The sequence below is a fragment of the Spodoptera frugiperda genome, chromosome 15, assembly GCF_023101765.2.
Source record: "Spodoptera frugiperda isolate SF20-4 chromosome 15, AGI-APGP_CSIRO_Sfru_2.0, whole genome shotgun sequence".
NCBI classification, from domain to species: Eukaryota; Metazoa; Arthropoda; class Insecta; order Lepidoptera; family Noctuidae; genus Spodoptera; species Spodoptera frugiperda.
Window position 1 is genome coordinate 3,580,170 of NC_064226.1, and position 72,089 is coordinate 3,652,258.

Consider the following 72,089-nt stretch of genomic DNA (forward strand, 5'->3'; position numbering starts at 1 on the left):
TGTAATTTAGATCCTGCTGATTCATGATAAGCTACTACTTTATCTATGAAACAGGTTTAATTTATGTAATACAAGTTTAATGAATTATTGTTTATCTATACTAGCTAGTACCAGCGGCTTCACTGGCGTTCCCGTGGGATAAAATGTATCTTATCACCCAAGTCAGCTCATACTCTGTCTGTATATCAAATTTCATTAAAATTCGTTCAGTTGTTTGCAGCGTTATTGACGGAAAAACATCCAACATTTTCACATCTATAATATTAAGTGTGATAGTGTGATTTCTTTAATTACCTCGGTAAGTATTCGTCATTAATGACACGAAATAGTACACTACGTGCAAATTTTTTAAGTCAATTTACAGTCTCATAGAGTATTCCATATCAACTGAATCATTGGTATAACTTTGAAAGATAAATGTTAGTTTCTAAATTGAATTTCAATTATTTTTCTATAGTAGACACATTTTGCTTAATGCAAGTTATAGCCAACTTCTTCAAAAGCAGTTGAATAATGTCTTGTAGTTTGTAAATGTCACAACACTTCAGGAATATTTTGTTGTACCCAATCTCTAAAATTTGATTGGAAATTGATAAACATTAGTGACATTCAACATCATTACCCCACATCATAGTTCATATAATACACTAACAAATATGGATCGAAAATCACATTACTACCATTAAACCTTACCTGAAACAGTAACTGAGCCACAACAACTCATACACTAATGAGATTACTCCAATATTTGCGTCCTCTATCAAAAGGGTGCTTACATTTGAGAAATTTAAGCGGATTTGTCAAGTTTTGAGGTGTTGGGCGAAATGTTGAAATGTTGAAATTATGTGCACCCTTGTTAGCCGGGCTGCGAGTGACACCATGTGATGGACGCTTTGAAAAATTGTTCCCGGACAGAAACATGGACGAGGGCAAAAAATTAAGGGTTTGCGAGCTAGGTGGCGGTCTAGAAGGGACTTGTATGGACGTCATGTGGGATAAAATGCTGTCGGAGTTTGGGAAAAATATTTACATAGAATCGTTTATTTTGTGTTTTTGTGTCGAGGATTATATGGATGTCTACGGCGTAATTTGGTGTGGTAAAATAAAGTTAATTATAGCACATCAGCACGGCTATTATTCTCTGGAGTTTGGTAAATACGCAGTATGGTTTTATAAGTAAATTGCAATAAAAGCAATTTTCTAAATAGAATAGACTATAGAACGTTTACGCGCTCTCTTGAAAATATTGAAACGTAAAACTACTCGTATCTTTTACATATTTTGCGTCTGAGAATAGTTGGGAGGCAGGCAAGTAACGTAGTCGTATTTTTCCTTTACTTCGAGGACGAAACCGTAGCTAACAGGCAGTAGCTAAATTATTTATAGCCATGCTTCGCATGGCTCTCCCACACTTAATTCTTAAGAATTGAAACTGAAATTAAGAATTAAGTGAAGAGAAGAATTGAGACTGAAATTAAGAATAAGTGTGGGAGAGCCATGCTTCGACACGAATGGGCCTGCTCGACCTGAGTTATATCTAAGCCTCACAGAAAACCGATTATAAATAGTTGAGTTATATTTCGTTGTGTGAATGAGGTTACCGAAGACCTGGTTACCCCCCTTCCCAGTCTTACCAATCCTTGATTCCCCAACGTCCCTTAAATTCCCAACCCAAGTGTTTCGGGTGTCCATGGGCAGTGGCGATTGCTTACCATCAGATAATCCGTCTGCTCGTTTACCGGCTTATAATAACATAAAAACATACAAAAATCACTTCCCTTCATACTTTATTACATCACACATTTATACGTGCAATCAAACCAATAAATCTCGAAGAAAATTACTCCGGTAAAAGTTATTTCATTTCACTGAATACGTCTCCAAGTTTTCAATAAGCATTAATGTTACTGTAAAACAAGATTGTCCATGATAAATGAAATTCATTCGTATATTGATTACATAAGATACAAAATATCGTTTTTTAAAAGAAATCGAGTGATGTTATTGCGTTTCTTAGGTATTTTTTGGTTTAAGTTATGAGCGGAGGACGGCTATAAAATCTAAATTAAAATATTAGACTATAATATCTCTAACAGCATTATAAGCAAAGCGGCAGTGAACATAATATAATTTAGACTGTACTTTAGACGCGTTGGCAAACTGTCTGCTGTGCCGATGCAGCAGCTTCGATTACCCCACTGAACAACACTTCAATCCACAAATTGTTATTTAGTGTCTGGGTGTCATGTGCACGTGAAATTGTATGATTGTAAACACACCTACGAGGAGAAAATTCCGTAAAATATAATTTAGAGAACGTTCCTATATTCACTACGAGATTTACGAAATACGAAATTAATTTCAATAGTCCACGGTAAATTAGTAGGTAAAATATTGTTATTAAATAAATAGATATTTAATAGGCTGAAGTTTGATGCACAATAAAACTATTATGCTGAGAGAAATACCCATAGTAACGACAAAATCTTATAACTTAAACCACTCAAAAAATCTCAGTCGGCCTTTTCCCTCGGAATCGGAATCAACCTCGAATCGAGATCGTAACTCGATCATATTGTAACACGATTACTCGGGTTCCAAGTACTCTCGATAGAAGCTTTTATCTATAATGGTGTGTTATATTGTGTACAGGAAGGTATGTGTGTGTTTTACCTTATGTATTGTATTAAATAGACAGGTAAGAGAAAAAAAAACATATTTTTAAAATAGTGTAATAGGTACTACCGTAAGATTTATTATATAGATTTTTGGCTCTTTAATATAAGTAAGCTGTTGTTAAGTTGTACTTAGGTAACTATAAGTAACTTATCCACATAAACCTCTCCTATGCAGGCTATCGGTCATGTGTCCTACATGACTTTGTGGAGTAGGTACATTTAGAAATATGTAAATATAGACATTGGTATGTAGGATGATCCTACATCGCATAAATCGTAGCATTCAAATTGATGACTTTAGTCGAGCTCCTCGTCAAATAATTACATGAGTAAACCGAAAATCATAATAATTGATTTAGCATTCTAATAAATGTACCAAAAGCTAAATTGCACAAAAAAAAAATTAATTTGACTTTTGATTTCATAACTGATATTGATAATAAGCAGTTTTAGTTTTACACACACGTTACAACGTGTGTTGCACCAACGTTCAGGTATACCTGATACATTACAGAAGCATATAAGATAACAACAATACATAGTTACGAACAATTCGATAGAATATCCCCAAGTAGGTGCTCGGATAGGTTTTTGTTGGAAGTTCAATAGTATCTTTCAATCGACAGACATATTCATTTCCTTTCAGCGTCTCACTCCTACGGTGCGGATAGAAATATACTGTACAGATGTTTGACAGTAATTCAAGTAATTTCGACATTGTGACTAATGATCTATGTTAGACGATTCCTTCAATACATTTTTTTGAATCGTCAAAAACGATATTTTTTTATAATTTTTGTATGGAATAGTGCGTTGAAACGTCAGCAAATTTTACATCAAATAGCAGACTTGTTTCTAAAAAATAATCAAAATGAAATAGATCATCAGATCTATGAATGAAAATGTGAAATATTTTCGAACTCACTACCCTTTGCACGGTAGTCGGTTGCCCAGCCATCCTGTCAATCATGCAGTAAATAATGTATAATTACAAATTAAATTACAGTAAACAACTGAACCTTCTGTATTCAGTTATCAATAGACCGGAAGCAGTGAATATTCGGCGCGACGGTGGCAGCGCCCCTGCAGCAGACTGCTACATCCGGTTTCAACTTCCTGCTCTTTCCAAATCACGGTTTTTAGTTCAAAAACGTTCCATTGGTTTTATTTATACGTCTGTTAGGAGCACCTAAAGCGTTGTTTGTCTAAAGATGTTAATCTTGTCGGAAGATATTCTATTTATTACTTATTTAGATTACTATCTTTCTCCTGACCTTTTTTGAATGGTTGAATGTCGTTATTTTCCCGAAGTCACCGCCAGTTACTTTCTACTATCCTCGGTGGGTTCACCTTATTCCCAACACCAACCAACCTTATTCTAAAATACTCATTTGAATGTTTCGGTCTCTGATTAGTATTTCCAGTCATAATCATATGACAACTGGCTTAGTAGACTCTAATAAGCAGTTTAAATTGAAGAAATTATTAACCCTACTCCAAACATCATACATAGTTTGAAAGACCAGTATCTTCCACTGCGCTAAACGTGTAATTCCAAATTTCCTTTACAGGTGCAGAGGTTGGGTCACCGGGGTGGATTTCGTAAAAATCCTACAGTCCCTAGTCTTTTATCCCCAAAAACCTAGGCGCCTTTTGAGGTTTCTCCCGTTCTCAAAAAAAAAGAGGTTTCATAAATTCACAAAATATTTAATTTTCCATAAGAACACGATCTTTCGTATATTTTCCAACGCTCTCAGTAAGTTTCGCTCCACATCCAATAGACAAGGCAGGAGCTCCTTGACACCTGACCCGCGCCAGGTAATATCTTTTGCACCTGGACAAACAACACTTGACATCCAGCTTATTGAAAACTGGAAAGGAAATCGAATCGTGTCTTGCGTGGAAAGTTTTAAAAATATGCAACTAATAGAGTGAAGAGGTATTTTCTAAGTCTCTGTGCTCCATCTTCGGATACATCTTTGCTTTGCCGTCCCGGCAGTAAGGTTTAGAGGCCAAACGCTGACTTATCAACTCATGGGAAACAGAAATGAGGTAATGTATGTATGTAGAACGCCAATAAACATAAAATGTCAAAACAAACATAATTATAATGTGTACCCAATAATGTGGTTCAAAACTTTAGGATATCACGGAAAAGGGGAAATCTCTAATCGTTTGTTTCAGGTATAATTCAATACATAAAGTTATTCTTAACACACCAATGTTACCAAAGATCGTATCGTCAAGCCTTGTTATCTCTGCATGGGTAGGCAGAGGTACACATTACGGCACGTAATGCCATTGTACAACGTACCGGCAGTCGCACTTGCGACCACATGACCAACGAGGCAGTAATTTCACCAAAAATACCTACCTAAGTTTCTTTCAATACTTTATTTTATCTAAATACAAAACAAATACTGCCCCAGGTGTCTAAGCACTCGACCGTTATATTAAATCTGCAGGTCCATTTTATTTTCCGACGCGATGTCACGTGGCATCTTGACACCGAAGCTGGCCGGAGCGACGCAATATCACGTCCAGAAAATGATACTCTCTTAGACTCCACGTCTTTTTAATCTGAAATTTTAGTATACCTATATTTATCTATAGGAGCAACGTGATGTTTGTGCAGGTTATTGCTATTACGTTTTATCTGAATAGGGTAGATAACTAATTTTTATTTTAATGTCCGTCTTGTAGATTATTTTAACACATTCGACATGTATTTTTTACTTTCTAATGGAAACAAATAATTTCGTAGATTCACTTCTAGGTACGTTTTATACGTAGAAATAACGTATATTCTCCCACTTCTAAACTTTGATTCGTTTTATCTAACTATTGATTATCTTATATGAAAAAACAAAAAAATGCATGTATAATATTATTTTATTACCTAACTGACGGACTAAATAGATTTTTAATTTTCATACCCCGTCATAATTCCTATTAGCAAATCTATACAATGTGATGCTTAATACAGATTGTGCTCTTATTATTTTACAAGGAGCATTGATATTTTAGGGTACGATGAGGCTGGCATGATCATGTTTGATTAAAACTCGAAATTTAAACAATAAAGATAAAAAAGGAGCATTGATATTAAAAACTAGTTCAGTATCTAGCGGATAAAACTAAAGCAAGGCTACTGATACCTTATGACATTTATTGGTGTTTTTCTTTATTCACACCTGTACTAACGCACCAAATGTAGCAAGTCATTAAGATAATTTTTTTCCTTATTTGCACAATTGTACAAAATAGATATAAATAATATTATAAACGTGAAAGTTCGTTTGTTTGGATGTTTGTCCGTCAAACACGCTGAAACTTTCTTTTCTTTCTTTCTTTTTTAAAACGTTGCCCCACATTAGGATTTTCTCCTGTGTCGTGGGTGCGTTTACAAACATACAATTTTACATGCACGTCACACCCAGACCCGAAACAACAATTTGTGGATCACACTAAGAATTGCTCCATGCGGGAATCGAACCCGCTACACGTTGCACGGCAGCCACCGCACCAACCGTGCAGTCATACTGAAACTATTGAACGGATTTTGATAAAATTTGGTGTGCTGACAGGGTATGAATTGACTTGGGTGATAGGATATTTTTTATTCCAAAGAAACGCAGGTAAAAAGGCAAGTATAAAATCATAAACAAAAACCAGATACACCTGAACAAACACACTTACAACGTAACACAACCTAACTTACCTCCATCACAACTACTCGAACATAATCTTAAACAATTGAAGTCTTCACAACTTCTATCAACTGTCAAACTCATGAATCGATTACGAAAGCACAAACAGCGGTAGCTACTATAATTACCAGCTTAAGCTGAGGTCAACTAAATAATCGTACCAACAACACCCTCGTCAATTCTTGCTGCTCCTGACAGCTCCTGACTGTAAACTTTGGGGGGGTACACAAGTGATCCTATACAAGTTATTTAGTGCTTGTCGATTGGTCCTTAAGCGGATTTATCCACTTCAACTTTGTTTAGACCTAAATTGGAATTTTGACAAGGAAGGTGAACCGGGTCTGTGACAAGCGAGGGGTGTGCTGTAATTAGGATGGTTGTTAATGGGTTGTACTAATCATGTATCCTGGAAATTAATTAGCTTACTCTCTATTATATTAACTGAGGAAAAGTGAAATTCTAATAAGTGTGCCTCTGCTTATTACTTTATGGAATTACAACGTGTGTTTATTAAATTGAAATGTTATATTTCTTTTTTAAAAACAAACGACGTGTCCATGAATAAATAAAACGCGAAAAACATTTCACACGTCGTGGTAAACAAACGAAATGAAATGAAATACATATTGAAGGGAAAACACGAAACACGCAATTCCATCCGCAATCACGTCGAACCGCAAAAAATATTTCGGACCCAAAGACCAGATAAGGACCAAAACCGAAACGGTCATTGCGCTTCCAAAGAAACTGTTGACGACCCCTAATCCATTGGACAATACGATATATATGCTTACTGCATCCTTAACCAATACAGAAAAACCCTTTGGAAGGAAAAAAAGGCGAGAAAAATAAAGAAATATAAGAAATTGTGATACCGCGCTCCCAGTAACGCTGTCATTCAATACCCACTGATATCTCATTTTGCCGCGCGAATAGACCTGAACAGAATGGATAGCGATTCGGAGACCCTTAAGAACTGGTTTAAGTTACAGAAGCATGATTATGAATGGTAACGTGATATGGAGGAAAAAATGTGATTTTTCTTTACCGTGTTTGGTATTGTCAATATTGTGTACAGACCTGTGGTACGGAAGAATATGTTTGGTTATAAAAATGTTAGTAAAATGTCCTGGGATATAAAGATGTTCTGCATTAAACGTTATTGTCATCATGTAGTTCGTTTCGTTTAGTAGTATTTTGTAAAATTATTTTATTTGTGAATTTGTTATCCTTGTGTAGATGTACATCTACATTAATTATAGATAGATGAATAGACAAAGTCAGACCAATAACTTTTCAATTCTGGAATACATTACAACCACAAAACTCCCCTAAATCTCCGACACACCTGTACATTTCCTATGACCTTGCACCAAACACGTGTGATCTCGCCGGAGGCACGGCCTCTTGCCGGTGAACATTGAATTTCGTGTAGCGACACATTTTGCGAAAAATATTACTTCGTCGACAAGCATCGAGCTGGTATTATGTTAGCCGGTAATGCGTTTGACGGGATACAATTATGGGATTTTAGGAAGCAGTCTCATAATGGTAATTGTTCATTATTGTTGCTTGAGACAATGAGGTTGTGTTAATATTGTTTATAAATTGTATTGGAATGATTTTTTTTTTTAATTTAAGATCGAATGTCATTGTTGTGTTTCTGTATGTTTTGATTGAGATGAGATAATATTTTAGTTCCTGTATTGCAATGCATTTGAATATTTTGTCCACTCTGCAAAAAATTGCTGGGTCTCTCTGATGTTTTTTTTTTTAAACTTAGGAACATAAATCTGAAGCCTAAGCCTGAAGTCTGCCTGCCTAAGCTAGCTAAATCTTGAGGTGAGACCTAACTTCAGAATGTGAAAGTTTTCGTTGTTAGTACTCAGATCCTAAACCCATGATAAAGTATAATGTTGTTAGTGCTCGGAATCAAAACCTGTGATAAAGTATACTGGTCTTTAGGTACGTCATTTTAAATACATTTTCAGGTATTTATTCCGTACACAAAGACCAATTCCACACCCCAATTCAATAGGCACAATTCTCGCGATAATCCCTTATCCTCGTCGCATAAATCAGTGGAAACCGTCAGAAGTGAGGTTGCATCGTATAAAAATCCCGTTCTACACTGTCACCTACAATCCGTTTTCAATTAACGTGTCCAGAGGAGCGTTAACGCCAGCCCTACACGCCCGCGTTAGGGTTAGTCTACACGATGGGAGAGGATTTGAATGACGAGTTGTGTAAATCGGGGACTAGGATCAGTGTACACTGGGCTTTGTATTCTAAGCTGTTTTGGAATAGTAGTTTTTGGTTTGGTTGTAAATCGAGACTCTGTGGCATTTAGAAGGAGTGAGGTAGGTTGTGTTTTTCTTTGATTTAAAGCGTTATAGGTAGATTCCAATCTATTAACGGCTCATCGCAGTCTACTGCTGAATGCAACGTCACGCCTTTTATCTCTGAAGGGGTAGGCAGAGGTGCACATTACAACGTACACCCAGCTTTTACCACTTGTGTTATGAGTCCCATGTAATAGGGGGTGAGCTACTGCTGAACTACATATACGTTGATTCTACATAAGATACGTAAGAAAGATTTGCCATAATCGTTTGGTAAGCTAGTTACAGCTCGTAATTCAAAAGTTTAATATTTTTCATCAAATAATACTACTCTCTTATCCCACAATTGAACGAATCAAAATTAACGCGAAATAAATCCAATATGTACGCATTTACCCATATAAGACACCAAAAAATGGTAAACTATGCATCGCTAATACATGTGTAAATTGAAGACAATAATTGCATATTAAAATGCAGAGTAGATTACCATGTAACCGCACCCTAAGCTATGCACCCCGCCCCTTATTCAAATATCTCCCAGACGTGGTAGGATGCTAATTACATAGCCTAGGGTGTCTACCACCATTCAATGATGCTCCCGGTATAATACGGACGAGATTTGACTTAAATCTGATTGTCCTAGTCCTCTCTTTAAAATTGAATGTGAAGTGGCTTAATTAGGGCGCTTGTTTGCACTTTTGTACAAAAAAACTCGTAGAAGATAGATTATGAGCCCCGATGTAGCTTGATACTAGTCAAGCAATTTAGTAAAATTATGTAAATGGTATAATTAGAGAATGTAATAATTTATGTTTGTTATTAAAATTATAAAACTACATGGACTTTGTAATGCAAGTACTTGAGTTAAAACTTTCGATTTACGTTATAACGTGAATGTTGGATTTGATCACTTAGAAAGGAAATGTTTACATGTGCAACATTTCCCTTAAAATATAATTATTTCCGAAGGTTGACGAGAAATATAATAAAGTTTTACTCAACCTAATTTATTTTATTACTAGCTTTTGCCTGCGACTTCGTTCGCGTGGAATAGTGACTTCCGGCAAATTTTTGGTTTTAACCACATAGTTCCCGATCTCGCGGGATCTCTTCAAAAATGAGATGTGGAAGATATTCCAGGGAACTCTTCAAAAATCAACATAATGAGCTCTGCGTTTGAATTTAATAGATGTATACTCACTTAGGGCATTGAAAAAATAGTTTAAAAACGGACTTAAACTAACTTAAAACTAAAGAAAGCTACGAATTACGAATTTATAACAATTAAAAAAGAAACTATATTACAACCGATAGGTTGCAGAGCATAGAGGATACTCTATGCTATAATAACCAAGCCTATAATTTAAAAGAAACAACTTAAATCAAATCTAATTAATTTATAAATTAGACTTACAATTTTATTAAAAAAACTAACTACAGTAACTACTAATAATCGATATCAAACTAAACCTATATTAAATAGTTTAACCAGAAAACCAGGAAAACCCAACAAATAAACTTATTAATTGACAAATACAACGAAACCAATTTAGAATATACGAAACAGCAGGACCACTACAGACAAATAATCATATGACTGATAATACACTTTTTCTACGATAGTACCGAAGCGCTCGGCTGATACCCAACCAAATGAATATAACGAAACCATAGCGCGATCTATTTCGATCCCAACGCCATCTATCGAGGATTAAGACAACTTGGATTATTTATTTATACTCCGTTCGGGCATTTTCTTTGTACTAAAAGTTTAATTATATTGATATTATTTTTTTCATACCTTTTTACTATTTATTTACTTTTTTCGATGAATTAAAACAATAACATGAACCGAAGTCGTGTAACGATCGACATAGAATTATCTATACTCCGTTAGAGCATTTTCTTTGTACTAAATGTTTTATTATATTGATATTATTTTTTTCATACCTTTTTACTATTTATTTACTTTTTTTCGATTAATTAAAACAATAACATGAACCGAAGTCGTGTAACGATCGACATAGAATTATTTATAAATAATTTATTTCTTATTTTTATTTTTTGATTTTTGAAATAAAAATATATCTATGTCCTTTCTAAGGTTCTAAACTATATCTGTACCAAATTTCAACCAAATCCGTCAAATAGTTGCGGAGATTAATGGTATAAGCATAGAATGTTCGACGTGATTCTTTAATTTGACATAACTTTTTTATTTATGAACCGATTGACATGAAACAAACACTAAATGTAAATTTAAGCATCCCACAATATATTCGTGAAAACCGCATCCAACTCGGATCAGCCGTTTCTGAGATTAGCGCGCACAGACGAACAGACAAACAGACAAACAGACAAACAGACAAACAGACAAACAGACAAACAGACAAACAGACAAAAAAAAAGTTAATTACATTTTTGGGTTCGACATCGACATAACAATAACCCCTGCTATTTTTTTTATTTTTATTTTCAATGTACAGACAGCACTTTTCTACGATTTTATTATATGTATAGATATGTCGTACTTCAAGAAGGGAGTTAATAGGTTTCTAAAGCGCATGGAATGCCCCAAGCGTTCATAAGCTACGGTTTCCACCTACCATAAAGTATGCCATGTGCTTTCTTGTCAACGGCGTAATAAATCGTATGTTTCACCCTGTTACAGCACAACCTTTTAAATAGCTACGAAATAATGATAACCAAGTCTAAAATTATCACACTCAAGGCCACGGCTCCCAAAAAAAGACACAACATACCTTCAACTTTGATAAAAATGCTACATTATCTATGTCTACGTACCTATCTACCTTGTTTATGTGTAATAAACAAATAAAACACAGATCAAAAGGAGAGAACGTTTGGTAGCGAGGTTCTATTAAGCGAGGCAGGGATGCGTTAACTCGCGTGAACAACAAACACCGCTGTATTGAAATGTTTGGAAGCTACACACAATTGTACGTTGGCGTTGTACTCGTTTTCTGTGCTTTTAGTTATCAGAAGACTGAAGGTAAGGGTGGAATGTATCATATGTTGCATTAAACTGATTCTTTCAGTATAGGAGATAGAGAGATTTATTGTATTTTACCTAATTGTGTTTATAAGTTTATAAATCTACAAGCTACGTCCGCGAGGTTTCAACCACTCTGCTCAGTTCTTTTTGATCGTAGCGTGACATGTTATGGCCTATAACTTGCCTCGATAAATGGACTATCCAAAACAAAAATATTTTTTTCAAATTAGGCCAATAGTGGCAACATAAACTATGGTATCTAATCATTACGAAGTGATTCTTGATAAAGCATTAGAAAAACATCTTCTAATAAAATAAAATGAAATTTTAAAAATCTCTTCAAAGATTCAATACTATCCAATTAACAAACACTTGAATTAAAATTTAACCCTCTCACAATCCTTTTCAACGAATACTTAGCAACTCAATATTTGATATCAGAAAAATAAGCATCATTTGAAAGTAAACACCAGACCTTTTAAAATTTTTGTTTAAATATTGAAAAGCGTCTGGGTAGGTAAATCTATTTGGCGTTTCGCAACGTTTTAATACAATTATGCCGGGGTTCGGGCTGCCTAAAAGCTCGTATATAATATCATTACTTTCATTTTCATAGTAGAGGGCGACACTAAACCAATTACGGGGAGTTTGAACGTAGTTTTTGATGCAGCTGGCCTATCGCATTTCAAAGGGTTGTGCTTTAAAACATGCTTTGGAAGTATTTATGTAGATATTTCCTTACTGTTTCTCGTTGCCTTTTTGTCAAAATTAAATTGCGGATAAAGGGAAATTTGCTTATAGCAAATTTTCAGTCCATAATTCTGTTGTGTGTTAATTCTGTTTTGAACTAAGTTCGTTGACGCTTTCGATTGGAAATAAACTTGGATATAACTACATTTAAAAAACCGACTTTAACACTAATAGCGCATCTCATTTTTTTGAGTCGGTTGTAATGCTTAAAGCCTTCTTCTAAGTTTGAAAAATGCTATACTGAAAAACCAAACGCGAGATAATCGCGCACAAACATACATACATAAATATAAGTCATAAAAACTGAGAACTCCTTTTGTATAACGGTTAATAAACATTGTCAATATAGTCCTATTGGTTGGTTACTATTAGTAACATCGATAGTTTATTTTATGGGTCATTTCCCACACTCATTGTGTGTTCAATCACACAATAACAAGTCCTATTACAGCCCACACTTCACTAATTACATCTTCAGGCAGGACAATGCAATATTTATTCCGCATCAACCACACAGATGTGGGAACATCCAAAAAGTCTTTCCCTGTTCCTACCATTAAGTTAACGGTACGTATAAATCTTTCGAGAAGGTTTTGTGGTCCACGATTCTTTTGTTTTCCCCGCTTGTGGCTCGGCGCATCCGTAAATATTAACTTTAGCGAGTTACGCGTATCTTGAGTGGTCAGGTTTCTGTAGTAAGACTCTTTGTCTTAATTACGGTTGGGAGATTTAAATTTGGAAAAAATGGGTTTTGAATTTACATAGATGTTGATATGCCATTTGAGGTGTCTGCGAGTGAATTATACGTACGTAGGATAAAGTAAGGAAGGTTAATACGCATTTATGACTAACATTTGACGATTTCTTGTAGTGATAAAGGCAGAACCTTCATCTTCTCGACGGCCTGAAATACAATTTGCTGTCTCATCTTAACAGACTATAATATCGAGTTTAAAATATTTTCTGTTACAGAAATTATAAGCATTTTTTATGATGGTTAATCATCCATTTACTTTTCCCGCCTTGGGCGAGGCAGGAGGGACTGTCTCCTGCTTTTCGAGTCGAAACCCCAGTAACCCGCTAGGTAGTCCGCAGCTTAAGGAAATCATCAGCACTTTATCTAAACCACCAAGCATTGAACAAGCGTGGTGATTAGTACTCAAACCTTCTCCGTATGAGAAGAAGCCATTGGTCAGCAGTGGCCACTTAATGTCTGTTGATGTATCTAAACTAGACTAGAGATATTTAGGCTTTCACAATAGCGAGACAAAAATTTGCCGCATGTCAAGTAGCTATACCTCTCTTCATACTTTCAGAGAATGACAGACTTGATAGTTTACTATAAATCAAATACTATTAGCATAATATTTTGAACGTAACAGAATGTTGAATAGTAAACATAATTGCATACTATTGAAACACGTAACGTCCATATATAAGGTGTTCTAAAAGTAGCTGCCTCGGCTTTAATGAGAGATAGTGTTGTGTGCGAAGATTACAATAGTGAAGAAATTTCAAAAGTCAAGTTAAATAAACCTTGCCTATACTCTGCATAGAGTGTTTTCCAAATACGCAAGATGCGTCGCTTCTTCAATGAAAACTATTGGTAGCAATTGTTTTCATTGACGAAGAAACAGAGATAGGGAAAGAGTTGTTTCGGCATTTCTTCTCAGAATAGTCCGATAGGAAATGCCGGCCTCATCTAGTTATTTGAGAGATTAACGTGAAAAAGAGTTACATTGTAACCTATTTGAAAAAATAAATATCATTTATCATTTGGTATGAAAGAAAAAATACTCATAATCAATAATTTATATTTACTATTGTAATCTTCAAACCCAACACCACCTGCAATTAAAGCCGTAGCAGATACTTTTAGAACACCTTATATATTATGTATATTATTTAATTGTTTACTACATACATTAGTCGAATGTTACAATAAATATCGTAGTGTTTACAATATGAGCACACTTCACGGTATCTTGTTTGTTTTGTAAGCAATAACAGTAATTTTATTTGTTTGATAATGCTGATATGAATTTATTGTTTGTTTAGCTACTTTATTTGATGAATACTCGTAACTATTAATTTGTTATCTATTATTATTGTAATGAATGATCAATAACGCAGAATTTTGGGATGCTATAACCGAATGTACTTTCATTGTAATGTAATTTACGTACTTAGAGTAAGTATAGTTTTTTATTCCGCGGAATGTCGAATAGTAAACAAGAACAAGTAAGACATTGAGAGACATTTTTTTAATAAGTTAAAGTCTAACTCTCCCTCTCGCTTCACTCTCGTGGGAGAAGTCAATGGATATTTATCCCCATCAAACAAAAAAGGTTTAGTTTTATTACCAGTTCATAAAAACCATAAAATGCCTGCGGAATTAAGCCCACCTTGTACACATTTATGTACATGAAAAGCTAATAAATAAATAAATAAAATATTTAAACCTTACATTTGTTTTATTATTGAATTGTTTGTATATTTTAATCCCAATACACTTGTGTAGATAAATGCTACTATCAGAAATCCAATAAATTAACAGTTTCAGACCACAGATAACCATACAGATAACTGCTTTCGATAACTTTATATTACGGAGATAATACCTAATTATGAAAGTTGAATAATATATAATTTATTTTGATATCTCATGATCAAAACTATTCATTTATTTTTTATTTAAATAGTGATTCCAATTACTAGGTATAGATACTAATAATACTTACGTATAAAATGTACCTAGAAGTGACGTCACGCGATATTTCAAATCGATATATCTACAAAAGTATTTGTTTCCATAAGAAAATAAAAAATACTTGTTTATAAATTATATATTATAATATTTTAAAATAATTCACATGACGAACAGTAAAATAAAAATAAGTCATCTACCCTATTATTTAGTGAATTTTCTATTTAATTCCAACAGTCTCAGCGAAATACGACTTCAACAACATAATTATTACGTCATCACAATACATAAATAAATATGTATTACAGTATTAACATAAGATTAATTCTAATTATACAATACACGTGCTCAGCAAAATAACGATGTCAGTGAAAGGTGACTATGTAATCGCAGTTGCACTAACACATCAATCTATACAAAACCAGTTTACCATGGTCCCGCTTTGTATAATTTCTTCGCACGTTCGAAGGTCAGTTTATACTGGTGATGCATTGCTTGATGTGTGTACCAGTTTATAAATACATGTCTTTCACTCGCTTAGCGTAGAGTGGTCGAAAATTAGACCAGTGTAGGTATAGTTTCCGTGGTGTAGCGGTTATCACATCTGCCTAACACGCAGAAGGTCCCCGGTTCGATCCCGGGCGGAAACATAGCTTTTTGTTGGTTGTTTTAATATTTTTTTGTGGGTTTGGTTTTGGAGTGTTAGTTGTTTTTATTGTATTGAGAGGCTGAAATAGCATAAATAATTTTTTTTTTGCTTAGTATCTATATTCTATAGTATGTTGACCAAAATCAGGTAGGTACTTAGCATGGCACCCTACTTTAGCTAAATATGTAAATATCAGATAACACCAATACAAGATTATGTATAGTCTTATGAAGACGAAGCTAATAGTACAAACTGTGATACTGATCGTATAAACTGTGGATTTGGACTGTTTGTTATGAACAGTTAATAATGTCAAAGATAAAGTTAAGTCATTTTATTCCAATTAAACCATAAATAGGTACTTTTGAAATGAAAACTCTCCACCGCGCGGTGGCTGGGCAACTGGCTGTCATGCAACGTGTTGCAATTTCGATTCCCGCACAGAACAACTATTTGTGTGATCCACAGATTATTGTTTCGGGTCTGGGTGTCATGTGCATGTTAACTTGTATGTTTGTAAACGCACCCACGATACAGGAGGAAATTCTAGTGTGTGCGCCAACGACTTTATAAATAAAGTAACTAACAGAGAAATATTTATCCAGTTTCAATAAGCAATAAATACATAGCAAAGAGGTCCTGCATAGCCAATCAAGCATCAAAGCAAACAAATTTCTACAAATTGGGGTACGTAACTACAATATGGAAAATCTACCGGAGCGGAAGGGACAAACGGAAATTTCCGGAAATGTACGAAAACAGCCGAAGTTGAAGTTGTTTATTTTTTAACGGTACATTACTTTTTGTGAGTTGACTCGTATATAATATAAATATTGTGATTGAAAGTAGACTTTTTTATGTAGGAGAGTTGGTATGGGTAATTAATTGTTTATTGGTTTTTTTTTTTAAGATGGGTTGTTTTGTTGATGCTCCTAATTGTAGAACTAAGCTAGGAGGGTAACTACAACTGACACACATCGTAAGACAAAAGGTATCCATGAGGATTTCCACACGTTAAAAATAAGGTCGATAACTACAAAATAAAACATCAACAATATTAAAATAATGAATGCTTTCATAATAATCGCGGCTTTTTTCTTCTGGTTATGTTATTTATTTAGAATTTCCATCCAATGTCTTTTTATCAAACAAGATAACAATACCTACGAAACAGAAAACATCAACAATAACACACCTAGAAACAGCATCTAAAAACAAGAAGAACCGAGCTAATGATCCGTACCTAGCTTCATCAACTGAAGCACTCAAACAAAACCTAGAGTATTACTGCAAACGACTTTTTTATTAACCCATAAGGAGAAATAAACAAGGACTTATCCGCATCACCACGCAATTAGTTGGTCACAAAACTTTGTGAAAATGTCCTCGAAAACGAGGCAGTTGACCCACTGACCTTATGGTCACCAGTTAATCGTCTATGACAGATGTTTTCACGGGGAATATGGCTACAGGACACGCATACACGCGACTCGCTAATAAATTGTCGAGTGTACATTTTAAAATAATCGGACGTCACAGCTGAAGAAATTGCCATGAACATCAACCAGGAAAAAAACAGTTACATCACTTTTTTTGCTTACAATTTTCTACTCTGTGACTCTTGTCGAAGGACGAATGACCTTGCGTCGCGTGTCTAAAGCAAATTGTACTCGGTTACCGAAAATAACTTAATTAAAAGGGTAAGATATCGAGTAACTTCCTTAGTACTTATACTCACACACAATTATTTACTCGTATTTTTTACTTTCCCACGGGGTGTAATAAATTAAGTTTTTCTATCGCATTCCCTTCCTCGAAACAGTATTTTCTCTTCCTTTGAAGGTTTTCCTTATAGAGTACGTAGAAATTCAAACGATATTAACATGGGGCAAATTATCAGAACACGTTGTATGTAGCCAAGTCCCGTAGTGTGTACCAGAATTTACTTAGAATCAAAAAATAATTATGAATTGTTACATGTCATTAATGAACATTATCAGATTAATATATCGCACTTGTTCCGTATAAAATCTAGTTCCTGGTTAGCGTATTAGTCTCCGCATGCATTACTGAGAACACTCGATAAGCATACAGTTTTTGGTTTCCTGTTATTCATGCAACATCAGCCTACAACATTTGATTACAACTATTATTACATAAAATAATCATAGATATCCTAATTTTTTTGAAAAATAAATCTCGCTTTTAGCATGACCTGTTTGCGTTTGGGAGCGTTCCGTTTGCACCCTGTAAACTAGACTAAAATAAATGTAATTAAGCCGAATTCAAAAGTTTTAACTTGTTTTCAAAATTGCAACGTACAGTTCTGACAGATTCTAGTTTGATACACTCTAGTTTGTTACATTTTCAACAAAATACTTCAATCGCCCCAACAATAATAAAAGCGTCTGACCACATGTCCTATCTCACGCACGGCCCCCATCTTAGGGAATTTTATTGATAAAAATGTTGCCTATCGAAGCATTTTGAGGGCTGAATGCAACGATTGCAACCAGCTGATATGGAAGTTGGTATTTTGATTTTTTCCACTTCAATTGACGAAGGGTGGCTATGAGGAGGTGTTGAGTAAGTTGTAAAAGAGTAGCGGGTACACAGCGGGCGAGTATATTCGGCATCATTATACACTCTCTCTGTATACATAACCCTGTCAAAATTATCCCGTCTTTGGCCAAAACGACCGAAACACACGCTGTCAATTTTGCTATTGCTATCTACTTCAGATGTCAGATGATGATGGTGTATTGATTTAGTTATACTAACTTAACCTTTACTCAAAATCTCTTACTTGTTTTCAAAATAATTACCATATACCTATCTTAGACCTTTAACCACCTTGCCATGGAAAGGATGCATTAATGTGACTTGATTTGATTTGATTTGTTGGTACCCAAGTACCAACATTACTCCATTCTTGCTCACTACACAAAACGTAACATTATAAAAACCGCAAAAACACACTCCAAAAGTCCAAGTCACAAAATCTCATCACTTGCACCAAACACGAACCAAATTTTCATAAGCCAAAAGGAAACAGCCGGAAATTTTATGTTCGATTCGATGTCCAATAAATAGCTTGTTAGAAATCAGCCCTCTTTGACGAGTGGTATGTAGCGGGGTTGGAATTCATGTCGGTTTTACGGCGGGGGAACTATAAAACGATTTGGAAACCAGTTGCTACAAGGAAATTGGCAGATAATAGAAAATTGTAGAAGAAAAACGGTTTGTGAATTTATTTATTTAGGTACTTTAAGATTTAAAACGTTTTAGAACAAATATTACTTACTTGAGAAAAGGTTGTTGACCGCACGATTTGATGTGGTGGCTGGGCAGCCACAAATTGTTGTTGCGGATCCGGATCCGCAACAACAATTTAAGACCCGGGTCTTATGTGTATGAGAAATTGTATGTTTATAAAAGAACTAACGACACAGGGAAATGTCCTAGAGTGGGGCAGAGTGTAAAAAGGATAATACTTAGTATCTACCTAAATAACCAATCCTAAAAATCAAGACATAGACATTCAATGATTACTTAATCTATTCCTTAGTAACGATTTTGGTAGTATGTAAATAACCTAAAGGGGTAAGTAACCTTTAGATTTTCATTATCACACACAAACACACCCCACACAGCGTCACGCCTTTTATCCCCGAAGGGTAAGTAGAGGTGCACACTACGGCACGTAATGCCGTTATACAATGTACACCCACTTTTTATCATTATCATCAGTTGACCACAAACTAACTAACAATAACTTAATAGCTAATAACCCAAGTAAATTCACTTCCTTAAAAAAGTTCCGATTCTGCTAAAAGGTTTCGCAAAAAGTTAAATTTCTAAAACGATAACCTATCAAAGAACAACATCATAATGCTAATATTTAACATTCTCCAGTCAAAACACCACCATCGATCTGAAAGAAAAAAAGTACAAGACGAAGTAATAATTATCTATCTTTTTCCTACACTAACAAGTGCCTGCGGGCGCTCCTAATGCCCTAATAGAATTTTATGCTCAATACCCAACTCTTGAAAGTGGTATTAAGGTTCATTAATAGTGCTGTTAACTCTTTATAAGTGCACTGGAAAAATGTTAACGAGCATTATAACTCATCGTTTTATTGTAGACTGCTCGAGTTTGTATGCTACTGGTGTTGCGATAGGTGGTGTAGTTGAATCGATGTTTATCTTTGTGTTTTTAGAGGGTATATGGGCACTTTTTGAGGCCAATAATTACACTTGTGTAATTATATTTTGCTTAATGTTTTTTTTTATGGAATAGGGGGCAAACGAGTAGACGTATCACCTTATAGTAAACGATCACCACCGCCCGCAACACCGAAGGAGGAAAGCGCGTTGCCGGCCTTTAAAAAGGAATACGCATTTTCTTGAACGTTTGAAGGTCGTATCAGGTTGGAAATACCGGGGCCGACGACAACTCTTACCACAGATTTGCTGTGCAAAGCAGAAAGTTTCGCGAGAATCGCATACATGCTGATGTACTTAGATATAATATTAGTAGCCCTAGAAGGAAGTAAACCCAAATACATTCACACACTCACATATTAACTAAGAGATCAAAACTAAAATCTCGTAATCTATTATCAAATACTGAAGAAAAAGTTTTTTTTAAATTTTCGCTTCCGCAAATCTCAAACTGCTATTAATTCAAACATGGCCCCATCACTTCCCGATCATCGTAAAATATCAATAGAGCACTAAGGCCACCATTAACCGGGTTAGGTTTGGGACGTAAATCAGTTGAAGGTCGTCCATACGACCCGGTTGATACATCGCCGATACACGCACGTGATTTGTGTTGTAACTCCTTTAGAACAAAGATTAGGGTGCAGAGGAGACGGTTAGGACAACCTTACAGGTTACCGGGCTCCTGCTTGGAGTAGGAATAAGAACGGGGTGGTTTTTAGTCAGTAAATCTGGCGTGGAAGTTGAGAAACGTCATTGTATGATTAAATGAGGTGACGCGTGGAATCATGTTGGATAAATCATTATCAAACTATTTTTGATGAGAAGGTACTGTGTCTTAGGCCCTGATTCGTCACTGCTGGACTGTAGAATCAAGATGGAGGACAGGATATTAGAAAATAAAATGCATGATTTTCTCTACCATACTATGATAGGTACCTACCTAAGTAAGTATTCTTAAAATCTTCCGCCACATCTTCGCTACGCAATGCTACTGGCATGAATAAGCTTCTAGGTTGGTGACCAAACGCAGACTTATCAACGTTAAAAAAATCCATTTAAATAAAACCTAGTTTCTGTTGTACAATATTTATCTTCAACTATCATACCTTTTACGAGATACATAGGTACATATTCTTTGACCGTTCAATGAGTATTCCCAAAATGTCGAACGTCGTAAAATAATATCATTCAATATTTCTTCCTTATCTTAGTAACGTTCTAGGAATTGATTCTGGCAAAATTTCCCTGAGGGCGATCATTGCTTGATCTACGTGTGTACGCAACCAATGGCTTGTCAGTGACACTTTATTTCTTTCTAGTTTTTGCTATACAACAATACAAGTAGATGTTTCTTTTCAAATTAGGCATTGAGATAAATAGATGAGTTACGGATTTATAAATGGCATAATTAGAAATTGGCTTTTCTAGAAAAGGTCTGATGGATTTCTTTCGAAAGTGTAGCACTTTAAGGACATTTTTTTAAGTAGGGAAAATCATCTAATGACTTCTACCGTCTTCGGCGAAGCGAGAGGGGTGTCAGAGTCTTACTGACTAAAACCATTCCGTTCCAACGCTTGCTTTTCGAGCCGGAGTTCCGGTAGCCGGCTAGGTAGTACGCAGTTCCGTATACTTTAACGTTTTACAAACCATTTTTGTTTGTTGCACATACCTAGGTACTAGCCAATATACACCTAACAAAAACTAACAACAATAGCTATGTTAAACATTTTCAAGCTATTTCATAAGTAGCCAATTTTATTCGTTTTTTTCTATTCCGTCATATCATAATACATTTCTCCGTCACGTAGACTTCAAACCATCTTCAGACAAAACGTGTGAGCATCATGTATCAAATGGAACGATAGGCGATTCTCTTTCCGAATCACGCCACGGAAAATTTATTTGAAAAATAAGATAAATTTATGACTACAACTTCGTTTTGTTTTGTCCAATGTTATTTTTTATTGTGGTTTAAGATTTATTCATTTTATTGGGTGCATTGAGATTGTCTTTTGGACCTATAAGGGATATAGGTGGATGCTAATGAAGCTTTTTTTCGAAAGAAATATACTTTTCGAGCCGGAGCCCCGGTATAGGAGCAGTCGGAAGAGAGTGCGCCCTAGACGGACATATAATTATACCGACCAGATTGGCAATATATTAAAGAAGGGCCAAATTAAAAGTACCCATAACCGACGAGCATGCATGAAAAGAATGATGACCGTTGATTTAGTACTTATCTAAGTAAAAGAGGTGTGTAACATTACATAGCTGCAACTCAGTACTTACTCAACTGGATCCTGTAGGTGGTTCTATGATGGACGTAGACAAATAGGCAACTCTTTGAACCTACTTACCTACCTAATACATAAAAGAAATTGGCTAAAAAAATTACAGAGTGTTTTACTTAGAAAAAATACACAAACAAAGACAAAATACTTATCTAAAGGATGCTTCAACGCACTTACCTCCGCAGATGCTAACCTATCCATCATCTCAAATTGGACTTATTGTGACAGATCATGCATTGCCTGATGGTGAGCGCCGTCAATTTATATTGCTGAACGGCAACGGCAAACGGCTCTCAAGGAGGGGGACGTCGCAAGTAGTTTACAGAGTTGACGGAATATCTAACTTTATTACTAGTACACGAAACTTCCATTAAACTGGATACTAAACATGTTGATGTATTTATACTTAAACGGTTGTAGGCAAAGTGGACTCGTCGTTAGGAGCAAATTTTCTTTTAGGTATTTTATGATTATGAGTAGCAGAAATAATGAATTAGTTGCATTTTATTATTGAGATATGCTGTTAGAAATAAAATAATTTTAACTGCAGCAGTAAATTCAGTCGTACCTATTTAGAATCTTAAGAAGTTTAAGAAAATATTTTTAGGGTTATAAAAGTTTAGCTTTCGCCTCGATCAATCAATGTAATTTGATTTCAATTTGGTTTATTTAAAATTTAAATATAACTTTAAAACATCGTTTAGTAACAAAACTTAGAAAAAAGATATAAAAAGTTATAGTGCTGCCATCTAGTAGTAATGCGGGTAAGTGTTAGTCCGATTTAAGTACATCGCAATATTAACAGATGGCAGCAGTAGTTTCTACATGCAACAACAAATGAATGATAAAATTTAAAAAAATCTATTCCATTTATTAATATTAGGACATTATACTATATTTATAATGATAATTTATATTTCGTAAACATACATTATATGTTAAGGTAGTTTCTGAACGAATATGTCAACGTCAAACGTAAACACGACTAATTGGTAATACCAGGTGAAAGAAATTAATTTACCTAGTTTTATTACAATTTTTATGATTTTCTTGCTTCTTATTAGACAATTAATTAAATATTTGATTTAAAATTACTACTACATATTCACACTCTTCAACTGAAACTGTTATATACAATAATATTTTGTGAAGGAACTTCATTACTCTCCTGCGTATAGCGGTGAAACCTAGAAGGCTAGCAACACAGCTATGACGTTAATCAACTTGATTCTGGTATTGATCGATTTTATTTGCGAAATTATTTATACAAACACTTGTCGCTTCTCGGCTCAAACATGCATCATTATTGAGTCAACGCGCTGGTATATCAAACAAACGTTAAATAATAAAATAACCAGTTTCATTTTGTTGTGTGATAAACATCGTACAAGTTGTCCATTATTTTTTTAGAATAAAGTTGTGCAGTTGTGCGCCAGTGTTTTAAAAAAAAGTATAAATTCGAAATTTGAAAATATGGATAAAATAGTTTTTGTGGTTTATGCCACGTTTAGTTGCATTTTATTTGCATCAGCTATTGAGATTGATACCTATGATTTTCTGATGCCCAACGTTTGGCCACACCAGGTAAGTTCAAGCTAATTAATATTAAATTATAATTCAATCTTATTTCACTTTAAGTACTATAATTATCTTATTATTTCACATTCTAACTGTTATTATTATTTTAAGTCGTTTTCCTCAAAGGAGTTGGTCTTTAAAAAAATAGTAAGTGCAGCATTGTAGAGTGAATGTTTAAAATCATTCCTATTGAACATGCACCTTCTAAAACAATCGCTTATTTTGCGGTTTTGCAAATATGAAAGATGGAAAATCCCATATAGGTATGCGGATCTAGTTATGTGACTTGGTAAATCTGGACAAACAACAATATTGTTTAAGGAAAAACTCAATGCACAAAATTTTGTTTTATGCATCACTTAATAAAAACTAAATTTACTAAATTCCCAAATGTACATAGTTGGTTTTGTGTATGAAATCCTTATTAGACAATAATCTAGCTTAATGTTACAATGTGTTACATTATTTATTTATATTTTTATTTAGTTATTGAGCAATTTTATGTTATGACTAGCTATTTCTGTGAGTTTCCACACGTTGCTCGACTCCTATTGATTGTAGTGTAATAATTTCTAGCCTTTGTTGTTAAATTTACTACCAACATAAAAAAATTCAATTCGAATCAGATGTAGTATGATTAGTATGTTCAAACAAACATGCTAACTCTTCCACTTTACATCTGGGAAATACTTAGTGGATATGAGCTACTTTTTTCTGTTTACCATGCAGTCGAACTTATGAAAAACAGCTGGTTAAAGTATAAAAATCCCCTATTACTTGTCTTAAAAATTGTTTCATTTACATACAACAATTTTGTAATAAACATGCAATTTAAAAGAGAAAGGAAATGTAATCTTTCAAACACATTTGATGGTACTTTCACTAGTAATTGATGTTAGCATCTAAAAATGCATGTCATTTCTATAAAAATATTGTTAAAAATGCACATTCATCATCTTAATAACTACTCACTATAACTAAGTTGTGTGTAGTTCCATAATCTGCATTGTCACTGACACACACAAAATGGAATAACAATTTAACAACGAAATGGAATAAATGCTTTAACTTTAACTTTGAAGCTAAGCTGGAGTTACTTAAATAATAACTAAATGAAGAGTTCATATCTGGAAAAACCCTTTACGAGGAAAATTGTGTTATGTGTCGGACAACTTGAAGTTTATTAGGTACAAACACCATCAAGGATTTGTTTTGTTTATATATTTCTTTTTTGGACCAGTTTTGAGACTGATCGTCAAATTTAAAGGCAACACATTACTAACTATTACAGTAATATGAAGTTTTGATCCAGGTTCACAACAATAGAAAATATGTCGTGTCTCCGGATCTGTGTTCTGGCACACAACCGGTAAAACATAGTTAACATCATACCATAATGTCTACATGTTTGGCAGAAGTGCAAAGTCAGCTCACACATACAATGTGTACATCATTACACCAGTAACTACTCCAATTTTCTTGTAGTTAATATGAGTCCTAGTTACTGGTACTGTTACTGTTCTGTACTATTAAGTACCTAGGTATAGTCTTTGGCACGTAACTTGGCATTTTTTTTTATAATAAGAAAGTTCCGCCATTCGCACAGGGATTGATCCTCACAAGCATCGTGCGTAGACGCGGCGACCGTTGCGCTGACTATTGAAAGTCCGCGTATTTTTAGTTAATAATTTTCTTGAAAAAAATTATAACAAAATCTCAAAAGTTATCTGCCAACTTTTATACCTATATAAAAGAAATTTCCTAAGGTATATAGTTACTACCTAGGCTAATATTCTACTAGGAAACCCTGCATGCAGCTTTCTAAGCTTTTGTAATGAGACTTCAATACACCATTTCAATACCACTTTCATATCAAAACCTGATAAGGATTATTAGCTATGGATATCTACTTCACTCCACTCCAGTTTTATCATTAAACCCCATTTATGGATAAGCAAAGGTCAATATTTACGTGCATTGTTGAGTGCTACGCCTACATAATGTGGATTAAATATGGCCGCCAGACTACCACAACATCACCCATTCCATTTATTATAATTAAAATTTTACTTTCTGTGTTACCTACTTACCTACTTAGAATTTTTATTTAAAAATAGGTATATAGGCAAAGGATTCGCTAGACATAACTAGGTAACTACCCCTATAGAATATTTATCCATATAGTTAATGGCTACGCAGGCGTCGAAATACAGTCATTACCTTTAATTAAAAACAAGTTGAAAAAGCATATTGTACCTATCTCTTTTGAGATAATGCTAATTTTTACTAGGTAACTATAGTATAATCGGAGATAGGGATCGATCCGGGACCGTATTATTCGGCATGAATGTTACCCGCGGGCCATTCGAAATCCGTGCATAGACGACAAGGTTGAATTGATCAGCTTGCTACAAGCTAATATATCCGTACTGAATAATATTATCCAATGATTTCACCTTACTAACTGAAGGCTAGCTATTGGCTCTGACTGAAGCGTAGGTAGTTACCTGTATTCCAGAACTCGGAAATCACTATCCCATATGAAATCTACCTTTATAGGAGTAACTACTTAGATATTAGGTAGGTACTTTTTGCCTAGTTTACTAAAAAACTAACAAGTAAAATACTTAAGTGTTTATTCAACTACTCTAAAAATAATAAGTACCGAAAGCACTTAGATAACCGAGCAAATGCTCGGTTCAAACCAAGCTTATGCGACATGTCGATATAAATATGGACATGAAAGGTAGGTTCGAAAATGAACAAGAAAATATTCCATTTTAGGGTCTTCATAACAAAACCTCCCAAATGAAACCCCCGCAAAATCATCCCTAGATTAGACACGCCTATCTAGGTACCTATATTCGAAACCGATGAATGAAATTCCTTTGTATATTCGCTAGCTTGTAATCAATCAAGATCAATATTGTCTCGCAGGCAGTAGATTGAAAATTGATTGGAGCTGGGAACTCCGTCTGTCGGTCTATTTATAGAAACAGCTTTGTTTAGGTAACTACTACAATTTCCATGTGATTATTTTTTTATTTAGGTTCTACATTGGTATTTGTATCAGGTTCTGTGTGTGTCTGTGTCGTAATAAATTACATTGTCAAATCATTGTCTTTTTTGTGAGATAAGGCGGCAAACGAGATGAATATTTTTTTTAAGGGGGACAATCAACCTTTCACTCCCTCTCACCTCACCCAAGGCGGGAGAAATGTGTCAGACTTTTACTGACTAAAAACCACCCCGTTCCTACTCATGTTTTCGAGCCGGAGTCCCGGTAACCCGCTAGGTAGTCCGCACCTATGATTAGTATTATGATGAGTATTTCTAAGCACTTACCTACTGATAGGTAGGTAGGTAGGTACTAACAATTGTATCGGTAAACAGTTCCTGCAAATCGTTATCTATCATCTGAATACGTGGTTTGGTTGAGCTATTATTCGGTTTGGCAAATGCCCGCATGTCAAAATAAATCTATGCGGGCAATCGAAACCGTTTGGAATGACAAATTAAGTTTGTGAATGCTTTTACCACATGAAGGACCACTTACGCCTTACCGCTGTTACCACTTAGTCAAAATCATTCAATTGATGACTCGGTAACAAAGTAAAATAACTACTTTCTTTACCCGAAAAGATCTTTAAAATTAACTCCGTTCTAGCATCACAATAGTCGCAAGCATGATTGCTGAGTGTGGGGCATAATTTGGCGAAAAAATACCCATTGGCATCCGTAGAAAAACAATCGTTGGTAATGTTCTATTGGTGAAGTGTAACTTGGTACGTAAGTCTAGGTATAGGTATTTATGAGTCCATAGTGTCTATGTAGGTCGAACTCTATTGTAGTACTATGCCTGATTAAGGTGTTAATAATGTTATTATGTCAGTATTGTTAAGATTATCTAACAATAAGCGACACTCTCCTGAAGTAGTTATGTATACCGCTAGAGAAGAAAAAACTTTTTGAAACGTTGCCCTGCACTAAGATTTTCTCCCGTGTCAAGGGTGCACTTACAAACATACAATACCAATTTGTGGATCACACAAGGAGTTGGTCAATGGGGGAATCGAACCCGCTACCTGTTATAAGATAGCGAATGTTAATATACAAACGGTACCTATGTATTATCTAAACTAAGTTTAGGTAAATCACTCGTCTGAAGATGACTAGTGATATAATAATATGATGAAACAACCAGCTATTTATGACTGACCCAATTAGCACGCTAGTGCGATAAACATAAGATCTAGACACACGGCAGTGTGTCCGCCAAGTTCGAGCAAAAAACCGACACACCGGCCGTGGGTTATATTACACGAACCATTTCGGGCCAAGTTCGACCCACCTATAACTCAAAATCTATTTTATCTACGCATTTGAAATTATTAGTATCTATCGTGATCTACTTACTTATCTAAAATACAAAATTTCATTAATGTAGCTATTGTAGGTCTTGAGATATTGACGTCAGAAAATCGCTATTTTTACTATACACTCACTGACTGACTGACTCACTCACTCACTCACTCACTCATCAAAAACCTAGACCACTTCCAATGGTCGTATTGACTTGAAATTTGGTATGGAGGTAGGTCTTTAGGTCAAGGTAAAGGAAAAAATCTGAAAATGGCCAAGTGTGAGTCGGTTTTAAAAATAATGAAGGTGTAAATTCATACCCCTAAGGAACTAAAACAAAAAATTTGTCTATATCTTCCAATGGTCGTACCGACCTAAAATTCGTTACGAAGGTTTGTATTTAGTCAAAGTAAAGTAAAACAAGAAAAAAAGAAAATAAACCTTACAAAAATAAATGAAATCCCACCCAAAATATAAATGTGAAAGACTGCCAAGTTCGATAATATTGGAATGCTTCGCCTATAAAAGAAGTGAGATCTAAATAAGTACCAAGTTCCATACACAGACCTCAGTTAAAAATGATATAACTTGGCAAGTTTTAATAGAAAATTTTATACTTGACTCATTGCGTTTAGTAGGTTTATAACAAAGTGTGTACTTGCCAACTTGTTATATCATTTTTAACTGAGGTCTGTGTATGGAACTTGGTACTTATTTAGATCTCACTTCTTTTATAGGCGAAGCATTTCAATATTATCGAACTTGGCAGCCTTTCACATTTATGTTTTGGGTGGGTTGCATTTACTGTGGACGTGACATGATGACTAATGTAGATATATTTAGTAGGATTTTCCACCTTTTTCTCTTTGGTATTTTTTTAACTATAGATATTTGTAGTCAAGATTAACTAGTGCTGTTTTGTACATCTTTTACTTACGTTTTGAAGTCCTTTGTTCGTCGTAGAATCTATTATCTAACTGTTTAACAATGATCTGATTGAGTTTTATAGTCTTAAATTAAACATAACATTTACAAACACGGCAACTGACAAAACGGTCGATTTTGTACACTAATGTTATTAGTAAAATGATTAAATAGTAAATAAGCAAAAAGAAATATAAGAATCATGTATTTTTTTTGATTTCCTATTTTGCTGGATCCGCACTGGATCCAGGCTAATCCATCAAAAATCCAGCTGTATTGAAAATACTGATGGATTGCAATCCCCACTTCTTATATGTTTTGTTTCTGTTCTCAAAATATTTTGTTTTGTTGCAGGATGAACTCTACCTATGCACGCCCATCAGGATCTCGCCACACAGCAACTATTACCTAGGTTTGTTATTTCTTATTCTGTACCCTTAGTACGAGTTAGTTTTACGTTGAACGAAAACGAATCGAGAGCGCGTTCGGCGATCTGGGGCCTTACTACCATCTCTTATAGCAATACTATTTTAAGCTTACTTTCATTTTTCATACTACGATGTCCTTAAAGTAAGCTTATAACTATCATACAAATAAGACTGTTGGAATAGCAGTTTTGGTGACGTCATTCAATATAGTTCATTCAGTTCGTACCACCAAGCTGCTTTTGACACTAAACATTATTGCTTAAATGTCAATTCTAGCAGTCTTAAAAAAGTTAATCGCTATCGACGTAAATAAAACTGTGTAAGAATTATATTGTACAAAAAACCAAATTTATAACATAAAAAGTAAGGAAAGTACGAGTCCGGGATACATTAAAGGCTATTGTTTGATTTTGTCATGGAAAAAAGGCTCAAGACCAGGCGTGATGGGGTGATGGCCCAGGGCGACAAATTCTGGGGAGCGCCAAGGTCTGAAGTTGGAGTTTCTTGCCTCTCCTGGTGCAAACCCTCAGAACTATGCTCTACGCTCTGTGCATATGCATATATTTTATTGAGATTTATCTTAGATGGATTTTTTGAGGGTTTGTGTCCACTTGAGTCAAGTGGGTGCCACAATATTTTCGCCCGGGGTATCGGTGGCCCTTACACCGGCACTGCTCAAGACCCATTATTTAAGTGCAGTTCGACGACGACACACCTTAAGTGTCGTGCGTGCATATTATAACGTCAACATTTGACTAAAGTGAACTAGTTCTTTCTCCACACACAAGAAAGAAAATGGAATACGCATTGTTCGAATTTTTAGAATCCGACAATACGGAATCACAAATTTTAAGAAAGCGGCGTCGTATGGAGCTTCGTGCTGAATGTAATCCTTTTGATTTGGACGATACGGAGTTTGTTAAAAGGTACCGTCTCACAAAACAACTGACATATAATCTGTGTGATGATTTGAGGCCTTTGATGAAAACTCCGAAAAAATCCACAGACTTATCAGTTGAAACAAAGGTATGTTTTATGGTTCAGTCTTATGGTCAACAGTTACAGTTACTGCTCAAAGTCAATAGGTACCTTGACTCATGTTTAAATATACTTTTTTCCAGGTATTGATTGCATTAGCATTTTATGCCACAGGATCATACCAACGCCCTACAGGCAGTAGTGAGGGACATTTTGTGGCTCAACAAACTGTCTCTAAAGTTATTGCTCAGGTTACTGCCTGTCTGAACACAACCCAAATGAGACAGAAGTTTATAAAATTTCCTAGAACCACTGAAGAACGCAATAGGATTAAAACCGAGTATGTACCCAATATTATTAACTCTAGAAATCATCCATAGTTTAGATGCCTAAATTAATGTGAAAATGTGTAGTTAGTAAATAAATACACACAATTTTTTACAGGTTTTACAAGAAGTTTAAAATCCCAGGTGTCTTGGGATGTATAGATTGCACTCAAGTTGCAATAATACGTCCCATTATTCATGAGGAGCGCTATTATTGCCGCAAGCAGTATCATTCTTTGAATGTCCAAATAGTAAGTAGACATTTAATACATTTAAGTTACTAATGCTGTTGCATATGCACACAAAGAAACTAATATAGATAGTTTATTTGGCAGAATAATAGTAAATAAATAAAGGCACTTTAATCATATTACTTTTTATTAACTAGTTCTAGGACTATGTACAATAAACTTATGACTAATGTTATTAAATAATTTTCAGGTTTGTGATGCAGACATGCAAATATTGAGTGTAGATGCAAGTCATGGTGGTGCAACTCATGATTCCTTTATATGGGCTAGTCATCCACTAAAAGCACACTTAGAAGAACTAAGCAACAGAGAAAATATTTGGTTTCTTGGTGTGTATAATTTTATCATCCTGCTTTTCTATAAAATCTTTGGCAAAATTAAATGTTACATGACAGAGTTAGTAGGTAACTCTTATCTTAGAACTTATAATAGGATATTTACCATGTATTTTGAATGTTTTGTATTTGTTTTTGTGTCATTATAAGTTCTAATGTTAGTGACCATGACAGTTTAAAAAACTTATATACCAACTCTTATTTTACACAATATTTATTACAAAATTTATACTAAGCATCTTATATGATAATATTATAGCATTGACTACTACTATTAAACTATTAATTTTTATTAGGTGATTCTGGATACCCGCTAAGGAAGACAATGATGACACCTATATTGGATGCTGCACCTGGCACACCCGAAGCATTTTACACTGATTTGCATGTTCATGCAAGAAATATAGTGGAACGTACGATTGGGCTTCTCAAGGCACGTTTTCGTTGCTTACTTGTTCACAGAGTACTGCACTATGCACCAGATGTAGCAGGGTGTATAGTAAATGCTTGTGTTATATTACACAACATTTGCAATAGTGCTAATGTACCTGTGCCACAACTAAGCAATGAAGATATGGTTCAAGAGAACCAATCACAACAGCAGGAACATGATGGGAGAGAACAGCCACGCGGTAATAATCTAGCTTTGCAGCTGGGCCATATTACGCGAAGTTCTCTCGTCCAACGGCTCTGGGAAACGCGTCACGTAAGAACCTAAAAAAATATATATGGTTATAAATATAAGTGTAATATATTCTAATATGTAGTGGATAAAGATTATATTATTATTGTATTCCTAAATAATGAAATTCATTTTTATATTTGGTATTTTCAATGTTCTAAATGACTGCTGTATGTGTGTATGCCATGCCAAAAGTGGTTTATTTTTTAATATTCAACTGTCAATAAAAATATTATATTATGAATGAAAGTAAAAGATCCATTCTTTGTGATTTGTTGTTTATAATTATGAATTTATTATTTACCTTTCTACCCTAAGCCCTATTTGTACTAGCTGCTCTAATGCGTTTGTATGGCGCTCTACCGCGCGGACAATAGCGCGTCTGGCGGTCGCTTGTGACATCGGCGCTTCGCGTCTTAGGCGACGGCGCCGTGGAGAGCGTGCTGCTGCTGCTGGTGTGTCAGGATGTGGTGGTGGTGTGTCAGGATGTGGAGGTGGTGGTGTGTCAGGATGTGGAGGTGGAAGTGGAGGTGTGTCAGGGTGTGGCAGTCGTGATAGTGTGAGAGTCGGAAGTATTTCAATAGAAGGTGGATCTGGGGCAACTGGTGAATCTTGAACAAGGGGATGTATTTGTAATGAAGGTATGGTCATGGTTAAAATGGATTGGGAGGCTGGGGAATCCTGACTGTCAACAGTTTCAGTAGCTTCATCGCTCTCCAGAGGCTACAAAGAAATAATTAGAATAATTAGATGAGTTATTAATATGTAGTAATAGCTATAACATCAGTTACAATAATTTTTACCTCTAGAAATGGTTCCACACGAACACCTGAGATGCCGTGACCAAAATCCTCTCCAAGAATTTGAAGAAATCTTTTCTCTATGTCGGTCAGGCACCTTTCTGTGGATGGTCCACCTCCAGTCCTAGTTTGCGATGAACGTAAGGCTGCAACTTTGCTTTTAATTTTGGCCTTATAGTCCACCCAATACTGAAAATAATATCATCATAATTATGTACTTACTATGTACAACTTAATAATAAGTTACTACATACATACTTAATATCTTAATTTTACACTATTTTTTTTTTATCTAGTATTATAGTATAATAGACAAGCATTTGATCGCAATTTCATCTGATAATAAGTGACAATGCGGTCACAGATAGAACATGCATACCTGACTAGAAACAGCCTATTCACTCTGACCTTGAAGACATTTGGACACATTTTCTGAATAAAACCTCATAGTTACCTTAGACCAGCCTTTCCAGTCCTTATGCGCTCCATCACCCTCTGCATTTAATGTAGCCGCTATCTCAGTCCATTTCCTCCGGGAGTATTCTTTCGCATGCAGAGATCTATTATATGCCGAAGCGATGTCTTTATTATGTATTAAAAACTCCCAGAGAATGTCGAGCTGACGCCCCGAAACTCGACGAGCACGTCCGCTGAAAGTAGATAAGGATTACAACAAAAAACAACCACTTAAAATTGTTTCAAACCGCGTCATCGAATAGGGACAATATCATTACTGTGAAACATTTCTTACTTTACGTATACATATAGGATATTTGTGTTTAAAGAAATTGATTTACATATACTTCAGACTTACCTTGTTTCCATCTTGATTATTTAATTTGTAAAATTTAATTAAATCACAAGCAACAAAGTTTCAAATATCCCACTACTAAACAACGTCAGTTTGACAGCGCAGCGCGACAATTCAGTGGTCCGAATCTCCAAATAGATTCCGAAGCATGATGTTTGTAAATATTTCATTTTATTTATAAGCTTGAATTTTATATTTTTGACAATTAAATAATTCACAGTTTTTGTAGATTCAAACAAAAACACCTACATTAAATATTTATTTCACAAAAACATCCATCTAAATCGTGTTTTAATTAAACATTTGAACTTAAACTTAAGTTTCGGAACAAAAATATGTGTGAGACAGTGCTATACAATTTACGACCATTTATATAGCGTTGTCTCTTTCTAGGGTTGGAGCAGGGAATAGACAAACTTTTATATTTCATTCGTTCTTTCACATCACTTAGCAGGAATACATTTTCTTTGCGAATTGACGATCAGCGTACGAATCAAAGTAATAATACTGTATGCTTGAAGTAAAACTTCCTTATAATAAGAATGTTTTCGTAAAGATGGTAGTAAGCCCCCTGATTGGTTGGTTTATTCGAGCCGGCCAATCAGAGAGCCAAACGCGTTCTCGTTTCGATTACCGTAACATCGGGTTTCTTTGACCCTAGAGGGTAACTTTGACCCAAACTTTTAGACCAATGAAAAACTAATATACGTTTTGTTCTGGATTCCTATTGGTTGTAGAATTTGGGTCAAAGTTACCTCCTAGGGTCAAAGAAACCCGATGTTACCGGTACTTTAAACGCATAGCAAACTATGCTATGCTAAGGGTACCGATACAAAAATAAATTCCATACTGTCCATGATTTTATCAGCCAGTAAGAAAACAATTTCTTCGCCTCACTATTTACGAGGTTGTCATCTAATATCATGTTTATGTATGAAACTCCCTCGGTATCGAACTTAGTTTGCGATCTAAAAATAGCGCGGACGATTTTTCTCGGGTGTTCTTTATACATTTATAGGTGAAGGCCGTTGGAAATGTGTTCTCTCTAATTGGCATCGTCTAGATAATATTGTACCTAGGTAGAGGGTAGCACAGGCTACTTAGCTCTAATTAGGTCGCTTTAAATTACAATTTGCCGTATGGTGACCACGAAGTGATAAGCCTGGGGATTATGGATAACTCCTGCTTGAAACTGGATGGTTCTTAGTCCAGTACTGGATTGTCAGGGGCCGTTTATGATGAAAAAAATATCTTCGTTACAATGGGGGCTAGCGTATTTTTGGTCAGCAAATGACCCAAATGTAACAAGAAGACTTTTTGTCCAATCACTGCAGCTGTCAAATATGGAACGTCCAATGGTGTGACACTAGCTAAATCCTGATTGGACGAAGAACGAGAGGCCATACTAACGCTACATGGTGACCATAGTTATGATACCCCCATTACAACACCTTTACGTATACCTATTGTGTTTTATAATGGATAGACAAACCATTTTAAAATAAAATAAATTTTCAGTGGGCTTTGAACCGAACGCGACGATGCACACCGCTCACCACATGCTGCTGTATGGATGCTCAGAGCCAGGATCTAATGAGTCTGTTTGGTAAGTTGTTATTTGTTACTACATCTCATGGTTGGTCTTTTTTTCAGAGGGGAAAATCATCTTTTCTAAAATCATCTTGTCTTCTCTCGCCTTGGGCGAGGTTACAGGAGTGTCCGACTTTATAAGATATTAGTAATGTTGATCGTGTTGATATACTTACCTTCCTCAATTTCATAGGTACTTCCATTAGACATGGACCAAAACAAAAAAGTGCCTTAGGTACCTACATTTGTCATTCTTCAATACAAAAGTTTTGCGCTCTGTCGTAAACGACGCTTTCGCACGTAAGCCATTACATCACTAACTAGTGGGTGTTAACGCTAAATCGACATGCTACGGATTTGCGTAGTAAGCCTTAGGATATGTTTGGCGTACGATGACGTCATACACTGAATAATACTCGGCCAAGTGTCAGGAAAATCGATGAATGGAATGAATGGTGATAACATAACCATTTTATGAAGCCGTAAACTAGGCATAAAATCTAGCTATTGTATGTTGTAGAACTTATAGATTCATATAGGTAGGTGTGTTTCTTATCTTATGACTGATGGCAACTTCGCATCATGTGAATTATGGTTCCCGTACTATGCATGGGTGTTAGGTTTTTTCTGTGTTTACAACCCCATATGAAAATGTGATTTCGATGAGTATCTTCGAAATTAGCTAAGCAATTTGAGCGTGAAATTGAAAGTACCTACCAGGATAGCAGACCATCGAATGGACCACGATCTTCTTCCGATTTATGCTATTATTTGTATATTTTACGATGATATGACGCCTACCTAGGCTATAACTTTGCATGCTAAGTACCTATCAAAACATGTAGGTACATTCTAATTCCATTGTAACATTTCCTTAACATTGCCTTAAAACATGGTACTTATGTATATAAGTACCATGTTTTTTCAAAACATGGTACTATAGGTATCTATAATACCATGTTTTAAGGCAAATGAATGAATTTGAATATCCTATCTTTTCTTTTGTTATTAGGAACTGTGGTGAGATGCAGACTAACGAAGTAGATGCGTTGTACAATACGGCCAGTCCCTGCCGTTCCGGATCTCAAGTAAGTAGACTTATCTTTCTTTTTTTTCAACATTTTTATACAGGATACTTACTTTTACCAGCAGCTTTACTCGCGTTATTAGAGTAAAACTATTTTAGGGAACAGAGAGTAAAGTTCCCTAAGAAAAGGAAGATCCTCCGACTAGGCGAGGTGATCATGCCTGGTGGGATTTCTGCCCAACTGTTGTTGTATTCGCATGTATACTTCGCATGTGCGATGCAGGATATTTATGACGTCATCTGTTGATTTTGCTCGTCAATAGTCTATGTGGGACTTCTGTCATCTGTCACTTGTCAGAGTGCCGCCACACTATCGCAGTTCGCCTCCAGACGCCTTGTGACATCTACAGTTTTTTTCACACTGCAAAATACAACGCAGGCTTTGTTTAAACTCTAGTTTTCTATGAGACCGTGGTATCACACACATGTGGCCCATTCCTGCTAAAGCATGGCTTTCCCATACTACCATGGGAAGCCTAAAACGAAATTCAACTAAGTAATGAATTTAATGAAATTATAATGAGATGTACCTACAACTTATAGTACCTATATTCGGATCTGGAAACATAGACCTTAGAACTAGGAGCATGTGTGACATGCAATGTTTGTTACAAAACAATACTAAAATAAGTTAGATATTATTATTCAACATCAAACTCCGATAACTTATCTATATGTATAAATAAAAACCAAATGATGTTCATTAGTCTCGCTAAAATTCAAAAAAGTCTTGACCGATTTGACTTTTGTATTCAATCATTTATTGAAGTCCAAAGAAGGTTTAAAAGATGAGGAAATAATTGTTTGAGGAAGTATGGAGTTTACCGTGTCAGCTTGTAGTAATAAAATTACTCTGTGAAATCGGGAATTACCGCGTCTCGTGCCATAGGTCACGTCACATTTGTGTTGCAGATAAATCGTAATAAATTGTTATCATACATATTATGAACTCTTGTTTATGAATTAAGTCGGTAAATTGTTTTTCTTACTTACTTAAATAATGACATCGGTTCAGGAACATAAAACCATTATGATGTGATAACAATACTGCTTGCACCGTTTTTCTATTGCTTAAACTTATAAGTAAATTCATGGGATTAAAAAATACCTAGTCTTACGATAATTAAAATCTCATGTCATCTCTCTCTGCCTACCCCATCGGTGATAAAAGGCGTGACGTTGAGTATTTAAGTACTTGAGTAAGCCAAAAACATAATAAGTAATTAAAGTATTAATTCAGAAGTAAAATATCAACAAATTAAAACTTTAGTACCTAACTTTTCTATTTATTCCAATGACCTACCGTTTACCTAGTATGCATATAGTTTCTAATACATATTGTGCGAAACCTTGATGTTTCATTGACGTATTTATCAAATACGTAAGCTAAGCATCGATCAGAATTTATACGGCTTAGTACCTACGCTACCTCGTTTTTAATCTGCTATTCTTCAAACTACTATAAAATACGCAATTCTGTAATAAAATTCATAAAATACTTGAGTGGGAAATTGAATCTATCCAATAAAGTCGTCACATTTATTACCCATATTTTACAACCAATAGTTTGCATTAGTGCGCAATTTTCTCGAAAACTGATTTGTCGAATATGATTAAATTGTGCATACAAAATATATAAGCATTTACAACTTACATGACTATTTAACTATACTCATTGTTTACTGCACGCATGCTGCTTGTGATTATAAGCCCCAGTCCTACATAATCTAATGCTCATAGAAAAAGTCAAAAGTTTTTTCTTTCAAATAGACGAAAGACATTTTTGAACGTCTAAGTAAATATTATGTAAAGAACAAATGTTGACCAACATAGGTCCGGTTCTCTAGTGAAGTTATTTGCTCGTTCTAAAGTGTAGATTCCTATGTAGAAGAACGAGCAAGAGACTATAGGTTACTCTTTTTCAATCAGGTTCACAATAGAATTCTTGGTTACATTGCTTCGTTGGTTCAATCATACATTGTTTTATCACCTCCCGAGAGGAATACGTCGAATTACAAGTCCACCTGTATATTTTCATGGACAGAACACTATATTATATCTTGTTAAAATGTAGTAAATAATTTGGATACTTATTCCCGTTTTAATAAATAGTAAATTTTTTTGACACCTGATCAAGCTATAAACCTTGTACAAGACTAAGGCTATACTCAAATACAGAATTTATTTTATTTTAGTCAAGTAAATAGATATTCGTGTATGTTATCATTTGTTTTTATTCAATGTTATGTCTAGTTTGTCACCTTGGTAATAGATAATGCTTAGTTAATTATACTAAACTAAAAAACTTTTTTTAAATGGGAACCGCCTTCTATTTTCTTTACCGCCTCGATTGTTTGTCCGTCAATCATGCTGAAACTACTGAACGGATTTTGATGAACTTTGGTATACAGACAGGGTATGAGCTGACTTTTTATCCCACGGGAACGCGGGCAAAGCCGCTGGTAGAAGTAAGTCTATAATAAATGCATTTACTAAAGCAAAACAGGTATTAAAAACTTATCTAATTTAATTATTCATGAATGAACGGTTATCGTACTTCGTTAATTGAAAATTTGTTCGTTCAGTAATTAATCTATGCTTGACATGATAGTGATAACATATTGAATAATAATGGAAGAAAAATAAAGAGACAATATTTTAAATTTACTAATTAAGGCTTGTTTAATTGCATGTCCTTGATAAGAGGTATAGAAACAAAGATATTTTTTGTCAACCATAAGTAATGTACAATTTGCTTAATTAATTCTGAATAATTGCCGCACTCAGAGACATGTAACTTAAACTATTCATTAGTAACGATATTGTATCGAAAACAATTGCTAAGGACTAGGTTAAGTAACTATGAAATGACTCTGAGTACGGCAGTAATTGACCTGAATACATATTATATTGATCCTTGCGAGAAGATACACTTAATATATTAGTACTTAAGATAGAATATATAGAATACAAATAATTTCCCCCTTTGCATTTGTACACCAAGGTCAATATGACTTAGATGGGGCCCAATAGGGCTGATGCCTGATCCGGAGCTGCGGACTACCTAGCGGGTTTACCGGGTTACTTAGCGGGTGGTTTTTAGTCAGTAAGAGTCTGACACTCCCTCTCGCCTCGCCCAAGGCGAGAAAAGTCATTGGATGATTTTCCCCCCTCAAAAAAAAAAAAAAAAAAAAAAGGTTAATATGACTTAGGAAGGTGAAGAGCGTTTACGCTTTGTATAATCATTTTCTAAATTAGAATTAAGAGAGAGAGAAAGAATATTTTAAGGTTACATACATACATACATAAGCTCACGCCTGTTTCTCATGGGGATAGGCAGAGACAATATAACGCCAATTCTTACGAATCTTACATACAAATCTTCTAAGTTTCTTTGCAAATAATATCTAACTGCTCGCTTAAAGGACATTTAAATGTTTATTAAGAACTATGTAGATATATTACTTTTGAGTATAAGTTTCTTTAAAATCGGTTTGTATTAAAAACCACGTAAGTACCTAAAGCTCTTCAAGATTTTCGACAATTAAAATCTGGCATCGCATAGAAGACAAGAAGGTTATCTTTATTTTTCTTCTAATTCTTCCATTTTAATATTCCAGGTGGTATACGCGTGGGCTCGTGATGCGCCAAGCCTGCACCTTCCAAAGGACGTTGGTTTCCTCATCGGCAAAGATTCACCCATCAAGTACCTGGTACTTCAAGTCCATTACATGCATCGTTTCCCAGGTAAATACTTTATTCTTATTTAATCAATTAATATCATCTATCTATCATAATCAGTATCTGTCATATATCATAATCTATGTATCATAATCAGTATATATGCTTAATTAAAACATGTTTATATGGCTTATTTACGAGTTACGAGTGTGTCCGATTGGTTTCGAAGCATACTGGGGCCCTTAATTTATTCTACGTCGAGTAGCCAACTGGTCTAGTTGGCTAGTTTAAAAACATATTGGAACATACGAATATATGGTATAAGTTTGTAATGAATTAATATTGAATGCTGCTATTTTCAGAGGACAAAACCGACAACTCTGGAGTTTTCCTGAAATACACCAAGCGAAGGTAAATGTTTACTTTTTTTCTCAATGTCTTAGATTGGCGACTCTATAACAAGACTATCTATACATAAGTATGCTTAACTGAACTGAATATTACTTAGAAATAAACGCTACACATAAACAAACAAGCTAGTTTCTCGTTTATTTATTGTTTACATATTTGTATGTAAACTAACTTATCAACCTGCTTTCAATACATTTTCTACCTTAAGACATTGTCATAACGTTGAAAATCTATTGTAGAATTTTGTAATTTTGACAGATCAATCTACTTTTACCTATTCACAATACATTTTAAATCTTAAGAAATTTAAAATAAAGTTGAAAATAAATTGTAATTCAGTCAGTTTGGGGTATATGTTTGTAACAACAAACAATTAGTGCTCACGCAACAATAGTTTCATGGTCGGGTTCATACTTGTGTAGATATAATAGGTATCTTCCTGTACTATGCTATTGTTCAAGAAATCATAACATAAATATACAACGTTTTATTCCATGAAGGGGTAGGCAGAGAATAGTAAACACTCTACTAACTTGAACTAAAGGGACCTGAAACTGACTTTTCTACTCTCTCAGACAGAAGTAGACAAGCGCTAAAGTCGCGTTTGGCTATCGGCTTAGATTACAATCATTAATTCAAAAACCACATTCATACTATGTAAAAAATCTGAATCATGCGTTCTGTAACATTTTAAAACAACATTCATGTTATGTAAAAAATAGAATCAGGCGAGGGTTACCTGCCTAGTTTTGAAGGCAAGGTGGTATTGCTACTTATAGTTTAGATTTTTTTAACAATAACAATAATTATAATAACTATCGTGAGACATACTAACTTAACTAAAAATCACGGTTTACTCACGTATATTAATAGAGAAAAGCTCTACTAGTTTCGAGTCACAGAGGAACATTTTTAGTTTAATATTTAGTCAACAATAATTATGTTCTTATAATATTCTATTCAATTTCCAGCATGCCCCGTCAAGCCGGCGTGTTCCTACTGGGCACCAGTGGCATGATCCCGCCGCACAAGGTGGAACGCATGGAGACCGCCTGCACCATCACTGAGAACAAGGTCATTCATCCCTTCGCGTTCCGTACTCACACGCATTCTCTAGGTGAGTTATAACGACCTATCCTTGTTTGTTTGTGCTCGGAACAACAATTTATCACTTACATAAAAAGGTTCCATGTGGCTATCAAACCTACCACCACAGATGGGGCCCAGTAGGGCTGATGCCTGAGCTGCGGACAACGTAAAAGGTTACCGGGGCTCCGGCTCAAAGCAGGAGAAGGAACGGGTGGTTTTTAGTCAGTAAGAGTCTGACACTCCCTCCCGTCTCACCCAAGGCGGGAGAAGTCATAGGATGATTCCCCCCCCCCCCTCAAAAAAAAGCAATCAAACCTGCGTCAAATTCCAAACAGACATTAATTAAATTGAATTTTACTTACAAGAAATTAAAAAGAATACATATATCCAGCAGTGCATGGAAACAGGGCTACTCTTGAAATCTATCTCAAATGTTATGGAATTTCAATCTATAGCTAATGCGCTCTAAGAAGGTGCGGCTGACAGATGCCAGTATGACGTTGACGTCTCTCTTTAGGGATGGACATTAGAAAAATCTTTTTTTATCGCTATCGATACTCGCAGCATACATTTAATTCTCTTGAATTTTTTTATTAAATGTGTGTGTTATTTAGTTGTGCAGTCTAACTACGTGTATATACTTGTCAAAATAAATATTTTATGACCGAGCCCTGAGGTGTTTCAGAGTTACAGTTTTACAGAACCGTGAAGAAAACAAGGATATATTAGTTTGTATATGTTAGATTAAGTACCACCACGCATTATCAATGGCGCCGGAAATGTCTAGAAAAATGCCTACTACATATTTCTGCTTAGATAATGTCACTGTGGTTTGGGCAGAGAGAGCCGCGTCTACAGTGGATTTACCCACATAATTAAAGGTTTTTTTAAGAATGATAATTGAACGACGCACGATTTTCGTTTTTTATTCTAAAAAAACATCGACTACCTATCCATCGTAGCCGTACATCCCATCACTAAACACGACTATGGCTTTACGTTATACGCATAACACTTTACTTTATTTTTCATATCATTAGATTTTAATTGAATACTAGAACATTCCGGTTGGTTTTAATTTAATTAACTACGCATCCGAATGATTTAACATAATACGAATGTGATACAGCTAAAATATTAAGGCATAATTTTTAAATCGCAGCAACTTTCAAGAGTGATACGAAACGTTACTGAATCTGTCAGCCGCACCTTCTTAGAGCGCATTAGGTATAATAAAATCTCAACTATAAAACTATACAACCCCAATCATAGGTGTTATAATATCATTCAGAGAACCGATTATAAAGCCAAACTCAATACCATATAGTTAATTCAATATCTCAATACGAATGCAATGGGTGCTAGTATTGCAACTCAAGAGTACGAAATTTCACAATATCAATGTCAATCGATCGGAATTGGATTCAAGAGTTCAGAGTTCATTTGGAAAGGTTGACAGATAATTAATTTCGACGTTTAAAAATGCCTAATTAAGGACTAACTAAAATAAATGCTTTGACTTTGACTTTAGAGCTTCCTTGTGCGAACTGCTAGGGAGTGGAACTCCTTGCCGGAGTCTGTGTTTCTTGATGGGTATAACCTGGGTGTCTTTAAAGCTCAAGTGAATAGGTTGCTTACAGGCAGACGTGCTCGGTCGTAGGCTGCATCATCACGTACCATCAGGCGAGATAGCGGCCTAACGTCGGCCCATTAAATGTAAAAAAAGCTCCTGTGGTGATGATTAGTAAGAATTTCATCTAAAACTATGATTTACATTGCAGGAGTACAAGTAACAGGCTACGTAGTGCGACAAGAAGAGAACGGCGACGTATGGACGTTGCTCGGCCGTAAGGACCCTCAGCTGCCGCAGATGTTCTATCCCGTAGCCAACACGCAGCCCATCGAGCGAGACGATGTACTGGCCGCGAGGTGCATCATGAACAATACGCATGATTACTCTGTGAGGATTGGGTGAGTAGCTGTCTTGATTTAGTTTTTAAGTAGTTTTTATAAGTGATAGTGAAGAAATTTCATAATGTTGTAGTTCCTATGTAGTAGTAATGTGGACTGAATTCTGTACTTTGATAGTTCCGATTTTTTTAAAGATCTAAGGAGAATGCTTAGCTTAGCCCTGCTCGTAGCTACTACGGACAGAAACTACATATAACTCGGAAAGGTCACATTGCAACTTGTCGCTGGTAGGTTTCGAACACGCACCCCCATTAATGAAAAGCGCGCCTTAACCTCCGGGCCACCCCGACACGTCAAAATCAACACATCAACTTTAAATGTTATATGACATGTATAAATATTACCATATTAAGATTTAGTATAATCCTATTTATCTTTTACTAACTGACCCAGCAAACTTCGTACAACCTCAAACATTGTTTTCTTTTTCTACTCTACTTCCGCAAATAAATCAAAACAAAAATTGCCAAATCTATCCAGCTGTTCTTGAGTTTTAGCGTGACTAACAAATAGCAACTGATTTTTATATATCTTTTATTATTACAGAGCAACAAACAAAGATGAGATGTGCAACTTATACCTCATGTACTGGGTGGAGAACGACACCCCACTGAAACAGAAGTACTGCTTCTCTGCCGGGCCTCCCCTCTACTACTGGAACCGTGCTCGCGAAAACCTCATCAACATACCACCAATGGAGATCTAAACACTATCCAGATCTTTCCACAAAGATGATATAAAAGGTGAGATTGACAAATGGTAATGGATAATGAGATTAGAATTTCAGTCTTAATGTGAACCTTATTTTGTATGTATTAAGGTTATATTTGTTTTGTTGAAACGCACATTAGGGTGACACTTCGAATCATTTATTGTCGTCGTATGAAAATTTAGATGACTTAAAGTTTAATTAAACACACTAGTGTACAGTGTGGGTTATGAATAATATTTAAAATAATGAAATTTATGAAATAACCAAATCTTCTGAGCAGCTATTTAAATTAGTGTTAAGAAGTAAAAGTAAAATAAGAGATTTCTTATGTTAATTATAACACTACTAGTGTTTGATCCCTTTCCAGTTGAATATAATTTGTTTTTACCCAACTGTTTTCCAAAGAAAGGTTATGTTTTTAATACGAGTCTCAATATTTTTGACCAATAGATCTGTTAAACAATTACTATTAATGTAAACAATGACAAAACTCATTAAAAACATAAGATCAAAATAGCAACAATAGCATAGCATGAGTTTGCTTTACTTTGAGCGTAATCGACGCTCTGATTGGTTGGTTTGTTCGAGCTGGCCAATCAGAGCGTCAAACGCGTTCTCGTATCGATTACTTTAAACGTAAAGTAAACTCGTACTAAGGGTGCTGAACGAAAACTAAACATTCCATTTTAAAGACTATTTTTTTTTATTATAATATTAAGTTATTTTATTAGACAATTTAATGATTCTTAATACACGAACGATCTGAATTATTTCGAAATTCATTTGATTAAGACTGGAAGGGGTAGAAAATATTCACAAAAAATGTGTTTTCTGTCATAATTAGATAGCATAATAATATATCAATTATATTCTTATCAATTTTATAGATCTGAGTGAATCTTATATGTTAATTAAGAAAAAATATATACTAACATACTATATTTATATGTACCATTTTAAAAATAAACTACATCTAGTCAAAATCAGTATGAAAGATTTGAAACTTATCGGAATCTGAAGACATTTTCGAATATTTATTTCTTTTAAACTGTTCCAAGTTAATCAAGCTTTACATAAAAAAATATTGATTATTGACTGTAAATTAGGGATAATCTACCCTGTTATAGAGCTGTATGGTATAAAAATCTCCGCGTCATTCATTCTGAACGACAAAATAACTTGCGAATGTATTCATCTCCACTATTGTCTACTGATTTCGCATAATTTATCGTAAAATATTATAATGCATATCTATGAAAATCAATACTAAATAAAAGACAAATAATAATGCAAAGCTAACATAAGTTGACCTCTCTGAAGTTAGTCACATTCAAATGACAGAAGTAATGCTACACTTGTAACACACTTCAGATAGGTCAAGTTATATTGGCTATATTATGAAAAATCAATATTGACATGAAAATTATCTATTTATACACTATATTATAAAATATATTTATTGTAAATAGTAAGATCTACAGTATTCTTAAGTATATAATATACGATGAATACTTGGTTTAATAATAATTGTCTGAATGTTTGACATTGACTATGGCTTCGTTTAATGGACTTCGATATATTGCGTGCAGTTGGTATCAATAGAAAATGATAGATGGCGCTGAGTCGATAAAAGGTTTATTCAGTTTGTAATTGATCTAGATCCAAATACTAGTAAATGAGCCTATAGAATGATAATGATGAACAATTAAAGGGCAGCTTTTGGCCATAGGTACTATTGAGGGGACCAAGAAAGAAAGAACAATTAAATATAAAATTTGAATTAATTAGTATCTTACCTTCGTACTCAGAGTCATTTCATGGTTGCTCAACCCAGTATAAGGAATATTTTAAGTAATCATTAAATGTATCTAAGTACGGCAGTTAGTAACTTAAAAATATGCTCAATGTATGTTGCATTTGCCAGAAAGGATAAGAAACTGACTTCCAATTTAGACAGAAATGGTCCTATAACTTGAAATCGCGGTTATCGAGTGGCTCAACAACCAAAAATGTCTCCCTTATTTGGTCTCAAAACAAATTGATATCAACTGCAAGTAATAAAACTGTAAATATCCCTAGTAAATAATTATATCGACTTTAAGGTAACTTATTCAGGTGCTTTTGTTAATTTATTCACGTTTTACAAAAGTTTCTGAATGACTTATATTATTTTTTGTGAGTAATCGTCTTGTTTACTTCATGTTGGTGACTTGTTGTAGTTATTTTAAGTTTTAACTGTCGGTTTCACTAGTCTCCTGTACACTTAACTGATAGATAGATAAAAAAATTGTTAAGTATGTATTTTTTTATTTATCTTGTGGTTAAAGAATATCTAGAGATTGTGAAACTGGCTATAAGCGTCTTTGACACGGTCTGTATATGTATTTAATACGTACAAAAATTGCTTACTGAAATTGGATTGTAGTTATATGTATATAAGGCTTAAATTCCTTTGAATTGTCTATTAAAGGTATCAACAGATGTTTTGCTAAAGACAAATAAAATAAAAGTTGAAAAGAGACAGGTAATTCTGTACGAGGAGAAAGAGGAGAGAGAGAGAGAGAGAGAGAGAATGAGTAGGGAATAGAAGAAGGTAATTATACCTAGTTCCAAAGTAGAATAAAAGGGAACGAAAAAAAATCACTTAACCCCAAGAAACACAAGATCCTTAGTACGAATTTGCTTTACGTTTAACGAAAACGAAAAGAAGCACGTACAGCGTTCTGATTGGTCGCTGCAAATGAACCAACCAATCACAGTGCCGAACGCGCACTCGTTTTGATGTCGTTTAACGTAAAGTCTGTATACTATGCGTTCCGTGTCAACGTAGCTTTAAAGTACTTGCTTTACAATTATTTTTTGGTGTTTTTTTAATAGCATAATTTTATCTTCATAATAAACATTTTAAAATTATTTTTCCTATTGAAAAATCTGACAGAAATCGAATATTTTTTTAGTTAATATTTAACTATAGAATATAAAATCTGACTATTTATTTTTCTTTATATTTCTCTACTATCTATTGATATTGTATGAGAATTTTAGATATTTAAATGTAATAAAGACATATTATGCATAGACTGTTTCATGAGATATAAAAGTGCTTTGTATAAGCACACAAAAAAATTAAAATAAAGTTATAGTGATGACTATCGTATTTGAGCTGACTAGATGGCGCTGAAATAACATTCTTAAATCTTGTATAGCCAATAGCGCACAGTAGCTCTCAAAAGTTTTATGTTGAATAGTGTGACACTAGCAATCGTCTATGGCACTACAGAACATCTAGTATGAGTTTGCTTTACATTTAACGAGATTAAAACAAGCGCGCGTTTGGCTCTCTGATTGGCCGGTGCGAATGAACCAACCAATCAATACCTCTACCATGAGTTTGAAGCAATAGTATTTGTCGATAGTCGCTAGCGACGACGTAAATATTTTGTATGGCAAATTTAGCAACGCCTCTACCGGTCACCCGTGGAACTAAAATCGAGTATCGACAAAAACTATTGTAGTAAACTCATGGTAAAGGTACTGAGCGCCGGACGCTAAAGCAAACTCGAACTTATAGAGCAGAACTTAAGTGTCATTATTGCCTCTAATTGTTAATTCAACTGCGATAGTAATCATTATAACTTGAATACTAAACATAATAATTTATTGTTGTAACCTCCTTTAGTAATAATTCCTAATTTAAATTCGAATTTTATGTATTTATCTATTTGCAACCTTATTTGTTTGAACTTAAGTCTTATAATTGAACATTCCTTGAACTGTGTTAGCACAAAATTCATTTATAAATGTGATGAATTATTATATTTATTGTTGTGAAAATATTTATTTGTATTGTAATAGTCCCTGTGTCAAATTTACTGTTGCTTTAAAGGGCATTTTAATATATTTTAAACATTCCAATGTTATATATTACTACCTACTTAACAGTTTCGAGACATAAATCTTACCTACCATATAGAAAGACAATCACTTTGAAATTTATAATATTTTTCAATGCAACGTCGCGTTTTATCCCCGAAGGGTAAGGCAGAGGTGCACATCCACATAACGGCACTTAATGCAACTGTACAATGTATTATGTACACCCACTTTTCACCATTTGTGTCCCTATGTAGTAGAGGGTGAGTCTATTGCCATATTATACATACACGAAAAAAGCCTAGTAATACTTTACTCGACTCGGGAATCAAACCGCAATTATCAAGTGCGACTGGCCAACCTAGTGTGACCAACGAGGCAGTCTTTTTTTTGTATAGGCATTTTTTAATATATCTACAAAAATACGTAAATTTTCTTTAGCATACGTAAAATTATAAAGAACGGCATAATAGTCGCTGACCGCTACATGAGCGAATTATAAAATATAAATCAAATAATTAAAATAACTACGTAATTTGAGGCAAAATAATCTTGTGATTGTGAATTTGGAAAAGCAAATTATGATTTAATTACAATTTATTAATTCTTATTGTTGTACTGTGAGATATATATTATTTACGTAATGTATTTATTTATTCCTATATACATAAACTTTATTACTTTTTAAAAGCACAAAAAATGCTCTTTAACGCGATACCTAAGTATTGAGTAAGTACGTGTCAAACACGTCTGTCCCTGTTATTCAATAAGTAACTGTATTAGCATAATATTAAATGTTTAAATCATATCTCTGTGTTATACATGTATGCTGCAAGCGATTAGGTAAGGCTGGTTCGGAAATGTGCGACGTTTTTGACATTATTATCGACATAAGTGTCGGTGGATATTTAATTGAGACAGACTACTTATAAAACATTAATCAGTTAGAGAACGAGAAGTTACTGCAGTCTGTTAAGCTTTACGTTTAAAAGTAATCCTAACGAGAGCGCGTTCGGCGTTCTGATTGGTTGGTTTATTCGAGCCAGCCAATCAGAACGCGTTCGGCGCTCTCGTTTCGTTTTCGTTCGGGTGATTCGATCAATAACATATAGGTATTATGTAGTTTAACTAGCCTGATATGTCACGTATTCAAAAACTAATGATATCAAAATGAAAATATCCACTGCAAAAACAACACATTTTTATAAAGAAAAATGACTATCTAACGTCATAAAACTCGCACAATTCACTCCAGCCTTACAACCTTTACGTATGAAAATAAAACAAGGTTTCCATTGACGGCTACGAACATATAACAACGATGTATTACCAAACAAAACCTTCAATGTAAACTTGTGCTATTGAAATACTATCTACTATTAGGGCCTATAAGTGTCTATAAAAATGAAATTCTGAATCCAGTATTGTATGTCCTGGCTTAAGCCTGATTAGATGACCCTGGAATCCTATGTGTGAACCTCAATTATGTGGTATAATATTACTTATCGGAAAAGTGCAAATAAAAACTATTATATTTTATGGATTGGTGTTTTATTTACGACATACGGACGGCAGATCGACCTAGAAATATAATTAGGTATTCAATAACTTTTTTATGGAATAACCCGATAAACGAGAAGACGGATCACCTGATAGTAAGCAATCGCCACCGCCCATGGACACTTGAAACACCGGAGGCGTTACTTAATTTGATACACCCTTTTTGTGAGGTGAAGCGAGAGAGTGTCAGACTCTTACTGACTAAAACCCACCCCGTTCCTACTCCGGCATTAAGCCGGAGCCCCGGTAAACTCGCTAGGTAGTCCGCAGCTCCGGATCGGGCATCAGCCCTACCGGGCCCCATCTGTGGTGGTCCAGCCTTTTGCCGATACACCCCTGGTTACAGGTAAACGTCATCATTTTAACAAAAATAACGAAAGTCAATGAGGTGCTTAATAACTTCAAATAAACCCTAAAAGACAAGGTAACGTCTAGCATCAATTTTTTTATGAAATGTCTGCAAAAAAGCTGACCAATAACCTGATGGAAAGCAATTGGCGCGACGAAACAACGCAAGCGCTGATTTTGCACTCCTTTTCTGAAAATGATAATGTAGTTTTAACTCTAAGCTCAGTATCTACTATTGACAATGGAAGCCGTTATGAGAACCCGCCGAATTGAGAACCTCTTCCTTTTTGGAAGGTCGGTTGGTAAAAACCTGAACCTAAATTGGTACCTACGTAACATTACATAACATAGCTTACACGAGTCAAATTGTTTCATTAGGTACCTAATCTATCCTTTACAAAAGCTTTGCCTATATTTTACTTCTAGTTGTAGGTATTTAAAAAGTAAACAACGTCTCGCCCACACGTTTAAATAGGTACTTCTCTTTCCTACAAATAGATTTAATTGTACCATACCTACGTATCTAATTCTTGTTATTTAGTCCATTCTACACATGAGCTAATGGTGGAACCGGATGCATTATCTCTCTATTTATACCGGGGAGCTCATTACGCGATGCCTACATCCGCTGATCATGCCAACACTATAATAATGACAGGATATCCGGCCGGTCTGAAGGAAAATTCTCTAATTTTCACGGTCGCAGAAGCTACAAGTGTATTGTCATGATAGAGAAAAGGTAGAAGGTTCACTCGACAAACGAGCTTTTGAGAATAATATATTTTTATCTTGCCACACCTACTTTAACGTTAGGTGGTTGTGGTTGTCGTGTAAATATTACTACAGGTACTTAAGTATACTTACATCATGATTGTGAACTATAAGAGATTGAAATCATAATATATTAAGGAGCAGTGTCATTAGATATCAACAATGAACCATAGATAGTTTTCAGTTACCGTATTGGCAAGATAATAAAAAAATCATACCTAAGTACCTAATATTTTGTGCTAACTTAGGTACTGACTTTTAAACTGTGGATAAGTACATAATCAGTCAGTAGTTACAACATCCACACACGGACCACCAGATGTCGCTACTAGTACCATCAACACAACACCTCACAAAAAATTGTCCGGACTGGATTTTCTGTCCCTAACATTTATAACAGACCGCCCACACAAGGGTGCGGCTCCGAGGAGGGTGTTTGAGGGAGAGGCAGAGAGGGGGGAGGTCCGCACGTTTTCTCTACATCTGCTTAGTTCCCCCGCCGTGCTACGCGTGGGTCCTTTATGAACTCCCGATATTCGTCTTTAAAGTAGGTTAGTATACCGTACTTAATTCCCTGGCTAACCTTGAACTCTGACTGATTTGTCCTCGTTTCAGTGATAGTAGGTACCTATGCAGTAGGCGTTTGGTTAGCATTGATTGTTTTTTCCTGTATGCTGTCGATATATTATATATCTATACAGGTAGGTAGGTATGTACTTATGTAAATAACTAGGTAACGAGTACGACATTTCTACTAAATGTCAATAGGTACCTCTATTTAATCTATCTAGCAATTTCTAGGGCTAATAAGATGTTTTCAGGTCTAAACTGTCTAGATCGGTATCAGATTTTAGGTTTCCAAAGTTAGGTGGGTAAATAGGTACTTAGTGTTTTAGCAAGATAACAATTTTTAATGTAGGAACGTACCTATGACTGAATACCTAACTAATATTAGATATGTTCATCAAGTATTTTTCCAATCACAATCTTATATGGAAGGACTCACAAATAGAATATAATCTTTTTGTTTTTCACTGATTTCTTGTAATTCTTTGTGAGTATGTTCCTAAATGGGTGCTTGAGATATTTATTTATTTTTTATTACTATATAAGCCCTTCCAATTATGCTTATTATAACTGAAGTGTTTTGTTTTCTTTATATTTTTGTTAATCGGATTTTGTTATAAAACTCTACATAAACCTAGTAGGAGGTATCTATATGTATTATAATATGTGGGTATAAAAAGCATCGTATATAGTTAGATACATAACTAAGTTCATTGTCTGATGTGTATGCACCTACCTACAGGTCTCATTTAAGTAGATAGTGTTACAATTTGACGTCAAAATACATTACGTAGGTAACTATTGCAATTGAATAGGAATGATGATGGGGTATGAAAATTAAAAATCTATTTAGTTCGTCAGTTAGGTAATGAAAAAATAGTGGACATTAACAATATTTAGATGGAACAAATCAAAGTTTAGGAGTGAGCAAATACTTCATTTCTAAGTATAAAATGTACCTAGATGTGGCGTCATACGTGATGTTTCAAATCAATACATCTGAGAAAGTATTTGTTTCCATAAGAAAATAAAAAATGCGGGTCTAATATTTTAAAATATTATCAACAAAACGATCATAAACATAAAAATTATAAGTTATCTACCCCATTGGTGTGGGTTGTTACCATTGATATGAAAAATCTATTCAATAAATAATAATAAAAAAATCTAACAATACACAAAGATGCAAACATTCATCTAAAAATACAAATTCAATAATGAATGACTGCGAGCTTGGTTTTCTTCAATGGTATAGGTGTAGGTGGTCTCATAGGAAGTGAGACCATTCCCTTGATTGTGTATTTAGGCCTGTATAATAAACGTCGGAAAATAAATCCAAAATCTTAAATCAGATTGAGGTCATGTATACTATATCACACGTTTTGATGGCCCCAGGTCTATTGCAATGTAATCTATCCCTTTTTAAATAAATATAACACCCATTTTGCAACTGATATTGACGAGTCTCATGTAATAGTGCATGGGCCTGTTACTAGGCAAATCCATACTCCCATCTTACTACTGAAAATATTATTTTAAGTGTGGGAGAGCCATGCTTCGGCACGAATGGGCCGGCTCGACCTAAGTAATACCACGGCCTCACAGAAAATCGACGTGAAACAATGCTTGCGTTGTGTTTCTTTATGTGAGTCAAGTTACCGGAGGCAACTACCTCCCCCCTCCCCTTCCTAATCTCTCAAATCCCCAATTTCCCAACAACCCTTAAATTCCTAACCCCCAAAAGGCTGGCGGCGGCAATCAGGCGATCCGCCTGCTCGTTTACCGGCTTATACCATGAAAAAATTATAATAAAAAAAAAACACTCAAAGGTTTCACTCGGCCCTCGTTTCAATTAAAAAACAAACGTAACTCTAAAGTCTTATAACATCTCGACAACCCCTAGAAAACTAGCACAATGACACTGTACGAGTAACAACTTACATAAAACAATCGCTTTACATAAACAAAATATTATAAATAGGTTTCTTATTAAAATAACCCACATAACCTACAAGTTTTACGCAATGCCTACGTGGGTGTAAATTAAATATAGGACCTACCTGTAGAGGCTATTGCATGAAGAGTGTGGAGACCTGCGGAAGACCATAAATAGGAGTTACGAGACATAAGCTTGTTTCTATTTGTTACGTATTACGTGTTAAGCCACCTAGGAAACGGAGGTACGAAGAAAAAGTATGGACTATAACTTTATTGGTCAGCTTCCCATTGCTAAGACAGATTTTTATGAAAATCCTGTTCCTATGTCCTATACCCGCTTTAAATGTGATCCCTGACTGTGTCTCTTTGTTTTAAAGATTACGGTCTATCGAAGGTATATACTCATTTCTAGCGTCTTCCAGCGGTTTCGCCTGCATTCTTGTGGGATAAAAAGCCTATGTGTTATTCCAGACCATGAGCTACCCCTGTTCCAAATTATGTTTCGATCCTTTAAGTCGTTTTGACGTGAAGGAGTAACAAACAAACCGACATACAAACTTTCGCTTTTATAATATTATACTAGGATTTCAGGCTTCAAGTGATTTAAGACTTTTTTTCAATCAAACTAAGGTTTAATTCGTCTTCTTATCTCTTCATACCCAAACCAAAACCTTAACGAATCTTGCGGCATCACAATCGTCAAGTTTACAATTCAGATTTGTGTTTTCAACCAAGAACCGTAACATCAATGGCTTCAAATGTTTTTGCGTACCTAATGCTATGGTAATCAGTATTTATCTTCATTATAACGGTTAGAATATCAGTTGATTAAACGCGTCATAAGTTCTCGTAGCGAGAGTAGAGGATCATTTTCATATCTCAGGGAGGGAAAGCCTAGACAGAGCGTAAACATAATTAGCTATGCGTATTCTGATATTACGTTTAATATTAATGTTGGTAATAGTTATTTTGTAGATTATTATAAAATATTTGGTCTTGGTCTTTATGGTGTCGACGGAAACATTTTTAAGGTTGTCTGAATGGCGGAATGGCAGCAACGATAGGTGCTTACTGGTCATAGGAGCTCCGGTAGGTTCCTGTTTCTGATAGGCGAAAGAAAACGCCCGGATGTCATCACTGCGAAGACCACCAGGAGGACACGGTGGAGCATACGGTAGCGGTGTGCCCTGCATGAGCTGAGCACCGCCGTGTGCAAAGAAAGCAAACCTGATCAATACTTAGAAATTCATGAAATTTTTTTCAATAAATACACCAATTTTGAATCACCATCGCCATGTACTGACATGGCATCAGCATCAGTAGATACATCAACCTGGCAGGCACAATCAATAAAACATTTTCTCAATATAAACAACGTACCTACTGTAATAACAAACAACGTGAGCCCTAACACAACATAATCACCAACCTTCCTTGGAACACATATGTATGACGCATAAAAAACACTTAATATACCGCCTCCATTGAACCTTTATTTTCTTGTAGTGTCCGACATAATATTACTAGATATGCATAGCCTAGCTAGCCCATTTGTTTCAAGACATCGCGTGTAACAGTGACGGGTGTGAGGTCGCGTGGCGCCACATGCTTCTCATAATTGGCTTCACAAGGATTATGTGAGAAAGTGTTGTAGTAAAGGCGATTCAGTAGAATGACGTCACAGTGCGGTGATTACGTGAACTTTAATTCGAATTAGGTACAGGATTTGTGGGTCAATGTGCTGTTGGGGTGTGACTTGTGAATGGATTGTTTTGATTGGTCGTGTGTTTCGGTGAGTATTTTGTTGTTATGTAATTACTTCATTTGTGTTTGGGATGGTCATGCTTCAGCACGCATGGGTTGGGTCGACCGGAGTGATACCACGGCATCATAGAAAACCGACGTGAAACAACGCTTGCGTTGTGTGAGTGAGGTTACCGGAGGCCGAATTATCCCGCTTCCTTATCTTCCCAATCCCTGATTCGGGTTTCGGGTGTCCATGGGCGGTGGTGATTGCTTACCATCAGGTGATCCGTCTGTTCGTTTACCGACTTATACCATAAAAAATCTTTTTTCGAGAATACAGATGAGATCCCAATCGAAAACTATCATTCATCAATTCTATATAACATAACATAGTAAACACTACACACGGACCCATCAAACAATTTTCTAAACAAAAGAAAATGCTACCGACCTATCAGAAAAATCGAACACAGACTCCTCCTACACGATCCTGTTTAATTTGTAACACCACGTGTGATTCCTCTCGTTTCAGGGCTGTCACATACAGTCGAAGCAATTTCACGTTAGCGGAATATTTTTGGAATTATCAAAGGTTGAACCCGTATCCTATTTAAAGGACTCACACACTGAATAAATGCTTTAAAAGGATATCCGGGTTGTCAGTCGTAGGCTGTAGATTTCGATGATTCCTAAAGATTCTTCATGCGGGCTGTAATGTAGTTAGATCTTTATTTCATTGTGGAATTGTTTCGAAATCGGTTTTAGAAATAAAATAGGTAGTTTCTACAGTTTGTCTCTTTGATTTTCCAGATAGATTTGACTGCACGGTTGGCGCGGTGGCTGGGCAATCGGCTGCTGCGTAACGTATAGCGGTTTCGATTCCCGCACGGAATAACTCTTTGTGTGATCTACAAATTGTTGTTTCGAGTCTGAGTGTCATTTGTATGTGAACTTGTATGTACCCGTTGACATACACAACGCTTTATTAAACGAAGAATTTTGAGAATATTGTGTTATGCGTAAAGGTATTAAGATATAAAGATATTAAGGTTTTGAAGACCTCAAGAGACCATAGGTTAACAATATTCTCTTATATTCACGCTAGTGAACTATTTTTACTTCTTCACCTCTGAACTTCAGAGCTGAATATATGAATAATTAAACTGCCATACTTTGTTGCACGTGACTCCATCCACTACATAATCACCTCTGTTCTCTTCAGCCCTTAAGTGTCATAGCCTTAAATTGATAGTAAATTACACAAATAGCTTTTCAAATCTGAGGTAAGCCTCTTATTATCCATATGAAGAAAATTCAGACTCTGTGCTATTAGTTTTCCACGGAATTAAAAAATACATATAATAGCATGTGGTTAAGTGATTTTTTCCACCGGAGACGTGCTATGCTACGTTGCTGTGGATGCGTTTGGCTTCCACCAATGAAAGTCATTGGTACACGTAGCTTAGCAAGGGAGGTGATGGACTCAGCTAAGCTATGTTTTTTATATGGAAAGATACGTGCTATAGATGGCTTCCCTACTATCGACACATCGCATACTCGAGCTACGCGTCTTCCTCGCACAGCTACATAGCTTAGTATCAGTGGAAACGGTCACATAATTTCACAGCTGAACTATTACATCTTCGTAGCATAGCTAGACGGGGGAAACCTTCAAAAGGCGCCTAACTTTTTGGGGATAAAAGACTAAGGAGTGTGCGATTTTTACCTTACTAAAACCACCCCTATGGCATCACAAGATACCAATACTGTTTTATAGATACTGGGCCCATATTTACATAATATAAGTACGAATATAAGCACAAAAGATACAAGGACCACCGCTTTATACGTTTCTCGACTATTATTTATTAATTTTCCTTATTTTGCCCAAATAACATAATGAATAGGTAAAGCAAAGTGGCTGAAGTAAATGGCTACTAGATTGTTATAATATCGTTGGGTCAGGTCAGTAACTCACTACATTTCAAAGTGGTCACGTGTTGACTAATAGCTAGCATGTGACGAGAAAGTAAGCATTGTTTATAAATTGTAGCCACTAAAGTGTTTTGTGACGTCATTCACTTACTAGTTAAACATCTAGGCTATTATTAAGTTATTTGTGGGTACCGACTTTTGTAAATGAGCTCACAATTCTTTTTTATGACATATAGTAACTATACGGAATTATACAAAATGTCCCACGTATTGTAATCAAAAACTATTTTTATTGACTGTGAGACATACTAAATTATAGAGTAGTTTTATAATTACGATCTATTTCTATCTTACAAGGTAACTTGACTAGTTTCAAGCCACGCTAGGAGCTCATAGTTATGAGCAGCATTTAAGCTACAGCGGACGCGGCAAGCGTGGCGCAGGCAGTTGTCAGTTTGCTCACGTATTCTTCTTAAAACCTAAATTACAATTTCTCGACTAGTTTGTGTAGAAGCTTCTTTCACTTTTAATAGCATATATTTAATTTAATATTATATATATATAGGTAGAGAAAATAAAACACAATTTTGCTACGATTCTTACACACCTCTTTTCACATCATCAACAGTCATAAGTCTTGATGCTCGTCGGTTAAGGGTACTTTTAATTTAGCCCTTCTTCCTCCTTCTTTAACCCCTCAATTTGGCCGCAATGGGTCCATCTAGGGCGCAATCTACAGATGTCCCCATTCATATCCACCTTGTATATTTCTTATAGCATATTTTATACAGTTCGTTACCTATATTTCGTTATAATTATTAGTCAAAGTCCCGATTTAAAATCCATACAATAAAGCAAAACTTACCAACACCAACAACCCTTTTCCTTACCATAAAACATGAAGTATCGTATAAATGTATCGATTGCAGTAAGTTTGTCTGATCAATTATTTAAGACGATCACTGCCGGCTGCCCGATGTATGCATGTCACTCAGGGCCATTGCTTGTTTGACGTGACCAAAGGACCTACTTGTGACAAAAGACATAAGCGTTCTGTTGTGTCTAAGGAACATAGCACATAACTTGTGTAAGGAATGAAAGAGAAAAAAGATACATTTATTCTAAGGAACATAGAACACACTTGTGTAAGGAATGAAAGAGAAAAAAAGTAACGTTAATTATGATCTACAGTTTATTTACGTAGGTAACTGTTTGACAAGGTGAAGTAGACTGGTTTCAAATCAGACTGGGAGCTCATGGTTATAAGCAACTAATAAGAGCGCTGTCGCGTAGTTACACGTCTGTTGGGTCATGTTTCCTTTTGAAAATCTTAATAATTATTATTTAGATTTACTTGAATTCGGTAAAGGGCTTGATGCAGAAAGCAGTACTTCTGGACACGGCGCGTATGGCCCAGAAATTCATCTCTCTTGAGCCCTGACCGCCGGTAGCTTGGCTATTGCTATTTGAGGAACATAAAACTTAAAGTTCCATTGTCCGCTTCAGTGTGTAACTTAGACCTTTTCTAACATGTAATTAACTACCTATACTGAAGATTTGTAATAATTTAACATTCGTTGCTTAGTTAAACGAACTAGAATTAATACGTATGAGGAGTAGAACCTACATTTTATCGTTTTATTAAAGGCTTGTAATGTTAGTTATGAGAATAGAAATTATTGCAAAATATGAAGTGGTATTCTCGTGATTATTATTTAAAATTCTGTTTTATTGAATACCTTTTTATGAAAATGTTTTATATCCTCGTCCTTGCAATAGTAACTGGGAGTAATATAGCCATATGATTTCCAGTCAGCAAGAGTCTGACACTCTCATTCGCCTCACCCAAGGCAAGAGAAGGCATTGTATAATTTTCCCTCCTTTAAAAAACATTGAAATATTATTTTTTCACTTTTAACTCCCTTTATTCTGATCGGTCAAAACAATTTTTTTTCATCACCAACTTTTTGCTTAAGTCTTTATATCTTCCAACTACCTTCGCTTAACTGTTGTATCACCTGTGTTTATTACGCAATCTCTTGCAAAATTCAACGGAGGAAAATGTGCTATTCTTGTCATAAACCGCAACTTCTGTCGGCACGTACTTACTTGGTTTGACAAAGTTTTTTATGAACCTCGCAGGGTTCAGGCAACCTGGGCTAAAAATAGCTACTACAGTTAGATTGTAAGTTAATATTTTATACGACTTCCCTTGTATAAAGTATGTTTTAAAGCTGGGGTAACTGGTAATGTTTCTATGTCTGCGTAATGGAGGGTGTATGACTGCAATTGGCTGCAGGGTTGACACGGTGGTTGGGCAACCGGTTGCTGTGTAACTTGTAGCGGGTTCGATTCCCGCATAAGAGGGTTTTAAAAGTTTAGGTTTATTAGGGAATTTGGTTTCTTTTCCACCAGAGATGTGCGATGCTACCTTGCTGTAGATGTGTTTGGCTTCCAGCAATCATATTCATTGTTTCACATAACTTAACACTGGTAGAAACGGACTCAGTTACGTTTTGTTTTTTATATTATGGAAAGATGCGTGCATACTCAAGCTGCGCATCTTCCTCGCACAGCTACTTTGCAGCAGCGCATCTTCATACCACATCTTATACGCATAACTACATACTTTCATATCTATGGATACGGTCACATACGTTAGCTTAGTTATGACATCCTAGTAGCATAACTACATAGCACATCTCGGGTGGAAAAGCACTCGAATGTTCAAAAATTATTGTTTAAGTACAGTTCTTATTTCAATAACATTCTTCCTTACTAAAGAGTCCGTTTGATACAATCTTAACTTAGAACAGAATTCTCTGAAGCAAGCAATAAATCGAGAAAATATGAAAACAATCCCGCTTCTCATTTTCACGGCTGAAGTAAAAGAAAAACAGAGACAAAGCGATGTAGCTGACTTATTATTTACATCGGATAGGAACTAATTAGGGGAAGGCAGCGGTGCGTGTATCCCTGTATATATGTATTACGTGTAAATATACGTAAATACATATAAGTAGAGGTATATTTGTTTACACAGTATGTACAAAATCTGTACATTTGCGGACTTGATATACCTAGATTACATTATACACAATAATGTGATTTTTATTTTTTATTTTAACGCTTTGTCATTTTGTATTCATATAGTCTGCAGCACTACAGCATGTTTGACGCGGTTGCTGGACAGCTGGCTACCATGCAACGAGCAACTCTTTGTGTGATTAACAAATTGTTGCTTCGAGTCTGTGTATGTGAAATCGTATGCTTGTAAACGCATCCACGACAAAGGTGAAAGTCACGGTGAGGGGCAACGTTTCACTAAAAGAAAAAATGCAGTATAGCTTCAAACAATAATCATGTATAACATCTATTGCTGAAATATAGGCCTTCGCGTCATAAGAGGATTTTGTCATAATATTAACACGTTGCTGCTGCTGATTTACGCTGCTGATTCACGGCTGGTTGAATATCGTATACGAAAATGATTTCCTTAGTGTGCTCCTGCAATACCCACGGCAATAGTATGGGTGGCTGAAGACTGCAGTCAGCAGTATCTACACGGTTCTGGTAAATAATAGAATAAACAAATCGATTCTGGAGTAGGAAACTTGAGTGGTACTCACTGAGTACGTTTAGAGTTATTATAAGTATAATCACTTACACGTGAATTTATTTTTCGAACCAATTAGCGATGGAGTGTTTTGTTTTTTTCAATTTTCTTCTCAGAAAAGAGGGGAATGCGAGTATGTGTTAATATGTACTTACCTACTCATTTAATTTTGTAATTCCCCATTAGATTATATTCTATTTCCGAATCTTTAAATTATTTTGGTTATAAAATACATGTTGATGCATTATAGAGTAAGTGATATTTTTTATGTTAAATGATATATGTATAGTCATCGAGAATGACAGAGAAATGGACAAATTCCTATCACTTTTGATTGAAACAAACAAACAGGTAAAGCTAAATAAAACAGTTTATTAAAAGTAAAAAAAAAAGAAAATGGTTTTGTTTTCACTACAAAAGCCCATTGAAAGTCAATATTGAATACGATACACAATACATTATGCTACTTGGACAACTCACTTATAATACCTTCTTTCCACAAGGTACAAACAATTTTAAAAGGATAAAACATAAAAGCAAAATATCCATCAGGAAAGCTAATCCATCTTTCATGGCCATTTCAACAGGTCCCTACGCACACATTAACACTCTTTTCAACCAGCAATTTCCATCATATTTTCCATTTTCACGCTAAGTCCAAAGAGGGTAGTTCTCAGGTAAACAAAAGCGGTTTTAACAAAAATAAATACCTCATATGCATGTGACGTACACTCGTGCCCGTTCGCATGACGCCTGACGTCAGATGAAACCACCCTTAAATTAAGGGAGGCGGGCGGCGTAGACAGGAAAATATGAACATTCTGTTTTGTTTTCACTGAAACGGAATGTTTATTAGATATTAAGATTACGCGAAATAAATAAGCACGTCCAATTAAGTGAGGTATTAACGAAATGTTCACGTCTCGAATTTTCATTAAAAACCAATATAAAATAAATAATTTTACTAATTGCTTACTAACTAGAAATGGCTTCCAGACCGTCAAAATAAAATGGACATCAAAATTTTAACATTAATCTGTAAAATCAATTCGTCCCGAAAAACCACAAGCCGAGCTCAGGACCTCAAAGCCGAAAGATATTGAAGTAGGTACCTTGTGATAGCGACACGCGATCAGCTGTAAGTTCAAGGTTCCCCGGGTCAATGCTGCGCGGGGCGAGGCGCGGGGCGCGGGGGTACGCGTGGGCGTCGCCATGGCAACCGGCCTACGCCACCCCCGTCCCAGGTAGTCAATCAATTACGGTGAGAACACATTTCTTGTGTATAATGACGCCCATACTATGATATATTGCAGTTTTCAACAGATTTTGTATGGTAATTATTAAATTCTGTTTTGTATATGGAAAAGAAGCACTTATACATTTTTTCTTTTTTTTCAGTGACAAGTCTATCTCTCTGTCTAGATAAATTTTCGAGTATTTTCACTTTGTTGCTCTAACCTTCTTATTACGTCAATAAATTAACAACAGTTATTATTCATAAGTTTCAAGTTAAAGCTAAGTTACTCCAACCAAAAACGAGACAAATCAACAAAACACACAATTCACTTTGCCATGCGTGAGAAACGATTGCGAAAGATTATAAAGAAGGTCGTAGGAATGAAACCCTGCGTGTCAGGGCAAGTTCCGACCAGTGAGTTGTGTGACCTAGCTCATGACGGGTTAAATACATCCGGCGCACCCCGGCCTAGTCACACCATGTTGTATGTCTTATCTTTTGACTGAAAATGCGTTTGTACAAACTATTTAGACCAAAGGGCCTACTCCGGTTCTTGAATCCGAAGTTTCGTTGAATCTTCGGCCGTAGATTTTATTGGTTTACTAATAGAATTACTTGAAGTAACGTTTTATTTTTAATTTCGTATCGAAATTTGTTTATTTTTCTTCATTTCATTTGTTCATTTTTGTTCACGAAAGTTCGCAATAAATAGAATTGTAGTATGCAATCTGCGAAGTTTTTTCGTTCGTTCGTTCATTCGTTCGTTGAATTAGAGTAGTCCCTCAGTGCTACCTAAAGTGGCCTAGACTACGATCTATCTAAATTAAGTTCCTAAGCTCAGGACCCACCTTCGAGAAGTTAAACCGTAACCAATATGAAAAATAAAATACAGAACGGTTGGTTAATACATCTACAGATAAGACCCACTAAAAATTCGCTTGCGACCCATAGTTTGGGAAACCCTAGTTTAGACCTTAAACAAGGTTCTGTGTTACATTTTAAATAAATGTTCTGTATCAAATTACATTTTACAGACATCTACGGTCTCTGATAAATGTGTATAACTTTTTTAACGTATCAACTCAAAGGGATCCTCGATCTCCTGTCAAATGTGGATATCGCGGAAAACCTTTTTAGACTGAGAAGGCCAACAAAGGACAGGACCGTATTCCTTTTCTTTTTAAATCTTTTATAGTTATAATTTGTATAATAACTAACGTGAGACATACTAAATGAACTAAAAATCGTCGGTTTACTCACTTCGCCGCGTCTGCGCACGTTGCTCATGATGATGAAGAGTCCCTATGTGACTCGAAACTAGTAGAGCTTTTCTCTATTAATGTAAGTGCGTAAACCGTGATTTTTATTTAATTTATAGTTTTAAGTTTAAATGAAAATGCAAACTCGCACTATCTGTTAAATAAATATTTCTTTATGAAAGATTTTCTCCTTTCTTTGTGTGATGTCTGAGACGTCGCATCAACACAGTCAACGTCCCTTTCACGGTACATTTTAAATATTTTACTAACCAAGGTCATTTTGTGTGTGGGTGATATTAAATTAGATACATAGGTCACTAGTTAAGTCTTGCAATACATTCGTTCTGTTAATGGACGGTAGACAAAAATATTTTTATTTGAAAGTGCAGCTAATATCTTGACAGTTCATACAAAATAACCCGACATTAATCGTGTAGTTAAGTAGTAAAAACTTTTTTAAACAATTAAAATGTCTGAATGGTCTAATACCGAGTTGCGAGTTGTTATGCGTTACAACTTTCTGCGTCAACTTTCGGTAGATGAGTGTGTGGAAGAAATGAATACTGTTTTGGGAGAAAAGTGTCCTCACCGCACAACAGTTTACCGATGGTATCGTGAGTTTGGACGTGGTAACTTTAATGTTAATGACGCTCAAAGATCAGGACGTCCCATTGAGGTTACTGTCTCAGAAAACGTTGCGAAAGTGTCAAAATTATTAAAAGAAGATCGACGTATAACATATCAACAGATAGAAGAGATCCTGCAGATAAGTGCACCAAGCGTACACAAAATTCTTCACGATATTCTTGGCGTAAAAAAAGTTTGTACACTATGGGTGCCACACGACCTCAAAGTTGAACAAAAGGAGGCAAGAGTGAACTGGTGTAAAAAAAATGCTAAAGTTATATGAAAATGGTACCTCTAATAACATTAATAATATCGTAAGTGGTGATGAAACATGGCTATATTACTTCGACGTACCATCGAAAAACAAAAATAAAGTTTGGCTGTTTGAAAATGAACAAACTCCAGTTCAGGTGAGGAAATCACGTTCAGTCAAAAAGAAAATGATCGCTGTATTTTTTACTCGGCGGGGTATTTTGGAACGAATAGTTCTAGAAAGTCAGCGTACTGTAACCGCCTCTTGGTACATCAACGATTGTTTGCCAAAAGTTTTTCAGAAGCTTCAGGAAATTCGACCGAATTCAAGAATGGACACTTGGCATTTTCATCACGTTAACGCATCCGCGCATCGAGCACGTGATACCGTCGAATTTTTGAACACCAGTGGTGTTAAAGTACTTGAACATCCTGCGTACAGCCCCGACCTAGCGCCCTGTGACTTTGCTCTTTTTCCTATCATCAAGGATCAGTTGAAAGGAAGACGATTTCCTACAGATATTGAGCTTTTGGGTGCTTGGGACCAAGCATGTTCAGAACTCCCGGAAGAAAAATGGAAAGACATTTTTGATGATTAGTTTTTACGTATGACTAAGTGTATAAACTGTGATGGAAATTATTTTGAAAGGCTGTAAAAATAAACGTTGTTTTGCAAAACTTATCTAGTGACCTATGTATTGCTATGTTAAGCAATACCCATTGCTTGGGGTTGATTTGATAATGATGATGATCAAGATGTGTAAATTATTATCATTTTTTTTTTTCGAAATTGATATATACAGAAAATGTTAGCACAAAATTATGACAGACTTTATAATAACACAATTGTATCATATGAATTTAAATAGTATAATTGTGCCCAATATATGACAAAAGGCTGACCCTCTATTACATGGGACTTATAACACAAATGGTGAAAAGTACGTTTACATTGTAAACTAGCATGACGCGCCGTAATGTGCACCTCTACCTACCACTTCGGGAATATACAAGAGGTAACAGTAGTCTGTCTACATCAATCAATATAATTAGGAACCTAAAACAGGATAAAATCTGAAAAGTAATGAAAAATAAATCTAGGTCCTCACACGAAATTAGGTAGGCTTTATAATATTGTATATTGCTTCATAATATTGTTCGTCACTCAACGTTTTTTAATAAAACAAAATCGAATACAATTTAAAATCCATTATTTACAACGCTTGTATACTATTACGTGATAATATCTGTATTTTCCATCTCCGATTTGATGGTCCTTGTAGTCGAATTATTTTCTGTCACGAAAAATGAATAAGTAATTGCCATTCTCGATTCGAAGTACCTACTTTGAGATCCTACAAAATTATTTGATCTTTTACGTTTTACAAGATAATTTGCCGAGTGAAATGTACCTTTAAAAGAGTACTAATCTATTTCTTAGTTCAATATTCTGTTCATGTCTTACTAAAGACCAAACTCATACTGTTTTAGACTTATCTACATATAAATTCAATTCAAAAATGTCTGCAAACCCAAACGACTACAGCCTACGCCATTTCGTAGCTCGTAGTCCGTCGTAGCAAGTGACCGCAAATCGTAGCCAATGGCTACGAAATAAAATTTTGTGGTAAAGATGCGACTCATCACGATAAATATTCCAGTTTGAGTTGATTCCTGTTTAAATAAGCTTCCTGTGTATTGGGAGGTCTTTTTATAGTGGGTGCTACAGTCTGATATCTGTCTGAACATTATTCATTGTAATGGATACTCGTTGATTCTGTGAATAATTTGTAAAATTAACAGAGTAATTGTAATCAATCCCTGCCGTAGCCTTTCCTGGAATATTGTTAGGGTTCGTTTCGTTGAATTAATTGGTTTGTATATTCATCAACAATAAATTATATAATTTTCTTGGTACTGTTTTGAGGTGTAGACTGTGGTTTATATGGGAACTGCAGTACGTAGCGAAGGGTTTTGGGTTATTTTGATCATTGATGTGATTGTTAAACTTGTTTGATAGTTAGTCCGCGGCTATAAATAGATACTCGTGTATACAAAGTATGTATGACGTAAATAGTAATAGTAATAATAGTGGCCCTTATACGACGGCTTGTGAACTAAAGTATTCTGAAATTTTAACACGAAGGTTCTTGAGAAAATAGTGATTTAGGGAACAGAAAGTAAAGTTCCTTAAGGAGGAATCTCCGACTAGGCGAGGTGATCGTGCCTCGTGGGCTTTCTACACAACTCTTGTTCGTTGAGATTTTCTATCCATGTTTATTCGCATGTAAACTCCGTATGTGCGATGTAAGATTTATGACGTCATCCGTTGATTTGCTCGTCGATCGTCTATGTGCGACTTCTGTCATCTGTCACTTGCCATGTGTCGCTACAATGATTTTATTTTGTATGACTGATATAACAATCTCTAAAGGGTTACATACTATTTGTGACTGACCTATCTGTGACACACTTACCATTTCACTTTATAAGTAGGAGATGGATACATGGTATTTTGGGCGATCCGAAATTAACCCCAAAGCCAAAAGTACCATGGTCCTTTAGCCTCGAGCGTATAAATTTCATGGAATCGTGAGAGCAAAAAATAGACACGAGTATGTATTTATGTAAATCTGCATTTTAATATCAACATATTTTTTTCATTTATATCGTAATATTATTGAGGTTACATAAGACTTGTTCCGTTTTTTTTTCTACATTATTCGTGCTTGTAAATGTTGTAAAGTTGTAAATACTTGTATTTATAGGTATTTACATAGTGTTACGTATATTTTTGTTACAGTGTGCGATCTTATTTATTTTTACACAAAGAACAACCAAAAACGCTAAGAATATTTCAAAAATTGTGTAATTAGGTAATGATATTTATTATATAAACAAAAGAGTGTCAAGTTCTGTATCAAACTTGAAATAACCAAGAACTTGAAATAACTTAAAACACCTTCAGTATTTTTCCAGTTTTAATTTTTAAACTATTTATAACACATACCCACTCGTTACACATTATAAATATTATTACACATTATATAATACGTTATATATATAGGTATATACCCTACCTACCTACATCATGGTTGTATCGAAGGACCAGGATCTCATGCGCATAATACATCCGCATTGACCCATGAAACTTCACACCATGCCTATAGGCACTTGAAATCCTATTTATATCTGTCTTATACCCTCTACTACTTTTTTAAAATGAGAAAACGTTGATAAAATGCTGTGGGAAAAGGTCGTGCTGTTATTTTTTGAGGTATTTTAAAAATTTTATATGGTATCGAGTTATTTTTCGATGGCAGTGTGTAGGTAGAGAAATTAAAATAAAATTGGTTTTGTAATTGTTGTGGAATTTGATTAAAGAAGATACAATTATTATAATTAACCTCTTGCATGTTGATATAATATGAGACATTAATACAAAATTCATTGTGTCTCGCGTAGATCTGCGCTATCGGAATACTAAGGGTTAAGATACATAGAATTGTATGCGCTATTTGGTTTGGCTCAACCAGTTTCAAGATACGATAGGAGCTCATAATTATAACCACCGAGTGGTAGTAAATTAAGTGTACACAATATTTATTTTACAAAATACGTGACGTTTTAAGAATTCTTAGCATAATCCGTGAATTCATTACCAAATCCCTCATACGACAATCACACACATAAAATATTCAGTCAACGTAAACCTCAGCCTAGTTAAGACAAAATCAGAAAAATCTTCCCGCTTCACAAAGACACATACCTATATACAGAGTGTGTCAGTAACCTAAGTAACCTTTAGAAGTCATGACGGTGCAGGGAATCGGTAAAATCGGTAAAATCGGTAAAAACAGTATCGATACCACACATCGGTAATGGCGAAGGACGCCCACTGAATATTTGAAGGCAATCACCTCGAGTGCCTTCATTTCAATTTAATCGCGTCAATATTTTATTTGTGAGAGACACGGAAGGTTCGGGAAGATTCGCCGTGTGATTGACTTTTAGCTAGGTTAGGTGTTCTTTTATACACCATTTTTATATTTAATGTATTGAGAGAAGTGGATTATTGTTACGGATTTTGTTAGGGGTGGATTATTCGGTAGAGGTAAAACGTTTAAGGTTAGGTACAAGTTCGTTTTGATGGTATTCATGAATGAAAACGTAATATAACGTAAAAATAAGAATGGTGATTCTTTGAAGATATAAGAAGAGGTGTGTAATATTTCTGTAGCACCAATTTCGTCAGTATCGTAATATATTTTTTTCAGTGTTGAATAGGGAGGCTATTATTACTACAATTATGTAGGTATATATGTTACACGCATTATTTATAATTAAAAAATATAATCATCCCCTTACTCAAATAAATTTGTGTGACCTTAATAGGCATATCAGTAGGATTAACCAAAACAGAAAAATTTCTAATAAAACAATTATGAAATTTTATAAGAAAATTATTACAAATAAGAAGGAGTACTTATAATCTTCTCATTAGAAGAATTAATGCCTCTCAAAAATAAAAATACATAAACAAAAAGGTATCGTTACTCCATTTCACGTGGGCCCCTCAGTAAAATCCCATAGGTACTTTTCGATAATTGATTGAAATATTATTTTTGATTTTAATTTTAATCTGACTTTAAGCTCGTCTGAGTACGTTTGAAGTGTTTTTTAAATGCGAAAATATATTTTTATTTCGGAAAATACTTGAGAAAAGTAAATCGGATTAAAATATTCTTAGGGCGGCTTGCGCAACATTTGGTCTAAACAGAATTTAGTTAAATGTGTTTATCTTGCTAAATATGTTTAACCTAAATACAATTAAAAATCTCTTGCTCATGTCCGTATGGATGGTAATTTAACTAATCATAGTTATAGAGTCGGTAATGCAGTTTCTTACGTTCCTTTTTACACTTTCGTGCGTTGTAGATTTGACTTAGAGCAAAATTGTTGCATTTCTTAAAACAAAAATGCGTAATATGGACCGACGAACTTTCAACTGACACATCAAGTCAACCGAGCTGTCACACATGGTGCTATTGTGATTTGTGAATTGTTCTCGTGGTATTTTTTATTGATTAATAATTATTTTAGTTGAGTCATAATTACCATGGCAAAAAAAGTGTTTCTTCTAGGGCCCGGGGGCCTAATTTTACAAAAGAAGAACTGATAATACTGCTTGCAGCGATGGAACCATACACCATATTATTGAGTGCAAAAAGACTGACCAAATAAAACAGAGTGAAAAGCAAAATGACTAGCTCAAAATAGCAATTATTGAATATCCATTAATAAAAGTATATTTCCTTACTTGTTGCTAGTTTTTATTTATTACTATTTATTGAATATCCATTAATACATACATATCGTCACGCCTTTAAGCCACACATTATGTTTACACCAAATTTTCACAATTTATGTTGTAAGTCCCATATAATGTGTGGTGAGCCTATTGCCTTATACCGGGCACATGTCCAGACTCCGTGCTACTACTGAGAAACTTTCGAAAAACCGAAAAAGCCCAGTAATACTTTGCTCGGGAGTCGCACTTGCAACCACTCGGCCAACGAGGCAGTCCATATCCATTAATAAAAGTACATTTCCTTACTCGTTGCTGGTTTTTAAATGTGGGGCTATTTGCTGTAACAAAAATATAGTGGTTTCTTTCGTTAGACGAAACCTGAAGAATTTGTGGTCCGAATAGGTACATTCCAAATAAGTCTGCTCTCTCAAACAATTCCCTCGGTCTATCAATATATTCTATAATCTTCTCATCGTCGTCAGAATACAATTCCCACAAATCCATCTTACAAACTTCCTACCGACCTCTTTACAATCTTTTATAAAATAATAGTAAAATGTCTATAACCTACATAAATATGATGACGCGCGATTGGTACTAAACGTATTTAGCGAAGCTAAATAGCGATCTTTGGGTATTTAACTTTGACAGTTCGTTAAACGTGATTAGTGCCTAAATTTTTGTTGTGCAAGACGCTAAATGTAATTAGTAGACTAAATGCGTTTACGTCGCTCTTAAACTGTATTTAGCGACGATGCGCAAGCCGCCCTTAGTATGTACTGCAGCGTTAGAGAGTGTTATGACGGCGATTGTCGATCCCGAAATTCAAATTCAAATAAAAAAGAATTACTACATTATGTCTCTAAAACAAACTTTGAATAGTAGGTACTTTAACTAATAGTAGATGAGTTTACAAAACATATAGAAATTACATCCAGGCTCAAACCATTTAGCAGTAATCTTACTGACCCCTTGATACCTAAACGGTCATCATAACAATTTGTTGATACCATGTAACAATTTGTTGTACCAAGTGTGAGAGAGCCATGCTTCATCACAAATGGGCCGGCTCGACCGGAGTGATACCATGGCCTCACAGAAAACTGGCCTAACACAACGCTTGCATTTTGTTTCGTTATGTAAGTGAGGTTACCGAAGGCCCGATTGCCCCTCTTCCCTATCCCCGATACCCCAAAATCCCTTAAATTCCTAACCCCCAAAAGGCCGGCAACGCACTTGTAACGCCTCTGTTTCGGGTGTCCATGGGCGGCGGCGATTGCTTACCATCAGGTTATTCGTCTGCTCGTATATCGGCTTGTACCATAAAAAATATCTTCAGTACAGTGAAAACCAATAGTTAAATAAATACTTTTATCCGCCTAACAACAAACAACTACATAACAGAGTTTGAAGAAGCAGGATATTTGTCGATAACACCAACTTCATTCACGTTTCAAATGGACCACTTACCCGTCAAGAGGATCAGGTGCGCAGGCGCCGCCGCGGCGTCTTTGTCGGCTGCGCAAGATTACCGAACACGAGTGGTAATACGTAAGTGTGGGTTTATGACCCGAGTCTTTAAATTTTATCTTGTTATTTGATTTTTTATAAGAAGGAGTTTAAAAAGTAATTTAATGATTAACCGCCGTACTCAGAGTATTTCGTCTTTAACCATTGTTTTCGATACAAAATCGTTGCTAAAGGAATAGTTTTAGTAATAATCACTGAATGTCTCTGCGTGTGGCAGTAACTAATGAAAGTAAAGTTTTTTCTTTAATTTTAAAACTATCAATACTTGCTACTATTTGCAGAACCACCTGTATTGTCTTAGTAATTATGATCAGTCATTGGTTATGGTGCAGTGGGCACTACTACAAATACACGTAAGAAATTATATTGTGGTGTGTAGGCACGTACAGCAGCACATCGCGTTGTTTAAGTAAGATAGATAAGAGTTGTTCCTAGTTCATAAGCATATCGAAATATCAACTCAAGATACTAAATGAAGAAGGATCATTAGTTTATCCATGAAGTAGTACGTACTATGTTGACCCTTCACCCCCACACATTACAATGAGTTTAGAAGTCGGTACCTCAAAAACAAGACTCACCAATTTCCTAAAACTAAAAAAAATAACTCATGCATACACTAAAAATATACTTTCAAGTTCCTAAGTATTTTGACGTCATACAACTACACTATACCAAATAAACTCATGCAATGCGTACGTAACTTCATTATTTCTATCCATAGACCTAATAAATACTGGAAATGACGTCAGCATACATTGAAAACTATTTTACGTTATTAGGTAATTAACTTTAGAATTAGGTAATAGAATTCCTGGTAGGTAAGTAACCAAGGAGAAACGTTTTATGGGTGCATACATCACTAGCTTAAATGTTAAACTATTTAATATTACAGTCTTTTTACCAGTTATAATGGTATGCGTACCGCGTAATTAAGAGGTCTGTTTGTTGTTGTCCCAAGTGAGGGAGAAAAAGCATTTGTTTTACACGTCAAAGACAATTGACGTGTACAATACATGTACATATGTCCATGTCCCAAGTCTGCAGCGAAATGAGGCCAGTTTGGCATGTGCAAGACAGGGTCCCTTAAAATGAAAGATGACAGAAGTCGTACATAAACAATCGACG

The 72,089-nt window shown here is 35.2% G+C and overlaps 2 protein-coding genes and 1 non-coding gene across 3 annotated transcripts; 2 read left to right on the plus strand and 1 right to left on the minus strand.

Moving 5' to 3' along the window:
• Nucleotides 1-15,783: 15,783 nt before the first annotated feature.
• Nucleotides 15,784-15,856, plus strand: Trnav-aac (transfer RNA valine (anticodon AAC)). The gene has a single exon. It is a non-coding gene; the product is annotated as a tRNA-Val (tRNA).
• A 7,736-nt stretch (nt 15,857-23,592) lies between these two features.
• LOC118274102 (peptidylglycine alpha-hydroxylating monooxygenase) lies at nt 23,593-48,319 on the plus strand. Its single transcript, XM_035591478.2, has 9 exons — nt 23,593-23,959; nt 29,594-29,651; nt 35,369-35,456; nt 36,453-36,528; nt 40,148-40,274; nt 40,571-40,619; nt 41,591-41,736; nt 43,490-43,679; nt 44,226-48,319. Exons 1-9 carry the CDS (start codon nt 23,849-23,851, stop codon nt 44,383-44,385), a joined length of 1,005 nt encoding a protein of 334 aa, XP_035447371.2. The 5' UTR covers nt 23,593-23,848; the 3' UTR covers nt 44,386-48,319.
• On the minus strand, nt 31,332-34,422 carry LOC118277198 (myb-related transcription factor, partner of profilin). Its single transcript, XM_050698992.1, has 5 exons — nt 33,854-34,422; nt 33,494-33,689; nt 33,043-33,228; nt 32,544-32,962; nt 31,332-32,271 (listed from the first exon to the last, which is right to left on the minus strand). Exons 1-5 carry the CDS (start codon nt 33,862-33,864, stop codon nt 32,220-32,222), a joined length of 864 nt encoding a protein of 287 aa, XP_050554949.1. The 5' UTR covers nt 33,865-34,422; the 3' UTR covers nt 31,332-32,219.
• Nucleotides 48,320-72,089: the final 23,770 nt, after the last annotated feature.

Bases quoted from the DNA above. Each gene is read 5' to 3' on its own strand.
- LOC118274102 (XM_035591478.2), top strand. From the start codon at position 23,849: ATGGATAAAATAGTTTTTGTGGTTTATGCCACGTTTAGTTGCATTTTA. The intron at 40,275-40,570 runs GTAAATACTTTA...TGCTATTTTCAG, and splicing joins TTACATGCATCGTTTCCCAG to AGGACAAAACCGACAACTCT. The intron at 43,680-44,225 runs GTGAGTAGCTGT...TTATTATTACAG, and splicing joins GATTACTCTGTGAGGATTGG to AGCAACAAACAAAGATGAGA.
- LOC118277198 (XM_050698992.1), bottom strand. The intron at 33,229-33,493 runs GTAACTATGAGG...TATTATTTTCAG, and splicing joins ACTGGAAAGGCTGGTCTAAG to TATTGGGTGGACTATAAGGC. The intron at 32,963-33,042 runs GTAAAAATTATT...ATTTCTTTGTAG, and splicing joins GTGTGGAACCATTTCTAGAG to CCTCTGGAGAGCGATGAAGC.